At 47.5% G+C, this 72089-nt stretch overlaps 1 protein-coding gene across 1 annotated transcript; it reads right to left on the bottom strand.

The window, feature by feature from the left end:
• Positions 1-13479: 13479 nt before the first annotated feature.
• Positions 13480-69269, bottom strand: SLC6A5 (solute carrier family 6 member 5). Its single transcript, XM_043580817.1, has 16 exons — positions 68978-69269; positions 67007-67561; positions 64247-64385; positions 61377-61508; positions 60857-61030; positions 52369-52510; positions 49727-49859; positions 41813-41947; positions 39976-40079; positions 37171-37295; positions 32132-32244; positions 31252-31383; positions 30186-30285; positions 22667-22767; positions 17737-17904; positions 13480-15524 (listed from the first exon to the last, which is right to left on the bottom strand). Exons 1-16 carry the CDS (start codon positions 68978-68980, stop codon positions 15369-15371), a joined length of 2412 nt encoding a protein of 803 aa, XP_043436752.1. The 5' UTR covers positions 68981-69269; the 3' UTR covers positions 13480-15368.
• Between the last annotated feature and the right edge of the window lie 2820 nt (positions 69270-72089).

The following is a 72089-nucleotide window of genomic DNA, read 5'->3' as shown; positions in this document are numbered from 1 at the left end:
AGGAGACCCCCACTGAAGGTCACCCAATTGGCAGCCCTGCTTAGAAGAGAGAAGCTTCTATCTACATGTTCCTACGATCTCTGCCCTATTTTTCTGGATATTTCTGTATGCCAGTCAATTGGCCCTTTACAGTGTGGTCCCTGGGCAGATGAAAAAGAAAGTGAACAAACAGGTAAATTCGAACCCCTGATGGCTGAGGAGGAAGAAGGGAAGTCAACAAAGAAGTGTATTGTGCTCTCTAGTAGTGGAGCTGAAAGATTAAGAGGTAAACTGATGTCAAAGCTAAACTGATTCTCCAGCTCTTCTGGGATTCAACTCAAGCCCACAGGGGATCTGTCTGCCTTGACCTGGTGTTTTCATTACAGAGTCGGGACTTTTTCCTCCAACCTGGAGCAAGTTGCATTTAAAACTAGCATTAAAATCACACATCTTGTAGAATATAGGATTCCTCAAGTTTAGGTGGGCTTTGTGAATGAGAATACCCATAAACCATGTTGTATTGTGAGAGCCAGGCCCCGACTCCTCTGGATTGTTTACACCTCAACAGGAACAGCCTTTGGTAGGTTTGAACTGTTGTTTCAAAGATGTTTTTACTGATCTCAGAAATCCCAGGATCCCTGGAAGTCACAGTGACCCCAGCAAAGGGAAAAGGTGGTCTGGGTAAGACCTTTAGAGCTCTCTATCTTGAAGTCTCGGTAATTAGTTGGTCCTGTGGGATGGGGCTTTTAGCGTGTTCCATTAAAAAATAAAGCAAGACATATGTTCTGTCAAAGCTTCGCAGCATCACATCCATTAACAGTAACAAGAGTTCATCTCAACAAGGTCATAAATCTTCCTTGATAACTAAGTATTTCAATCTCCTCCTATAAGTGCATTTCTTGAGTGGGGGTTCTGAACGTATAGACCTGTCTGGCTAAGGTAACTTTCACAGAATACACCCAGCAGATATCTATAGTGGCAAGGAAGGGACCACATGGCTGTGTATGTTCTTGTTGTTGGGATATGGCAACGGGACCTGTGCTCAATACTGTCAGTACATGGATGATTCTCAAATGTGTATCCCCAGCCCCAGTCTCTCCTTGGAACCCCAGGCTTATATAGCCAACTACCATAAGGTGTCTTCAATGTAATATGACCATGTCATCAAAATCAAAAACATTTGTGCTTCAGAGGACACCATAGGAATTGAAATGACAACCCCCAGAAACAGGGGAGAAAGTTGCAAGTTATATATCTGATTGAGACTTGGAACTATTCAGAAACTATTACAAATAGACAAATAACCCAGTCTGAAATTAGGCAAGGGATCTGAATAGATGTTCCTCCAAAGAAGATATACAAAAAGCCAATAAACACATGAAAAGATGCTCAACATCATTAGCCATCTGGGAAATGCAGATCAAAACTACAATGAGCTATCCACTTCACAGCCACTAGGCCAGCTAAAATCAAAGAGACGGATGATAAGTGTTGACAAAGAAGAGGAGAAATTAGAACCCTTGTATACTACTGGTGGGAATGTAAAATGGTTCTTCGGATAGTTAAAGTTACTATATGATCCAGCAATTGTACTCCTAGGTACATACACAAGAGAAATGAAAACATGTGCCAACACACTAAGTTATACACATATGTTCTTAGGAGCATTATTCACAATAGCCAAAAGGTGGAAACAACCCAGTGTCCATCAACCAATGAATGGATGCATAAAATAGGATATATATCTATGCCGGGGAATATTATTTAGCAATAAAGAGAAATGAAATACTGATGCTCACTAAAACACAGATGAATCTTGAAAACCCACTAAGTGGAAGAAGCTGGTAACAAAGGACCACACATCTTATTCCATTTATGTGAAATGTCTGGAGTCAGCAAATCCCCAGGGACAGAAAGCATAGTGGTTGCCTAGGGCTGAAGGAAAGGGGAAGGAAGGATTAGCAGGTGACAGCTAAAGAGCACAAGATTTATTGGGGGGGAGGGGTAATGAAAATGTTCTAAAGTTGATTGTAGTGGTGGGTGAAAAAATCAGATATTCATAATACACTAAAAGCCACTGAACTCTATGCTCTAAATAGGTTCATTCTACAATAGGTAAATTGTATGCCAGTAAAGCTGTTTTTAAAAAACTTCTTTAATGACCATGGGGGAAAAATTATAATATGGCCAAATAAGGACTTTGGATTTTCCCTCCTCCCAAATTTGCTTCCTGCTACCTTCTGAGGAGAGAGTACCAGCATTCATTCACCAGGTGCTCCCACCAAAAAACCTGGGGTCATCTTTGACTTGCTTTCCCTATACTCCCACATCCAAGCCATCAAGCCCTTGTCACTATACTTTAAAGAAAAACCCCAAATCAACCACTTCTCACCACCCCTGACTACTCCCACCTTGCTCCAGTACATCATTGTTCCTTCCCTGGCCTGGTGCTATCAGTTTCCCATCATTCCCTCTGCCTCTTCTCTTTCCCCTTACAATTCGGTCAAACCCCCACCCCCCAGCAGTCATAGTCTGCTTTTTTTTTTTAATATTTATTTATTTTGGGGCGAGTGTGAGTGGGGGAGGGGCAGAGAGAGGGGGACAGAGGATCCTAAGTGGACTCTGCTTTAAGCTGACGACAGTGAGCCCAATGTGGGGCTCGAAGTCACAAACCACGAGATCATGACCAGAGCCCATGTCAGACACTCAACTGACCAAGCCATCCCGGCACCCCCATAGTCTGCTTTTTAAACCATGTGTCAGGTCCCATTCCCTTGCAAAAATTCCCACTGCACTTTTCCACAATATCTTGAAAACATTCAAACATCTTACCAGGCCTCTGCCCACCCTCCCAACTATCTCTCTCCCCCATCTCCCCCTAGCTCAATCCGCATCAGCTTTCTTGCTATTCCTCAAACATTCCAAGTGCACACCCTCCTCACGGACTGCTCCCACTACCTGGAACATCATTTCCATAAATCTTTGTGTGGCTCTCTTTTTACATGACTCCAATCTCCACTTGAATGTCAGATCGTTGGGAGGCCCCGCCCAAGGAAGCTTCCCACTTCACCCAGGTCTCTCTGCCTCCTTACCCTGCTTTTTTTTTTTTTTTGTAGTGCTCATTATTATCTAAAGTAATGATTTAGTCATTGACTTATTTCTTGCGTCTCCCCAATATAAAGCAAGCTCCAAAGGAGTAGGATTTTTGCCTTTCTTGTTCACCAATAAATCTCTCCACCTAGAACAATACCTAGCACATTTTAGGAGCTCGATGAATGTTTGTTGAATGACTCAGTGGATGCCCTCTCAGGAAGCTGCATGGAGAACACACATTTCTCATTGGCCGTCACCAAGGCAACAGACTACCTCATCCCACTGGCCCCCAGAGCTGCTCCATTGCTGACTCTTTTGGGGGCAGCAGATTCCACAGAGGGCAAGCAGGAAGGACTCTTTTTAATATCCAAAGTAAATCCATAAGCAGAGGCAGACCCAAGACTGAGAAACTTCCTATCTCATTTACTGCCCTTGTTCCCTCCCCCAAGCCCCTCTCCTTTGTCCAAACAGCTTTTCAACTACCTTCGCATTTATGGACCCATAACAAGCTTCCTTATAAAACTGGAGAAAATCAGAGGTATAGTGCTGTTACAGATTAGATCACATCCCCCAAAAGGGTATTTGAAATCCTAAAACCCCCGATACCTGTGAACGTGACCTTGTTTGGAAATTGTGTTTTTGCAGATGTAATTAAGTTACGATGAGGTCATCAGTGTGGGCCTTAATTTGCTATGGCCTTATAAGAAGTGGAAAATGCCATGTGAAGGAAGAGACACATAGGGACTCTGAAACACTGTGGGACAAAGGAGGCAAACAATAGAATGCTGGAGCTGGAAGCCAGGGAGTGCCTGCAGCCAGCAGAAGGCAGGGAGGCAAGGAAGGATCCTCTCCCAGAAGCTTTGGTGTGTATGTGGGGGGCGGGGGGGGGGGGGGCGGATGCCAACACCTCGATTTCAGACTTCGAAGCTCCAGAACTATGAGAGTCTAAGTTTCTGTTGTGTTGAGCTTGTTCTGTGTTCAGTTTGAATTGCTATGACATGGCTGCCCTAGAAACTAATACGAGGGGCGCCCAGGTGGCTCATTCAGTTGGGTGGCCGACTTCGGCTCAGGTCATGATCTTGCAGTCTGTGAGTTCCAGCCCCGCATGGGGCTCCGTGCTGACAGCTTGGAGCCTGGAGCCTGCTTTGAATTCTGTGTCTCCCTCTCTCTGCCCCTTCCCCATTCACCCTCTGTCTCTGTCTTTCAAAAATGAATAAATGTTTAAAAAAAATTTTTTTTTAAAGAAATGAGTACGCGTGCCAATGTGGTGGCAGAGCCTAGGAAAATGCAAAACCCCCCAGTCTCCTTCACAAACGTAGCAGCCCCAGTGCTCACTATGCAACCCTAACCTTTTTGTGGGCATTTTCATTTCCTGAAACACACATGCAATCATAAAGAGGGGTTGAATGAGTACATCCATGCACATACTTCTGTTTCGATATAAATCTACGAATTCTACAGTCACTTCCAGTGACTACATTCAGACTTAACTGACATCCAAATTAGAGGGACTTCTATTTTGCTAAGTTAACTATTGTCCTTCAGCCTTGCAGCCACAAACACTTTTTAGAACAAAGCTAGATGTAGATGTGCAGGAAGACAGAGAAATCTTGAGAGAGACAGATAAAGGCACCTTATAATTCTCTAGATGAAACCCTCCTAATCTATAACACCAATAATCTTGGATGTGTTTCAAATGTGTGATGACACGAACCAAGGTATGCACAGCCCCAGGTTTTGTTAACTGTTGTACAAGCACATGTTGTCCATTCCTATAGACCAGGGAAAAGCAGACAGTTTACCCTCAAACAGGATAGTTTCCCCCTAGAGGCAGACCTTGCCTGAACCCTGCCCAGTATGAAAATGGCTCCATTTATTACATGTAACTCTGGGTGGGTCACTGCTCTAATTGCTTTCCCTGGATTTACTCCTCAGAACAATCCAGTTAGGTAAGTGGGATGATTATACCCATTTCATCACAGTTTCACAGTTTCATGTGGAAACTGAGCCATTTGCCACATAAGTGGCTTAGCCATGCTTCAAACCCAAGCAGTATGCTTGCAGAATCTGTCCCCTGAACTGTTACGCTATACTTCGTCTCCTGGGATGACACCCGTGAATTTGGTCTCCTTGTTGAGGCCTGTGGGAAATGAATCAATAGCAGCTCTGTTCCCTGCATAAGTTTTGACCAGTCGATAAAATAGAAGAGTTAGCAGGAAGCAGAGCCTGACTTTCATGACTACAGAGACAATGCTGGAAGAGCATAGCCTACCGTGGAACTCCAGATGGACTGACCATCTGCCCTCTCTCTAGGCTGGACCTTGGCATGGCCATCTGCTCCCGCTGCTATGGATAAAGCGAGAGAGTAGAAGAGAACCCATTGAGAAATGACCAGTGGCTCCTGCTCATCCTCTATAAGGAGTAGGAAGAACAGGGAGTGGAATAAAAGGCAAAAAGGGTTTGAGGACCATTTCTCACCATGGAGACGAAAAGTGGGGGGAAGAGATGACGCCCCTTGATCAACTTTCAAACTTGCCTCCATGAAGGTTCCTTCTACCATCCAGTGTCGCTGGGCTGCCCACAAAATCGTGTACCCAGTCTTCTTCTCCAGGCCTTAAAATGATACTTTATTCCGAGGAGAAGTCCCATGTGCTCAACACTGCAAGAAAGTTAGGAGGAAGGCATCCTGTGATACATGCTCATATGGAATTAGGAGAGATGGAGAAGTCCTCACTAAATTATGGCTGCCACCAGCAGGCCTGATGACCTAGAGCAATGAATATCCACTGAAGGAATTTCGGGCCATGGGATGGCAGAGTGAGAGAGAGACTTTTGAACCAGGAGAGCCTGCTCTGGCTACTTTAGGTGACAACCTAGCACATCAATTCGGGACACTGGCTCTGCCAGCAACACGAAATGGAAATTGTCCTCTCCGATGCTTTTTAGACTGCTGGCCAGAGTCACAGGCCACAACAATTCTCCTTGCCAACAAAGTAACATTAAACTCTCCCACATGTCCCGGTGGCCCCCTGGGACTCTTTCGAGTCATCCTAGTTTATTTTATGACCAGTATCAGTAAGGATTCCATCTGGCTTCGTATGACAGAACAACTCCCAAATGGTAATAACTTCAATAAGAGATGTGTGATGCTCTCTAAGGTAAAAGAATTCTAGACCTGGGTAATCCAGGTTTCATCTGGCGGTTCTATGAAGTCTTCAGGGAGCCAGGCTCCTTCCAGATCTCTGCTCCATCATCCCTAGATGTCGTTCTTATCCCTGTGATTCAATATAGCTGCTGTCACTCCACCCATTACATCCATACTCCAGATAGCAAACGTGGAATAAAGAGAAGAGCATACTTCAGTGTCCCACATATCACTTCTACTTATCTTTGCACAGAACCTAGTCATGTGGCCACTCTCCATATATCTGTTAGCTCCCACTGCATACCAACCAACCACAAAGTTGCAATGGCATACAACACTAAGTATTTATTCTCACGTATCTACAGGCTGGCTAGGGATCAGCTCATCTGGGCTGGTCCCAGCCAGGCACGTTTGCTTCAGGCCACAGTGGCTGAGCTGATTGAATTCTCACAGCAGTTCTGTGTGGCAGTTGAGTGGCTCTGTCCCACCTGCCTTTCAACTGCCTTGGACCAGTGGGCTAGCCAGGACATGCTTTTCTCATGGCACAAAGGGTCACAAACGTGCAAGTGGCAATAGGCCAGGTCTCCCAAGGCCTACATTCAAAACTGGCACACTGGCACTACTGTTTGCATGCTATTTAATTCAAGGAGCAAGAAAGACAATCTGCTTACAATGAGGACATGGCCCAGATGTGATTCGGGGTTGGGTAGAGAAGTGAGACAGTAGCCAATCTACTGTACCTGGCTACAAGGGGACTGGGAAATGTCACATTTGGCTGAGCGACAAGCCTAAAGTTGAAGAAGTTGCTAGAAATCCAGAGAAATTCAGTCTCCACCAGTCTCTCTCGCATTCTACCAACTTTGCAAAATACCAATGCTGGCTTAATGCAAGTTCATCTTACCCCCACCTCAAGACACGGGGTGTATAGAGTTGGGAAACACTCCCAAGAAGGTAAGGGCAGGGAGGGAGTGCACATCAAGACTATCGTGGGCTTGTGATTAGCGGTGCTCTCCACTTTTGAGCAGAGTGAGTTTTTTGTTTGATATGGTCTATGTCAAAGCTCTCAGCCAAAGGTCAAATTCATGCTACCTCAGAAGGTAGGGCCCAAAGCTCTCTCTTTGCACCTGTCCACAACACCAGCGTGGGATGGATGTGGCAGGTAAGTCATGCAAATGAGTATCCCTCATAAATAACCACAGAATCCCTCAGCCTCCACCAGCTGAGAGGAGAAAGTGTGGGGAAACAAGTAGCGAGATAAAAATATCCAGGCTGTCCTGGGCCACGTGAGCCACCTGCCCTGGACTCCAGACTTCGCCAAGATCCAGCAACCAACATGGCAACCCTCAGCAGGGCAAGAGTCTCCAGGACCATTCTCCAGCCCCACCACCATGTCTGTTCCTATTGGTTCATGCCATTTCCATGCTGATTGCTCTTTTAAATGTAGCCTCTGGTGGCCCCAGTCATGTAAGCCAGGAAGGAGGTTACCTGCTAAAGACCCCCTATATTTCTAAAGTTATGACCTGGTTGGTGTCTCGGAGTTCAAATGTGATGTTTTTGAAAAGGCTGGTTTCTTGCAAAATCAAACCAGTGCCCTTGCCTCAAGTTTGTCCCCACTCTAATCCATCCTTGACACAGAGACCAGATCAATATTCCAAATGCACAAATCTAACAGTAAATACCCAACATTCATCTACAGTGTTAAATTTTCACACACAAACTTCGGTGGACTCCTCAGAGCAACTGTGTGAGATGAGTATAAATGTTGCAGTTTTACAAGAGAACGGAGACATTGTGAATAAGGAAAAGGAGCTGGCACTCGATTCCAAGACAATGCTTTGTCCCTGGCATCAGAGCTGCCTCTGCCAGGAAATCTCTCTCCGCTATTCAACAACCTTCCATGGCTCCCAGGGGCCTGTCAGACAGCATCTGGACTCTTTGTGTTGGCATTGAAGGACCTTGACTGTCAAAGCATACACTGCATTTTCAGCCTTCGTTCCCACTTCCCACACACATACACTATACTCCCAGTTTCATCCATCACTCTCTTGAAATGGTCTGTCTTATGCCCATGCCATCACTTACGTGCTTTCATCCACCCGGAGAGCTCATCTTAATACCCTCCTCACGAACAACATCCTCTCCAGGTCCCCATCTCATGAAATCTTGCCTGATCCTCTCAGCCAGAAGGAATTTCTTCCTCCATACTCCCTTGATATGTTCTTATCCTAAATCCTTTCATGGCACTTGGTACTTTCCACTATATATTATGGCAACGTGTATGCCCATCTTTAAAGCCCCACTCACTCTGAGTAAACTGGAGGGAAGGATCTAGTCTTACTCATGTTTTCCTTGCACATTGTTACACAGAGCTCTGTTCCTTTGTACAGAGCCAATACTCAATATTTGCTCATTCCATTAAAAAACCGCATTACTGAGTATCTACTATGTGTCACAAACTCTTAGGTCCTGGAAACATAAATAATTAAGACCCTCGGTAGAGTGTAAAAGTAAATTAATGAATGAATGAATGGATCAATGAATAACAAAAATGTGAGTCCGTTTCAGTGTGGATCCACACTATATACTAGTCATTATTTTCTCCTAATCCTACAAGTGTCTGGGGAAGTTTCCCAGAAAACAGGAATGGGGCTGAGCTAAATGACTCACAATATCACAATTCTCATAAAATTACAGTAAAACACAAGAAATGACTATCCCAAACCACACATAGTCTCTGTTTCACACACTAGAATGTGTAAATCAGAGAAGTAAACCCAATCTTTGTAAAGTTCAAGTATCTTAGAAGTAAACTGGAGGAGTTTCCTGTTGTAAAGAGCCCCCAAGGCGAATCTTCTAGGCAGTGACTACTCATCCCACATGGATCTCTTTGTAAATCCAGTTCCCACAAACAGGCGTTTGTAGAACTTGTGTATCACAGAGACTGCAACAATGGCCTTGGAACTCCTTGCAACTGTGGATTCTAAATCTCTGGTTCCAGGAGAGACATCTAGAGAGAAGGAGGAAGGAAGCATCAGCAAAAGCAGAGGGGTATCAAAGGAACGAGCTCAGTGAGAAGAGAGTTGCAAAGTCCAGGAGACAAATAGCTGTGAAACAAATGGCAACAATAAGATAGATTGGTCGGAGGAAGACAGAAGAGTTGTAAGAGCAAATGCCACATTAGCTCCTTCCAGGCAGAGCCCTGCAACACTCTGCAGCCCACAGTCAATCTGTCCTGCCATAGATGCATGAGCTCTGTGCTTCCCACATCTTGTCATTGTCCCCATTTAGGGAAAGACTATTTAAAAGGGGGTATACGAACACATCAGAGCATTTCCAAGTAAAATTCTAGGGTTTCGGGGATCTTTTGAAATGTTCCAAAGAAATACCACAAGGTCACAGTTCAGAGTGGTAACAGGGACAGGTGAAATAAACTTGAACATGAGTTGATAATTATTGAAACTGAATGACAGGGACATGGGAGTTCATTATTCCACATCCTCACTTTTGCATATGCTTGAGAATTTTCAAAACAAAATGTCAAAAGAAAACACAACTGAGCAATGGGGTTTCGAGAAAGAAATCTAAGATGACAAGCCAGCACCAGACTCTGATCTCACCACTCTTCATCTCTCAAGACAAGGTCTTACACTAAATTTGGGACTTGCCACCTGGTCTGCCTGCTGAAGTGCATGGTTATGGACAAGCCTGAGTGTGTGGGTCAGTCTCATTACACAGGACGGACATGCATGCTCTTGGCAGGTTTTGAGTCAGCTTGTAAGGCCATTTCTTTTCCCCCTACAGGTGGCCCAGCACTCCCCCCACCCCCACCCTCACCCCCCCTGCCCTGGAGCCTGCCAACACAGAAGCTAAGGATAGATCAAGCTTCTGGGGTGGCAGGATCAGATAGGAATGCCCAGCCACCAGTCTCTGCACATGACCCAGGAACTCAGGGCCCATCTCTGGGCAGGGAACATGGGGGCTCCACCCTCTTAAAAGGGGAGAATGGAATTCATTGATTTAACAGGAATAGTCTTTATACTGGGCTCTGAGTTCCTTGAGATCTGGGGCTGTTCTATTTCATATTCTGTTTTGCCTGGGGTCTAACTCAATGCAGAAGCTACGTAAATGTTTGCTGAGTTGAAATACAGTTGAAGACCGACAAAGTGGTCATTCAAATACACCCAAGGATTTAACTCGCCCCGTCCCTGTGTTCAGATGCACTCAGATTCTCTCGCTCCCTCCCTCTCCTTCCCTATGAGGGATAATTAATAATTCAGCAAATAGTGTGTTCTGATGATTAAGAATATAACAATTTAATTGATATTTGTTTCTGCAGCGGCACAATATCTCATTTTCCCGGGAGGGCAGTTTTCCATTTCTGTTCCAGCTTTCTCCCAATAAAACAGATCAATCCTGGGGATACCTGAAGGCCATTTGTTAAGAAAGAAAAAATGTGGGTAATGGGTTTGAAATAAACACAATACTATTATCATCATGTTTTAAACACTGACATTTATTTAGGGTTTGTGAACTCATACATTAAGATAAATTCTAATTTATATTAGTATATAATAGGCAAATATATAATACAATAAATTGCATTTGTAGACATAAATACAAAATTTGAGGTAGGGCCTCAAGAATAATGACTTTTTAAATGAATAATGCACAGTATATAATATGTACTCTGTAAGATATATATATGATGCATCATTTGTAACATAATATATTTTATTCATGTACAGTTAATGAAAAAATATAAGGACCTGATTAGGGAACACATCTTTATTCATAGGCAACAGTACCACATACGATGCCTGCACTTAGGACATTAGCCAAGTACACAATTTCAGAATAAACCTATTCCATGATAGGTCCATAATAAAGTGCAAAAAAAAAAAAAAAAGACAAAACAGTTCCTAGTCAATTACTAAGTATCATCCTAACAATAAAATACACCTATAAGGCAAAGGGTTACCTGAAGATGTATTTAATCCATGGCAGGCAAATCAAACCTCTGCTCTCAGAGATGATTCATGCCCAATATGAAAACACTTTCTCTTTGGCTGCAGGCTGCTCAGAGGTGATCCAAGCCAAGACCACAATTCAAAATTACTTGGCCTTTCTGTACAGTTGAAGCAAACTCTGGGAATGATAGGGAGCTTTGCTTTTAGAAATCCCAGGGACACTTTGTGGAGAAATTACTATCGAGATTAAACTCACCCAAGCCTTTGCTCCCAGCCTGGAAATTTCGTGCATGACACCCACCCAGTGTGAAACAGAGGAAATGTTCCTTTGCTGGCCTTGGCCTTCAGTGCCTGCAGGACAACCTGCCATACAGCATGCTCCCACTGGAGTCAGCTGCCTCAAAGACGACTGTCACAAACCCAAATCCAGGTATGGCAGCAGCAGTGTGATGTTGCCATCAAGCACACATTAAGCAACCGTTATTGTGCAAGTCTCTGGGAAGAGGACGATGACTGATGGCCAAGGGAACAAAGAGGAAAGAAAAATTCAAATTTTAGGCATGGGAAGACCATGCTGACAGGTGAAGGTTGTCAGGCAGCACTGAGGCACATGTAGATAACAAAATAAGGACTTAGTTAAGGAAAACTCAACTCTAATGCAATATTAGCGTAAAGACAACCCAAGTCTTAGCCATTTAAAGATCATTGTATTAAATTATTTTTAAAGTGCTGCTCACTGAAGTACAAGTTACATTTCTTACACATTAAAAAACACATGGGAAATTTCAAAGACGTTGAGGTCGAGATTTTGCACTGACCACAACTTTCATGCAACAAATGAATATAAAAGAAACAAACAAAATAAAACCAGACTGGACACATCTGTACATGACAAACACACAGCCCTAAAGAGACTAAAAGTTACTAATACGCAAGACAAATATTTGCATAAGAAGCCACAACACCAACAGTTAAGAAATATACATTTTTTTTTCTTCTTTAAGGATATTACAAGGTTACTGCTTTTAACATATGGCTTTTGTTTTTCTCTGAATGGATTTCTGGCATTTGTCCGTGTTGGGAAATTATCTCACAAGTGGAAAATACCTCACCATTCTGCCCAGTAAAAACCAACGAAAATTTTTCCTCAGCAACTTGGTTTTTAACTCAGTTTGAAGGGGAGTGCTCAAGGAGCCGTTTTTGACAATGCCCTTCATTTTCTTCTTACTCATTCATTTTTTCTCATCCAATTGACTGTGGACGAAAACACATAGCATGGAAACATCCACCTGGTTAGCATCCCAGCCAAGTGTGTGTGGGGGGGGGGGGGGAGGGATGTGGCAAAGGTTGATACATGATGACGAATCAGCTTGGATGCTGAACACCTGTCTGCCAGAGTAAGCCTCAAAGTTGAACATGGCTAGAGAAATGGGTAAAAACAGAGTTTACAAAGTCACTGTTTCCAGATAAGTTCGGAACCTTTCACCTTTCAGCAAATTTTACATGAAAATTGGCAATTGTAGGGAAAAGGAAAAACACTCTGGCTGTTCAGGGAACGGCTACTGGGTCTCAGCCTGGACAAATCTCGACAAACACAAATGTAGCTGCCTCCAACTGTAACATTCACAGCAGAATGTAGCTAGCAAGGAGGCCCCTGCCCTCACAAGTCAACTTGCAGTTCAAGTTCATATGAGACAAACCTGGCAGCAGCCGTCGGGTACCCCCCCCCTCTTTTAATCACGACAGCAATAATCAGCAGAAATGGGGTTGGCATCCAGCATCGGACTCCAGTTTTAGCCAAGAGGCGAGAGAGGGAAGCCAAAATTATTCACCCTGACACCAACACACCAGTCCCGTGAGAGAATGCTTAATTGATTTCAGCTCTTTTCTTCAGGCTTCAAATTGGAAAAGCTAGAGATAATTTCCAAACCTAAGTTTTTCCTCCCTGCCTCTCCAGCTCCACCAGTTATCACCTGGAGACGCTAATTTTCGGTACCACTATGTGAAATCTGCTACAGTAAGGGGGGCTCTCATCAATATGGCTTTCTTGGGGAGACCAGTGTTCATGGCAGACAAGTCACTATGGGAAACACGGGGGCATTTGAGGCGCAGCTCAGGTTCCTAACACTGTGTCTAGGGGAAGCTCAGTTTAGTCTCTGTGATAGATTCTAGTAAGTTCTAGCTTTGGGAAATAGGCAGAAAAGGAGAACAAAGAGGGGGAGAACAAACAGACACTACAGACAAAAGAGATGAAAACCTACAGTTCAAAACCTCTCTCTGCTTCCTTTTCTCCCATCCAAGTACTAACCAGGCCCGACCCCGCTTAGCTTCCGAGATCAGACGAGATCGGGCGCGTTCAGGGTGGTATGGCTGTAGACTCTGTTTCCTTTTCTAAAGTTTCCACAGGCAGTTCTCAAAAACGGGAAAATCATGTCAGTGCTGGCAAATGACAATGATATTTGCCCTAGAAAAAGAAGAACTCGGTAAAATGAGTTGAGACCTCTTTTTAAACCAATGAAGTCATTTAAAGTAAAAACATGTTACATTAAGGTCTTTTGTTAGGGTTCACTGCTGTTGAACGGGATGAAAATGTCACATCAATATACAAGATTTAAACTGAAAACTTTGCCTGAGACCCTGTAACGTGACGACAAACAAGTAAGAAAGTGATTGAGATGGTATCCCCTAAAGAAAACAATTTTAGGTTCAGATATTATTACTGTAAGGAAAAAAAAAATCCGGACTACACTATTCTAAACTCACCATCTCTACAGTGATTCTTAAGATATTTATAAGGACAGAAATCACCACTACGCATACAGACTACATGAACACATATCACATTTAAAAATCTCATATATGCATGTTCAGGATACAAGAAGATAATAAAGGTCACGGCTTCGCCAATCTCTGCAGACATATGATTCGCTCTCATTAGAGCACAGTTAAGAGTATTGTGAATTGGGAAGTCTTAAAATTGAATCGGCTAAATGTAGTCTTAAAAGCTATAGTCTTAATTGGCTCACTTGCTACTTACCTAAGCTGTATTTACCATAAATTTCTGTAAATACAGTGACCTAAAATGTACTACCAGCACATGGACTATCATGGTTGCTTTCAACTAAACTCTCAGTTTCTTTGATTTCTCTATGACCACAGTTGGCATTTACTGTGAATGAAAAAGAGTAAAAATTGAGAAGTGTTCTGTCTTGTAGGAGGTTATGTCTTATATATAGAAAATACATAGACACAAACGGGTAAGTCTTGTTTTCCCCGAGGTTGGAAGACCAGGGTTCTACAGCTCATAGAAAGACATTTTGAGAAGAAACATGGGATTGTGACACTGAACCACGGCGTTACATGTCATGTAGAAACTAGAATGGAGCTCTGCTATGACCATACAGAGGCAAATTACAGGATGGCTCTTTGTGCACAGGCGGAGGAAATGATGAAGAGAATTCACAAATATAGTTACTTCAGAAAAAAGAAAAAGCAGAAGACAAGCGAAGGAAGAAAACTCTCCACTGAGATTCGCAGTGTGCAGAGACAAGTCTCTGAGTTCTTGGCACACTTGAGACAGTTGGCCCAAATGAAGGAAAACAGATCCCCAATTGTAAATGGAAATCTACAATTGGACACCCCAGCAGTGTCCGCATCCACTGGTTTGTCTTATCCTAAACCATTTTCAGACCCCTGCCGACCATCTAAATATGCCCTCCTAAACTTCCTGCATCTGAATGAAATCACTACATTGCTCAGCTCAGCAACACTATGGAGCCCAAACAACAGTCTTGTAATTCTGCCATTTTATATAAGCCTCCGTGGCACCACCAAGGACAACACACAGCGGATACCCCTGCCCGACCGGGTCTCGCGTACCTACTCGTGACTTCACCGGAAAGTGCCCACTCACCTAGTTGATCCACTCCTGCCGGGTAAAGCCTGAGCTTCCAACCCCTCTGGAAACTGACGCCATGGACACAGGCAAAGCGCCTCAAGTGGTCTGTCTAGCTCCTCACTACAGCATGCGACACCGTGTCCTACTTTTCTATATAACCATTCTCATGCATGGACATGAACCAAGACGTGAGGAGAGAGAAGAAAATGGGAAGAAAGCCGGGAAAACCTTAGGGGAGGCAGAGAGGAAAAACAGGATCAAGTCTGGGCCATCCCATGCCACTGGACTAGCACTGGGTACCCAGTTCCAAATCCTTCACTGGCAGTTTGAGTCCCAGGGAAGAGGTTCCCAAAGGGTCGATCATGTTCTTGTAACGCTCCCCACGGTGCTGAGCTAAGAACGGGCCCCAGTCCGGCTGTGGCGAGCACACCAACTTCAGCCTCTGCAAAGAAGCCAAAGACACACAGGGTCACAGAAGTAACATGCCATCCCTCCCCTAGGCACCACCCATCTATCCCCAAACTGCTTGACACCACTTTTGCCAGAACCTTCCTTAAGCCAAGAGGTCCCGGGCAAGAGAAGCGGTTAGGAAGATAGCCCTTTTAATTAACGAGGTCAAGGGACGTTAAAGAGGAGACGTAGTTTACTTCCCTTGAAGTTATTTACATCGCCCTGCGAGCAATATAACAATTGCTCAGAGTTTGCCTTGCACAAGATTAACAGAGGATAAAGGACCCAGATTTTAATTATACATTTTTTCCTTCCAAATGAAGAGAATTCGCAAGCTTCTCTCTCCACTGCCAGACACAGTCTGTAAAAGACATGCGCTCAGTTACTTTTGTTCCATAGTCCCAACAGTAGGTTGTTACATCAAAATAATTGGATTTTGTTTAGCATATTTCCCCAAAGTATATAAATGGCCGGGAAAAAAAAAACACAACCCCAAAAACACACTGCCAAGAGTGAGCAAAGATTTTAATTATCTGTTGACAAAAAATATATGCTCCTGACTCGGTTCAGCAGTGTAGGCGAGCCAGAAATAATGGGACTGTCTCTGATCCTTCAACTGAACTTTTTACAGAAAACATAATTTGATGGGAAAATTTTCTAGAAAAAAGTTAAGAAAACATATTTCAGACTCCATAAGGGGGAACAATTATATGTTTATTACCTATTAAAGTGAAGCTATTTCTTATAGCTGTTAGTTTAATCTCCCCTTAATCATCAGTTTGCAACCTTTGTGTCCCAAATCAACCATAATAAATTTATAGAACCAACTCATCAGTTTAGGGAATTTCGGCCTAAGACAAAAGTAGCAGAGGCTACACTAGCATCTGTTCAAAGGGAATGAGATTTCTGGGTCAGTTGGTGGGAGGTTCATCTGGGGCAAGAGGGAGACAGCCCTGGGGGTAAAGGGGCCCACAGTAATTTACCTCAAGGGGACAGCAGACCATTTCCTGAGGATGCAAACTGGAATACCGCTTCAGTAAGGAGACTCCTACATTCCCTTTGTCAACTCTGTCTCCATTTTCAGTCCATTGAAAATAAAAGCCACCCCCTCTGTGGGATGTTCCGGAGACCTCTCTTCCTCTTCTCAATCTGACCAAGAGCCAAGCCCATACACCTGTTCTTCGCTGCCCTCTATTGGCAGGTGTTTCTTTGCCTTGGTCTATCCCAAGGCCTCTGAAACTTGAGTGTGCATCAGAATCACCTGGTGGGCTGGTTAAACTAGACTGGGGGGGTGGGTGGGGTGGGGGTGGGGGTGGGGGGTGGTTCCCGTTCCCCACCTCTGGTTCAGTGGAGCCAGCTGGAGCCTGCTCATTTGCATTTCCAACAAGCTCCCAGGTGGTGCTGATGCTGCCGGTCCCAGGGCCAAACCCTGAGGAGCACCGGTCTGGTCCAAAAGGTCCAACCTCTGGATTTTCAAGACAGAGGCAGTGCTGATCTATCCCTAGCACGCCTGAGCCAGCGACTTCTCATAAGTAACAAAAGCCTGACCACACTTCACTGGTGGCTGAACAAGTGGCAATGCGTTCCCAGACACCCTGGAGTCAGGGTGGGGATTTTTTTTTTTCTTTAGAAATGAAGGAAGTATCCATCAAGGGATTAACAAGGACAGGTCTCACCTCACACCAGCCATGCCCCGGACCTCTCATTACATTGTATGGGGATGGTGACATGTTCATGAGCTTGGACCCCTCAGCCATTCTAATACCAATCCAACAGGAAGGGGTAGTGATTTAAAACGTAATGGGAATAGATGTTTGGAGGGAGAAGACTTGGACAGAGATGCACATCAGGAAAGCGGGAATCTGACGTGTGGTTAAAAACCAAATATCAGATGTAAACTGTGGGTAAGGGGAGGGGGGGAGGGGAACTCCAGGAAAGAGGAGACATGATCGCTTATTCCCCAGAGCTGCCAGGGCACTGAGGAAGAGCATAACAGCTTGGCCTGCGGATCGGCTAAGTCTCTCCATTAGAGGAATAATACATAATAAAAACGGGTTTAATAGAAACGGTGGCAACTGTGATCACTTAATCACCAAGTCTCCCTGGAGAATAAGTTTACCGAATCTGTTGTTTTTTAATGCACGGAGCTCTGAGAGCTTCTCCCCGGGGAGAGGATGGCAGGGAAAAGGAGCTGATGGAATTACCTCAATAAATCTGCCAGGGGCCAGATGCATTTTTATCACAAACATAATTGGAATCCAGATAACCGAACAGGCGAGCATCAGCCATCCGAGCACCATGGACCAGTTAGGGTAGCGATAAGAGCCATAGGTCATGGGCTCCCACTGGTAAAAGCTGAAGCAAAGGATAAACTAGGAAGAAAAGAGAAACACATGTGTTAGGCTGGTGATGCGAAGTGTTCATTCCTAAGAGCCAGGTATTGAGCCCCTGCCATCAGTTTGCTGCTTTCCTATCTATGATCCCATGTTATATCCAGACCAACCCTGAAAGAGGTATTATTAATAATCCATTTTCCAAATGAAGAAACTGAATTTCAGGAGGAAGATGACACACACTTGGCCAGCTGCATTTGCCATCTCCCAGAACTGAGCAACGTGTATGGGTACACACACACACAGGCTGTGAAGACACTGTAAGGGCCATACATCGAGGGAACTGATGCGTGGAGTTGGGCGTATTTAAAGGGTTGTCTGTACTTTCTATAGTGGATAATCAAGCTTTTGTTGTGAGAAAGAATCCATTCAATGTATGTATTTAAAAAACATTTTTTTAATGTTTCTTTAGTTTTGAGAGACAGAGAAACAGAACCTGAGTGGGGGAGGAGCAGAGAATGAGGGAGACACAGAATCTGAAGTAGGCTCCAGGCTCTGAGCTGTCAGCACAGAGCCCCACACGGGGCTTGAACCCACGAACCGTGAGATCATGACCTGAGCCGAAGTCGGATGCTTAACCAACTGAGCCACCCAGGTGCCCCTAAATGTATGTATTTTAATATTTTTAGAAATGAGTTGATGGGGTGCCTGTGTGGCTCAGTCGTTTAAGTGTCCTACTTCGGCTCAGGTCATGATCTCATGTTCTGTGGGTTCGAGGCCCTCGTCAGGTTCTGTGCTGACAGCCCACTCATGCTCTCTCCCTCAATTTCTCTCAAAAATGAATAAACATTAAAAAATAAAAACAAAAATAAATAAATAAATGGGTTGAATCTACCTTGACTTCTCCTTGAATGGGGAATGGCCCGTATCCAGGCGCTGCCTTTAAAGCTGGCAGAGTGAGGCCAGGAGTGGTTGGCAAGCAGTGGCTGAGCCTGAAGCTGAGTCCTATAATAAACCATGGGGCACAGAGTGGGTGCACGGCGCACTCTCAACCGACTCAAGATGAACGGGCCGTGTCACCCAACAGTGGGCCAAGAGCCAAGAGGCCAGCAGGCTGATCTCGGTTCCACTGCTAGCTAGAGGAGGGACCCTCATGTCTCAGACTTCTCTGCTACAAAATGGATATATTTCACACTGCGTACACAACACACAGGGGCTTTCTGGGAACAATGGTCTGATATTTACTCAAAAGTCCCCTCTCAATTTGAAGAGAGGTGATGAGTCATTTTCTGCCCATTATCTGCATCACTGCACACTTCGGCAGGAGCAATGAGCACCCTCTGAAAGCAAGTTTAGAGCAACTGAGAAGGAACAAGGGAACACCCATGGGAACAAGGGAACACAAAGAGAGGCACTGGAAAAGACAGAACAGGGGTTCTAACTGTTCTTGCCATACCTTTGGGGAGCACTGACCTGAGAAACTATGTTCTTGCCCATGTTCATAGCGGCAATATAGTAGCAGCCGAGAATAATGTACCTAATAATGATGACATAAGTCCTGCCTTCCCCCCCCCCACCCTGCCGCCCCGCACATCTCATTCTATCTTAAGCAGTAAAATAATGGCCCAGAAATGATTGGAGGGAATTATGTCAGCAAAGATGATATATGGAAGTGTTTTAGAAAAGCATGAAGCACTATACAAATGTAAGGCATATCTATATTATTGCTGCAAAGCCCAGGCTGCTGGGCCAAGTGATTATTTCAATGCAACAATAATTCAATGTATTGATCTGAAGCAACATGAGCCTGAAGACGGCTGTTGAAAACGCTGCTCCTACGGAAAGAGATGCCTTACTCTAGGCCCCTTTTTAAACATTTGCCCCTAGAGTTATAAACTTTATTAACCAGTCTATTGGAAGTATGGCCTAATGTAATTATGGTAAGTTACTCCATTTCATTTACTATATAAATAGCAATACATCTGCTTATGTGTGCACATAATTCAGTAACGTGATCTGACTATGTATACAATAATTGCATGGGGAATATTTATAGCTCTATAAATCCAAGAAGGCACATATAAAAATGATCAATTTCATTTCAGAGGTTTCTAAGTAATTTAAACCCATAATCTCAGTTCATTCCAGCATACCACAAATACTCGCTTTACAGAAGGGCAAGTGGCAAAAAATAAGTGTTAGGCTTGGTCCTTTGGTACCCATTTCCAGTTGCACAAATGCCACATCAAACTTATGTGCGCACACCTGTTCTTGCCATAAATTTCCCTCTGCCAAGCCAACTTTGACAAAACCCTGCCTCAGACAAGCCTGGCCATGAGAGATAATAATTTAACCACTGAGTCAGGCCCACTCTGACATTTTGCTGATGGCAGCCAAGGAAGGAGAGAGGTACATCAGTTGACAATGGATTTGACCACTTCTACTTGTCCATGGCTCCCAAACACAGAAGGGGAATCTGGATCAGGAGCTTTTCTGGGATCTCTACAGGTTTCTGATGGGAGTTTCATAATTGAAATCAAGAAAGCACAGCATGTTGAGAAACTTTCTCAAAAAACACAGCAAGTCCCTGCAATTTCTTTTCCCTGACTCTCTGCTCACAGAGATTAGAATTATTTTAATTCCAAACTGGCCAAACTCCACTTGGAAGTGAAAGCACTGAGTTTCTAGAAATTTATTAGAGTGTGGGCTTGAGGCCTAGAAGCCCTGGATTCAAGTCTCAGCTCTGCCTCCTGAAAGCTTTGTGGCCTTGGTCAAGCTCCTTAGCCTCCCCGGGCCTCAGCTCACATAACTGTAAAATGGGGGGAAGAATCACCCACTAAGCAGAGTGGTCGGAAGCTTTAGGGGCAAAGTGCCTTCCTCCAAACAGACCTCCACAAATGGTGGTGCCGGTTCTTATGTTTATGTGATACGTTTCTGCAAAATATAATAAAATTCTCTGAAGCTTAATCTCTTCCAAGACAGGAAGGAAAGTCAGGTCTTGATTTCACCCAAGAATAAATCATATGTGGTGGTGACTGGGGGAAATAGTGAAGCTCAGGAGAGCCAGAGAATGCCCCCAGGCAGGAGAGTTTCAAAGTCCCCCCCCACCCCCCACCAATTAGGTAAATCTGAGCTCTTCATATACATTTCAGTCCTAAACTCAAGAAACTGGAAAATCCATTTTGATTCTTTTCACCCCTCGTGCCCCAGATCTAGTGGGACTTTTCTTCAACGTTTATTTATTTTTGGGACAGAGAGAGACAGAGCATGAACGGGGGAGGGGCAGAGAGAGAGGGAGACACAGAATCGGAAACAGGCTCCAGGCTCTGGGCCATCAGCCCAGAGCCTGACGCGGGGCTCGAACTCACGGACCGCGAGATCGTGACCTGGCTGAAGTCGGACGCTTAACCGACTGCGCCACCCAGGCGCCCCTTAGATCTAGTGGGACTTTTCTGACAAATTATTGCCTCTAAAATGTGAGCATTGATGTGGGCTTCTCAGTATGGTGTTCATGTCAGTGCAGAGGGAGATAAATGCTGAATGGTTTTTCTGTCTAAACTTATGTCTTTTCAGAAATCAGTTGAGGTGTTTTGATTAAAATTCATTCTGTGACAGTTAAAAAAAAAAAAAAAAAAAAGAGGGGCGCCTGGGTGGCTCAGTCGGTTAAGCGTCCGACTTCAGCTCAGGTCATGATCTCAGGGTCCGGTCCGTGAGTTCAAGCCCCGCATCGGGCTGTGTGCTGACCGCTCAGAGCCTGGAGCCTGTTTCGGATTCTGTGTCTCCCTCTCTCTGACCCTCCCCCGTTCATGCTCTGTCTCTCTCTGTCTCAAAAATAAATAAATGTTAAAAAAAATTTTTTTTAATAAATAAAAAATTTTAAAAAAAGGAAATACATATTTTCTTTACAATTTTACTTCATCCTGTCTTGTTTTCCTTTAGATAACCTGGTGCTGAAGTTAAACAACGGTCTTAATCTGGTTTCCAGTGCCACCTGCCGGCTGCAACCAGAACTACAGCCAGCTTCTTGCCGCCTTGCTTTGATAACACCCATCACAAGCCAGGGAAGCGGAGGAAAGACAAGGTCGCGGTCAATTACTGTGCTTGGAGGGTGAATTAAGGCAAATCCTTCAGCCTGTATCACAATAAAGGAAGGGACGGGATGTGCATACAAGTCCCTATGCATATTTACTGACACATGAAGGGCTCTGATCTTTAAAAAGATGAATGTCAGATGATCTCAAAATGTCATCGTCACACTTGAGGATGATGAGATAGTTCTCAAAAAACAATAAAAGTGAACCATAAAGGTCTAATTTATGCTATCTTGGTTGTAGAGCAGCTCTACTGAGTAGTGGTTAAGAGCAAGAGTCCTGGAGCCTTTTGCCTGGGCTCGAACCCAGGCGGTGGTTGCTAATTATTAGGTGTGCAGTGCTAGGTAAGTCACATAGCCTCTGGGTGTCAGCTTCCTCATCTGTGAAATGGAGGCGACTGCAATGCCAGCCCCGCAAGGCTGCTGTGAGGGAGAGATGTGGTGACACACATAAAGTTCTCTGAACAGAGCCCAGACCATGGGTAGCATGTGGGAAATGTGACTGTAATCTGCTAACAGTACATGAGGAAATGTTCTGTAAGGTTGCTCCAAACTGTATGAGTCACCGCTAAGCACCTTCAGGTGGGCCACTAGATCTCTCTGAACCTCAGTTTCCTCTTCTGGAAGGCAAGAATAATACACCTTGTTCAAACGTAAAGCACCACATACATAGGCGAGATCCAACTACACGATAAAGCGTGCAATCCTTACCGTTAAAATGGTTGGAGTTACAAACGCCCAGCAGACTTTCCAAAAAATGTTTGGCTGGAATCCAATCATCATTTCTATATCTTCACAGAATCTTTGCAAGCCTGCAAATAGACAAGTGGAGACAGCATGAGGTGCAGTGGCAGGGGGTTGGGGGAAGGGAGGGTAGAGGACAGGGTCTAGAGGCCCTCACTCAAGTAAGTGCCATTGGCTAGGGATGGCCCCAGACTGGTGTCAGCATGACCCCTATTATGCAAGAAACCATCAGACAAATGATTCGCTGCCAGGAAGATTAGGGCAAACTGAACATTTAAATAGATATTAAATATGCTCTGCAGTGAGGGTCAAAAATGTCATCCCAAGGTAACATCTAAAAAGCTCAGTTGCAGTCTAGCCCAGGCGTCTCAGCACTGCCACAGCCAGGCATAGTCACCTGTGCGGCTGTTTTCACAGATGGCCTTATGTGCTTAGCAACAACTTCGGCAAAATCCATTACGATCGTGGTCAATAAGCACAGTGTATTACGAAAGCCTTGGGATTTAGAGTGAGAGTCACTACATATTAGTTTTTGTCCCCACCCTCCCAAGGACACTCTTCCATGAGCCAATTTATCTTCACTCTGTGTAAGATGGCAACGGCCATTGCCCACTCTGTTGGAGCTCAAAGGACTGCTGTCCTGGTCACCGATCAACTTCACTGAAGTATCAAGCAGAGGAGATGGTCATTCTCATGGCCACACATAACTACCATCCCCACACACTCACAGTTTACCAAGACCTTTAAGCTACTCCTTGGACGGAGGGGCCACTGAGGAAGGTTTTGGAAAGGGACAGCTTCTCACATTGTTTCCTGAGCTCCTCAGAAGCATGGCTTTCCCCCAAGTGTGGGTCGCCATGCAGATGGGACAGGAAAGCTCCCTGAATTCAAGCTTCAGTGAGTCAGTAGTTCTGACCAGGGGCCCAGGAGCCTCAGCTTAAATCTCCCCATTCCTTTATCCTCTGGTCATTTATGTGAAAAGTAGGTACCCTGCAAGTCAAGAGGAGCAGAGGCACTCCTCGGGGAAAGCCCCCATTTCCATTATGCCTCCTCCTTTCAGGAATAATCCCTTGCACATCTTGAGACCTTCTTGTTTGAGACATTGGCCACTTGTTCCTCCAGTTCCCGGGCTCTCCCAACCTCCTTAGGTTTCTGGGTCCTCTGCCCTTAGCCCCATGAGGAGCAGGGGGATTCAGTTTCTGGGTGTTCCCCTTCCAGTCCTCACTTGCTATCTCTTACCCTTGGCCATCCCCTCCCTGTGTAGCACCTGTACGAGCTGCCTTCACCTGACCTGTGCCCCTGTCCCCACCTCAGCCCAGAGTTATCCTCTAGCCTTGTCCCCTCAATGCCTGCTCTGTGCTGCATGGCAGCAGGAAAGAATAATGTGATATGAAAAAGCAATCTCTTGCTGGGGTAGAAAGCAGACACTGGTATTCCTTCAAGGAACAAAATAGTTCATCTCAACCCCTTTTTTAAAAATGACCCTGATAATATTCTATATCTTGATCTGGATGCTGGTTACCTGGGGGTAAAAATTCATTCAGCTGTACACTCAGTTTTGTGTTCCTTCCTGTGTACACGATGTTATACTTCAATATTAAAGTTTACCCTCAAAAGTCCACTCTAGCCATCATCCTCAAAATAATGGATCCTGAGACCTTCCATAGTCCTCAGCTCCTGTTATTTGCTTCTACTCCATGCCAAGCCCAGACCCAGAATGTCAGCTAATTCTCATGATCATGAATCACCAGGCCCTGCTGACAGCAGCCATGAAGGAGGACAGCCAAGCCTGAGGTTAGCTATAGAGCAGCCTGCTCTGGGAAGTGTGGGAGGTTCACCAAAGACAGCTGTTCTCAACTCACTCTAAAGTTTCTCAGGTGGCAGCTGAGCTTCCTATTCTATCTTAAACCCTGATCAGGGTCAATCACAATGTGGTACAAGGGAAAGAGTGCTGTATGGGGAGTTAGGATCTAAGAATTGAACCCCTGTTCCGCCTCTAATTCATGGTGTGATCTCAGGAAAGGTATTCTGTTTCTGAGCCTTTGTTGGTTTGCTGGGGGTACTGGAGAGGTCAATCCATGACACAAAGAGGCTCCAGGTTGCTTATATTCACAGGCAAGAACTTCATGCCATGAGCAGCTGACCTGACCCTCTTTGGATTTGTTATTTGTGCATGTTCTTTAGTGTTATCAAATGCCTTCAAATGAGTGGCCTCTCCGAGCAGTGAGGGGAGAAACTCAAAGGAATAGAAATCAAAGCTAAGGCCCAGAAAAATAGACATAAGACACTGAAGGAAGCCTGAGTGTTTAAAAAAAAGATTCTAGAAGTTTCTGCTATTGTTTTCAATTCTGTTACCAGATTATTCCTCTCCAATAGACCATCCCCAAGAGATGATGATGTACAGCTTGACTGAGAAACTGATTTGATGGAGCGCAGGGTTAGACCTGAGGAAGACACAGAGATGGCCTCCTATAGGAGGAGAGGGATGGCGGTAAAGAGCACTCCAGCTTTCCCAGAGGGGTGAAGGAGCTAGACGCAGAACTGTAGGAAGGGGCAGATGGGGGCTGCTTCAGATTCAGCAAGAGGCAGAGTTTGATGCAGAGAGCATGGTGCTGGGATGGTGAGGGAGGAGGCTTGGGTTCCAGGGCCAGCTCAGTGTCCAGAAAGTCATGTCCCTCTCTGGGACTCACATGAGGGCTCTGGACACCTGGCCTTGGCCTCCCACTAGCTCCAGGTCCCATGATGGTTCTGCCCCTTTTGCCAACTTGTGGGCTGGCCCTGCAGGTATAGCGCAGGAGAATGGGCTGAGAGCCACCAGGCATTCGTCCTCCTGCCTCCCGCTCATTCCTGATCAGGCTCTCCAACCCTTCTACCCTCTGCTGGCTCTAAACCCAGTCCAGCGATACCCATCCCATGGCCGACTCACCCAAGTCCCCACCTGGGTCCCTTACTGTGTCAATGGCTACCTTCCTCTCAGGCCGTTGTTTATGTGGCTTCCTCTTCCTGCTCTGTTCTTTCCATTGACCCAAATCCCCCTCACCCTCAAGGCCTAACTCTTCTTTTTTTAAAATTTATTTGTTATTTTAGAGAGAGAGAGAGAGAAAGAAAGGGAGACAGTGCATGTGAGGGGCAGAGAAAGAAAGAGAGAGAGAATCCCAAGCAGGCTCCACACTGTGAGTGCAGAGCCCAATGCAGGACTTGATCTCAAGACTCTGAGATCATGACCTGAGCTGAAACCAAGAATCGGATGCTTACCCGACTGAGCCACCCAGTCACCAAGGCCTAACTCTTGATAAAAGAATTGTTCATGGAGCCTGGGGCATATGCATAGGGACTTGCCTGCTGCATGATCTCGAGTCTGGAGGGGTAAGATGGGCTCCAAAAGGGATCTGAGCAACTGCTTGTTACTGAGTTAGCAGGAAAACAGCAGGAAAAATGTGGTAAATCATGGCTACTATTCTAGACTCAACAAACAGATTTGGGGCTCAGAAATTGGTTCCCACAAGCTCCTTATAACCAACCAACCCTAAACTGAGAAATAAAAAAACTTGTTTCAACCAACCAATCATTTTCACTCATGCAGCTTTGTGGCTTCTGTCTTTATAAACCATACCCTTGCCCTTGGTCTAAACATGATCTTCAGGGGGCTGCTCTCCCTCCTGTGCAGCCACAGCTGGCCTCCAGGCATGTGAGCTGTGCACTTGTACTGGGCACCACACTCAGAAGGGTGCTGCCCCTGGATTAATGGCCTTTGGTTGCCATCTTGAAATTCTTAGTACATTTTTAATGAGGGGTTCCACATTTTCACTTTGTACTAGGTCCCACAAGTTAGGTCTCTGGCACTGTGTGTACCTCAAATTACTCCTTTATAATGAAGGCCCCATCTCTAAAAGCCAAAACCCTATGTGTTAGCTCATATATTTCCCCTTGGTTACCAATAAGCTCAACACTCACTAAATCTCAGTCTTTATTTTCTTTTATATCTTTTTCTCTCTCAGACAGTACCTTCTTGAGATTTTTCCTGGCTATTCTGGCCCTCCTTTATCTTTGGGCACCGAAAGCTCCTGACCAGGGATGTGCAGCTTAGTCCTGACCTTCCTCTCAATGTTAAGTGTGAAGTGGCCTTACTCTTCCTGGAGCTAGCTGGCAAGTCGCCTGAATATCCCTCCCCACCTTCCTAGGAACACACAGGACATACAGTAAGCACCTAATAAATACCTGTTCATTTACTCACACATTTACCTGTGTGAGTTATTAATGGACTGCAGCCTGTCTTTCCTAATGTTTACTGAGCCGCAGCAAATGTTGCTGGGGGAATGTGCACTCTGAATGAGAGGCAGACAGTGACATTTCAGTCAACAATGTTCTTAAAGAAGGTGGAGTCATGAGGAACAAAGTTAAGCTTGCATGCGTAGAGTTCTGGAGAGACTTGGTTGTTTTGTTTTGTACTACAAAACCCTCGATGAGTTCGGCCTGCAGGATGGGTAACAAGAATTGAAGAAGGACATATTCCATCATGTAAAAGCCACTGTTTGGTGTGAATCTAACATCCCTCATGAGGATGTGGAGAAAGACAGTCTGGGGGCTGAGATATGAAACAAGTAACTGACCAAAGTTGAAAACACAAGCAAGATAATTTAACATATTGCAACTTAGAGGAAACACACAATGTAGAGTCTAGCAGATAGCAGACAGGAGGTCTTTGTGATAGCAGTTCAGGTACAAGGTCCCCCAGACAGAAGTCTCCTGAACTGATGAGCTCCAGGAAGGTACAAATCATTTTTTCCAAGTGACTCTATTTATTTAAAAATCTCTTAAAGGGATCTCACCTACACAGAACATAGGGAGTTCCACTTTTCAATCTGGATCCCTCAAACCCAGATATTGGCCTTTGAGGAATCCTGACTGCAGAACCTGAATCAGCTACTCAAATCCAAAGATAAAACTTGCAAAGTACACCCACCATATTTTATGTGTTCAAATGACCTCTTCCTCCTCTGGAATCTTGAGTCTAGAGACTATTAGAACCAAAAAGAAAACACAAATCTCTGCCATTCACTTGCTTAGTCAGGAAGGGAGAGCCTCACATCAGTCAGGTTCATTTTCATTCTTCACAGGTCTATGTTAAATGGCCTAAGACTAACTTTGCATTAGTCTGGCCTCATCATCTGAGTAAAGAACATACCACTTTCTGGAGTGTAAATTATATACATGTTCAGGCTTTTCCTTTCTTCTAAGATTCACTTCTTAATATTCTATTCAGATCTAGGGCACCTGGGTGGCCCAGTCAGTAAAGTATCTGATTCTTGGTTTCAGCTCTAGTCATGATCTCATGATCTCACAGTTTCGTGAGTTCGAGCCCTGCATCGGGCTCCATGCTGACAGTGCAGAGCCTGCTTGGGATTCTCTGTCTCCCTCTCCCTCTGTCCCTCCCTGACTCAAAATAAATAAATAAACTTAAAAAAAAATCTTAAAATTCTATCCAGGTCCAAATCAGAGGTTCATGCCCACTTACTGCGCTCACCCTGAGCTCAACACAGAGTCGGCCTGGTTCTGGAGGCTGCTGAGCGCCAGCTCTCTTAGAGTCCAGATAATTTTCTTGATGGTCCCAGAAAAATTAGCACAGCTCAGGGACTAAGGCACTCAGGGTTTATTTTTCCTTCCGAACCAAGAAATCTACTATCAGATTTATAATGGGGAGGGGGCGCAATTTCACTTCTAAAAACAGAAAATTTTAAAGGCCTCTATCTTAATGATGTATGTAATCCACACTGGGAAGCACTGTTTTATAGAATCGAATTGTGCAAGTGTGCCTTTTGTGGCAGTCGGCAGTAAGGACACAGAGTAGAGGAGGTCGAGACAGCTCTCTGCACTTGGTCCAAGGTTGCAAATGAAGTTCCGTCCTGACTCTGCCAGCGGACCACCACGAGGGGCTGAGTCTCCAAAAGGGGGCCTCTGGGCCTCTTCTTGCCTCTCTGTGGCAAAGCCTTTGGTGTCTGGGCACAGAGCTAAGATTCACAGTGGTACATTGACTGGGTTCCTGCCAGTGTCTGCTCAGGTAGAAGGCTCTCTGACACTTCACCCTGACTCAACGGCAGGTCCTCAATCAGCCTTCACTGCCAACTCCAGGCTATCTTTTCCGCCCAAAGTACTGGCCCCATGTCTCTGGCCAGCAGAAACTAAACTCTCCCGGCAACGGGGATGTGATTTCTAGACTGAGACCAATGTCCCTTCCACCAACACCCAAATGACTGTAGTATCTTCCTGTTTCTGGGGCACCCAAGTTTTGCACCCAAGACGTTTCCTTTTCACATCGTGATCATCACCACCACCCCTCCATTTTTAATGAAGTTTTCAGGAGAGCAAGAAGCTGTTGAGCACCTGTTGGGCAGGAAGTTAACAACTGCGTTACAAGCAAGATGCTCCTACCAACGACAGATACCTGGCCGTACAGTGAAGTTTTCTGGGCCCCCAGCTTTAATTAAAAGGGGGAGTTCTGCAGAGTTGTCTGGCCTGACCCCTCTTCCTCCAGACATTTGTCCTTTATGTGTATCGTGTGTTCCAAGTGATACCCTGCATTTCTTTTTAGTTTAGAGCATGCTGCTATGTCTTTTTGGTTTTAATATACAAATAGTCTCTACTGGCATTGTTCACATTCCTGGTTCTGGTGACCTTATCTATGTTAGGGAGGCCTTAGTCTGTGGATGGTTCTAAGACTTCCAGGTACGGAGAAGTCATTCGTGCCTTGAACCCAGTAAGGCTTGCTTGTGTGACTGGCAGTGCACACAAGGGGGCCAGGAGAGCCCCTGGTGAGACACCCCCCCACCAAGCACAAGCACCTCCACACAAAAGGCAAAGATGGCATTTGCTGCCCTACCTTCCTATTGTTCTTGATAATAGCCCCCATTAATTACGGGATGCAGGTTGCCATGGTGATAATAGGACAGACTAAACTGTAAGGAAACTGGAAGTTCATTCCCGGGAAAAGCTCGGATTGAGTTCTTGCATCACAGACTTCCATTATGTTAATAAAGTTTCCTAAGACCAGCGAGCCTGGTGGTCTCTTTTCTCATTGTGGTATCTGAGGCCCAGCCTTGAAGCTACTTCTTGCCTCAAGCTCGATGAGGATTGCAAGACCAGGAAATAATTTCACACCTGCAAAGCAGCTTTCCTCCTCCCTAATCTGGCCACGTCCACAGATCCTAACTCATCACGTGTCAGACCATACCCAAAGGCATGGTCTTAGGAGTTTCTGAAACAAAGAGGGATTTCTGAGTTTCACCATCAGCCACCTTTTGCTTCTCAGTTAAATTCGGATCACGGTGGTCCCGAGGCAAATTTGGAAATAAAGGTGCAGCTCTCTTATGTTTCCCAAAGAGCCGCAATTAAACCTGTCATTATCTTATTAAATATGGAAAACCCACTTGCCACAGATGCCTTATGACACTAAGTCCTCCCTTGGCAGTCAGCATGGCGATCTCCTTACCGTACACGTAGGAGATCCCCACAAGCTCAAAAATGGCAATGATGACGAGGGCGTAGGACGCGGCATACGTGTCCACAAGCTGAAACATGTAAATTCCGCCCTGGTAGGTAAAAGAAAACGGTCAACACCAGCGGGCTTGGATCCTGGCTCTTCCCACTTAGAACAGCCAATCCTTGCCTTGTGGGGAGGAGAGTCAGATACAAGCAGGAGTCAAAGGCTCTCCCCTCCCCTCCACAGTGGTAACCTAATCCCAGTCTAGTATGCAGGCTGGGGGCCTTGCCATGTTAGCAAAGCAATTCCTCGAGAGACTCTGAGCCAATCAATAAAACAAGCACAGAAAAGGGATCTAACATCTCACTCTTAAAAGGCAAAGGTCAACATCTGAAGACGTATATGTGAAAGCAGGCAGATGGTTTCATTTTTGCCTTAAGCAATAGACAGCTCTACCCCTAAATCTGCACTCCCCTGACCTTCATATGACCTTTAGGTGTCATTGGGCACTCCTCACACAACCCCCTGCACCTTTACCTTGCTCTTTATGCCTCTCCATGACAGATGAGGCTTAGAGACAATCTTATGCCAATTCATCATTTTACAGATGAAGAAACTAAGGCCCAAAGTAGTGACTTGCTCAAGGTCACAGAGAGAGAGAGAGAGAGAGAGAGAGAGAGAGAGAGAGAGAGAGACAGCAAAAGCAATACGTATACTGAGCGAGCTAACGTGCAGGACTAGAAGGAATCCAATAGCTGTTTGACTCCCGTGTGTAAGGAGTAACCAACTGGGAATTTCTCTGGTCAGTAAATTTGGATTTTCATGTATTCTCTTTTCTTAAAAGTAGGACACACCTGCCTTGTTGGCTCAGGGAAGCGACATCTCAATTATGAAGATGCTACAAGTAACACTAGTAGCCAAGGTGACGGGTTTTTATCTGTGGCCAGAATCCCTCATGACTGGGTGCTGTCCACACTGGAATGGCAGTGACTCGGCTACTACTAAGAGTCTCGAGCAGATAGCCATCGGGCCCCCACGTGCCCCACCCCAAGCCTGTGGCCAGCAGGCAGCTCACCTGAGTGATCATCGGGAAGCCCATGATGAAGAAACAAATGCAGCAGCCCAGAGTGAAGACCGGCTTGTGTGTGCGCAGGTACTTGGGGAACTCATCTGAGATGGAGGTCACGATCGTCTCGATGGTGGCAAACTGGAACGGTGCCAGGAGAGGGGCATCTGAGACAAACCACCCAACCCAAAAGGTTCCCAAGGTCCTTTGTGTTTCCCACCGGGGAAAGAGGTATTTGCATGAGGTTTGGTTCCTAGGACTGCATTCCCCTGATGGATCTAAAAGGCTTTGTTGGGGTCCAACCCACAAGGCCAGCAAGGGGAATCCAAAAGGATGTGAGCTCTAGAAACTGCATATCCAGCCCCCAGAGACTGCATACACTCATCTGTCAGGACATGTGAAGCTTCACTTGGTATTCATGAGATGTAAATTCCTTTCCTCCAGTTTACCTCGAATTTGATCTTCAACTTGAGGAAAACCCCTCTTTGCGCCAACCACTAAAGTCTGAGCCCCTGCCGGCAAGATTTGTGGCAGGCTCAGCCCCACGGCAATCTCCCTAAAATCGACCTCATATTATTCCCCCTTATCCAGCCCCACAGAATTTGCATTGGCAAAGTGACACCAAAGATGGAAGTCCACAGGCTAAAACTTGCATGGAGAGTGGAGGGAAGGAGAGGGAACGGCTTCTTTGCACGACCCCACGAGTCACCCATGAATACAAAGTTGTCCTGAGCCCTGGACAGGTACCTCACCATCCTACATTGCTCGGGGAAACATTCAGAGACCACCAAGGTCAGCCTGGCCACAGGCTGCACAGAGGAAGCAGGCCAGGGGGTCTTCAGGAAGGGCCTCGGGCAGGCTCTTCCTTTGATAAGGGGACGCGGCTCACCATAGTGTCAAGTCCAAGAGTGAGGAGCATCAGGAAAAAGATGATGGCCCAGAACGGAGAGAGGGGCAGCCTGGTTAAGGCTTCTGGGTAAACCACAAATGCGATGCCTGGTCCTGAAAAGGAACAAGACAGATGACTGCACACAGGCCCAGCTCCAGACGCCCTCCTCCTGGAAGGAAGCCCACAGGGGCCTCTCCACAGACATATTATATGCTGCTTCCACTGGTTGTTTTTCTTCATCTCCTTTCACTTCCCCAGTTAGACCCCAAACTCCTTGAAGGGAAGGACTAAGGGAATCAGGCCCACACTTCAGTGAACTCAGAGGTGAGGCTAAAAATAGTGCCACAGCAGAAACTCAGACTCCAAGGCCAGGCTGTATCCCACACATATGCCACAAAACCCCCCATCTCTGTGTTGATGAGTTGGGGGAGCATATATAATAATTACCCTGTAGAACAGTGATTCTCAACCAAGGGTGAGTTTAGGCCCCCACCCCTGACCCAGGGGACGTTTGGCAATATCTGGAGACAATTTTGACTCTCACTACTGGGGTGGGGATGATTATTGACACCTCGAGGGCAGAGGCCAGGGATGCTGCTAAATATCCCTCAATGCACAGGACAGTCCCCATGACAAAGAATTATGCAACCCAAATGTCAATAACGCTGAGGTTGAGAAACCCAGCACTAGGTTAGACCACACCAAGAATGACATCATTTCCTGCCTTTCACAGTCTTTCCTCCTAGTCACTCCTCCAGGAGAAACCTTTTGCATAAATCATGAATCCATCTACTGCTTTTATTATCTTGCCTTCAAAGGCTTGGTAGAGACAGGGCGACATCAATCCACAGGTAATTAGTTGGGGAAAGGGAGCTGTGAGACACAGTGTAAAGGTTAAAGGAAATTGGACTCTAATGGTCAGACAGATCCAGGTCCAAATTCAGACTCTAGGACTCCAGCTATGCAACTCAAGACAAGCCATTTCATTTCTATAAGCCTTAATTTTGCCCATCTGTCAAATGGGAATAACAAAAATACCTCACAGGGTGTTTATGAGGAACAAATGAGACAGCACAGGCACAGCACTGAGACCAATGCCTCGCACAACATCAGAACCCACAGATTATTCACTGTGATTATGAGTGGACAAGGAACTTGCAAACTAGTGGTTCTGATTCAGGGTTTTCAGCAAATACAACACGTGGCCTTGGCAGAGGAGGTCTGAGCTGCCATTTCTCTGCTCTCACAAAGACTGCCAGACATTCCTGCCTGCCTCGCAGCCTCACTGGGAAGATTACTGTGACCCACGATCGCTAAAGACCCAGCAGTTACAGATTTCCTCGTAAACAGAAAACTAAATGATAGTGGCAGAGACAAGCGAATGCCAGGTTAATCCACAGCCACCGCACGTTTGGAAATCAGATATTGCAGCACCTGGAGTTTTTATAACTCAAGCATAACAGCACTTTTTTAAACTGGAATTTATCAGGTTGTTAGTTCCTAATGTTGCCGAGGGCCTTGGGGTATTTAAAATATAAAGCCTTGAATGCTTAAGATACCCTCGCTTTATGCATTTATTGAACAGACGGCACAGCCAGCCTCTGAAGGCTTCCTATGTGAACCATAAAAGTCTGTATTAAACTACAGTTCAAAATAGGTCTCAAATGCAGAACACCAAGGAATCCAGTTTAGTGCTCTGGCGACAGCCGGGCCCATAAAGTGGACAAGAAGGTCTTGAAACGGCCACGACACGAGGACCTGGTTGATTGCTTTAACAGGATTTGGCCCTTTGGGCTTTACTGCTTTTTCAGGGGGCAGGAAATGATTTCAAAATATTCGGCCTGCTTCTATTACATCTGCCTCCCTGAAGTACACAGGTGAAGGCATCACTTTCAGCAAACTCAGTGTATCTAAGGTGGCTGGGAAGTGGATTTTTTTTTAAATACATTTTTATATTACTTTGTAGAGTTCAGGGTTTTCTTTCTCCCCCACTGGAAAAATGGATTGACTGAGCCCCAGCAGAGTTTTCCCCAAAGAGGCCCTTATGTCCCATAGAGTCCGAGTCCTGTTCCTCTCCTCTCCCACTGGGAGGCAGTATAGCCCAGTGGCTGGAGGGCATACTCCATTTCCCTTGTGGACTGAAAAACTGGCTCTTCCTCTTGCCAGCTGTGGGACTTTAGATGAGGCTTGTTCTCTCTGGACAGACGTCAGTTTCCTTACCAATGTGGATAATAGTACCCACACTGGGCTCAGAACAATGCCTGGACATAGTGAGAACTCAGTACGCAAAGATCGTCAATACTCTTCCCATGAGAGGGGATCAAAGAGGTTCTGCATGTCAGCAACTTGGACAGGAGGTCTCTGTCTTGCTTTATCCTAGAGAGTCTCTAAAAACACAACCAGGGCTCTGGTCAATGCAATACAACCGATCACAACACCCTGGATACGGCCACTCTGCTGGGAAGCCTATTACGAATGGAAAAGTTCTCAGAGGATACACTGCCTGAACTGTGCCTTTGGAAGGAAGGACTGGCATCCAGGTGATAGACAGACAGTTGGATGGATGGTCAGTCCTGTTTGAGAGTATTCATTTTGATCTGCAGTGTCTCTGAATGATTAGGGACCTAGATCTGGGAACTCTAAATCCAATATGCACATCTGTGTTCATCTACTCTAGTCTAACCCAGTCTATCTGAGGGTAGATGAGCATTTCTGCTGCTGATAGAGCTTCTGGTTGGATCCTGACCATGAGTTTCAGCTACACAGGCAGCAAAGAAGGTGGTTGGCAGGTGATCCTAAAGGTTGACTTCCCAGGAAGGTGCTTTTCTGAGGTAGATGACTGAGAACATGCCCCCTTCCCTATGCTCATCGTAAAAGCAGAGGACAGCTGGTGTCATCACTAATCCCATCCTCAGCTCCCCCCAAACCGATATGGCTGAGATGTACAGCAATGACTTTGACAAAAATGCCTCCCTAAGAAGGGAGTGGTAAACAAAATAGAATATTGTTAGGTCACTAAAGATAACTTGTTTTGGAGTAAAGACCAAAACACAGTTACTAGTGTTGGGTCAGCAAAAATGTACCCGATGTCTGCATGCCAACATGGCCCAGCTGGGGGGGGTGGGGGGGTGGGGCTGACATTGACTGCGGGCCCGACCCCAGATGTCTCTCCTGGATTCTGCATAGCATCCATCATACCTGAGAAAATCAGACATCCTGCCAATCACATTTAAGAATGTGTGTAAACTCAGATGAAGGGATAGCTGCCCCAGGGGGTCTGAGAGGAGGCCTTATGAGCCAGTGCCCACTCCCTCATGCGGAATGAGGCACTCTGTCCCTGTGCCAGTGACAACCAGAGATTTAACACATTAGAACCTGTAAGAAGTGCTCTTTGCCCCATTTAAATCAGAGGAAGTGAGAAAAGTCTGGAAAGGGGAAGTTTTCAGAAAGAAACATGGGCAATTGTCTTAGTCTTTCTTTATAAAGGAAAAACAAAATTCTGTTTGGGTTTTAGCAACAGGTGCCTCCAAATCCTTTTCCTGGGGCAGGAAAGAGCTCAGAAGAGTTAGCTAAGGTGGCCACACATCTCAGGAATCATAACCCTGCAACATGGCCACTGGCTCACGATGAGCTCAGGAATGTCACAAAACTCACAGACACTTCAGATCTGCTAAAAAGTGGGCCAGAACCTCCCTGCTCCAGCTACTCTGCTTAGAGGAAATGAGGACAGCTGGGGTGCACAGGCACCCCCCCCAGGACAAGGCCTTCTCTCCCCTCCCTCCCCTCCCTGCTCCCCGGGGACTTGAGAGGTTTCAAGGAGGGCAGGGGGGTAGCATTCACTCAGCAACTCTAATTTAATGCAGTGCTGAAGAACCAAACACCCTGGGGGGTTAACATTCTCTCCTGGCAGAGGTAATTACCCCCCTGGAGTATGCCAGCTCTTTAACTCTTTGAGGCCCACTGTGCACCAGCAGCATCACTGAAGCCCTAATTAATTATCCTTGGGGAGCCAGCAGAGAGCCCAGCAGCAGCCGGAGGAGAAGGTGACATTTCTAGGGCTTAGTTCCCTCAAGTGCTCGCATTGGAGCATGATCCGGGAATGGCAGTGAGCTCCCTGAAGGAAGCCCTGTCCTGTCCCCACAGTCCCGGCGCTGTTCCAACACCAAGGCATCCCACGAACATCTGGTTAGAGAATGACTGAAATGACAGACAGTAGCCACAATGAAATCCCTTAATCATGGGATCCTTTGTGGAGTAAGGCTGGGAGGAAACAAAGAGTTAAATAAAAATATTAAACACTATCTACAAAAACGCTGTGCTGGAAATACAGATTGAGATGAAAATGAAAGCTCTCTATAAACTCACGAGTACCATATAAATGTTAGCCATTAATATGGGATCACTTGGATGGAGAGTAAACATTTTTTCTACATCCTTCCCACCACCGCCATCCAACCTTTCCACTCACTGGGGAAAAAAAAAAAATGCAGGTCTGCATTGCTAACTAAGCAGAAGGCCCTGAGAGCACACCTGACCTAACAAACAGAAAATGCTTTGTCAGGAAAAGCTGCTTTGAAGTCGGTGCTCCGGGTAGTAGGCATCAGCACTCGGTTTCCACAGACCCTCTGCGAGGGATGCCATCGTGCAGCGGGCTGTGTCCACATCAGCTCCAGGGTGCTGGAGAATCCTCTTTGGGCGCTGCCCAAAGAATCCTCCACCTGCCCCTGACAGGCATAACAGGCATAGATCTTACTTATTCAGGCTGGAGCTGCATTAAGAGAGGAAAGGAAAAACCAAAGAGAGGAGAGGAAGCAGGAACGGGGCTTCTCTACCAGCCCCTCTGGTTGGGAACTGGCCAGCTCTGACCCTGCATGAGCTTCCTACTCAAGCTTGTCTGAGTCTCTCCACAAGGCGGTGCTGGGCTGTCCCACCATCTCCTATTCCAGAAGGCCGGTTTCCCAGAAGGGAGCATAGGTCAGGAGCTCGTGAGGCGAGACTGGAGCCTGTCCTGCACCAGCGGGGTGACAAACGCACCGTACCTTGGTCCGCCACGTTCTCAATGTTGACCTTGCGTTCGTTGGCCATGAAGCCAATAACCGAGAAGATGACAAACCCGGCAAAGATGCTCGTGGCACTGTTGGTGCAGGTTACAATGAGAGTGTCCCTGGGGAAGAGATAAGAGTTTGCCATTAGGTGTGCTCTGTGAGCAGGAAGGGACAAGGAGAAGGACACACAAATGTGTGCCCCTGTGTTTGAATGCACATGTGTATGTGTGTACGTGCCCATTTCTAAACATGTTTTCACTGTGGGCCGGAAAGGAACAACCAGTCTTGACCAAAGATTTCTCCTAACTGCCCTACTCCAGGGCCCCTGGGTCAAGACTCTAGTTCTACGTGCTCTCGAACCAGGGCTGCCCTCATCAAAGTAGCAGAGGCAAGACTGTCCATCAGAGCAGAAGCGGACGGGATGGAGCCTTTTAAGGACTCCAGGACAGGAATCATATATGAGAGAAGAGAAGGCGGTGGGACCATGAAATGCCACCAGGGTTTGAGGACACCTTGGGGTGGGGCACACAAAAGCCCAGGGGTTGAGGCAGGCTAGGAGACCAGCCCTCTGCCTTCACCCCGGCACCCTCTACTGGCAATATAATTGCAGTTTCCCAGCCTGCCTGTCCAGCCAACCTGGCCAGACTCAAAAGAGAGGTCAAGCTAGATGGAACCTCAGAGGAAATTCAAATCCTGATTCTCCCACCTGTTGGTCACATGACCTTGAGCAAATTATTTCCTTCCACAGTGATTTTAAATGGTGGCAATGACCCCACCTTTCTCATAGGTGGTTGTAAGGAGAGAACCATGTGATGTTCTGCACAGTGCAGAGCCTGGCACGGAGAAGGGTTCAGTAAAAACCCACCTTATCTGGCCCCTTAGTTTACTGATAAGGAAACTGAGGCACAGGGAAAGAAATAGGCTAATTAATTGTGGGTCAGGATTTGAACCCAGACCTACTGCCTCAGCCCATGTTCTTTCTGCCACATCACAGAGCCTCCTTTCTCCCAAAGCACAGAGCCACGCATCCCCTTGGACAGTGTTCAGACTGATTCTTGGGTCATAAGTTCACGAGCAGCCGTGACCAGAGAAGTTCACATACCTTAGCTGGCATTCCGGCCATTATGGGCTGAATTGTGTGCCCTCAAATTCATATATTGAAGTTCTAATACCCCAGCTACTCAGAATGTGACTATATTTGGAGATAGGGTCTTCACGCAGGTAACTCGGTTAAAAGGAGGTCATTAGGGTGAGACCTGATCAAAATGACTGGTGCCCTAACAGGAAGAGATTAAGACACAGATGCACACCCAGAGAGAGGGCCTCATGAAGACCCAGGGAGTAGAAGGCCATCTACAGGCCAAAGAGAGGCCTCAGAAGAAATCAACCCTGCCGACACCTCGATCTTAAACTTCTAGTCTCCAGCACCGTGAGACAATTAATCTGTTGTTCAGGCCACGCACTCTGCGGTATTTGTTATGGAAGCCCTAGCAAGCTAGTACAAAAGCTGTCTCCAACCTGGCCTCTGCCCAGCTCAGGCCCATTTCCTTCTAGCCTCCTGCATACACACCTTCTGTTCCAGTCCCACAGACCTGCTCCCACCTCACATCTCCATCACATTCAGTCTCATTCCCACGTCTAGCTGTTCCTGCCACCTGAAATAAACTCCCACCTCCCCTGCACCTGCTGAAATTTGGCCCAGTAGAGATCTCACCTCCATGAAGCCATCCCAACCACCTCAGCTCACAGCTTAACTATAATCTTTTCCTCTTCATCCACAAAATATCTCATACATTATTAGAAAATAATAATAATGGCAGCTTCCATTGATTCAGTACCTACTATGTGTGAAATATTGTTCTACAAACTTTGCATACATTATCTCTTATATATATTATATATATATATATATATATATATATATATATATTCTTTTCTATTTTAGATCAGCTCAACAATAGAATAGACTGTATTTTCTTATTGTTTGTCGTAGATGTATTTAACTTTCAGACGTCATCTCCTCCAGGAGCTCTCCAGGCTCTCCTGGGTGGAGGTCTTTGGGCTTCCCTAACATCACACCATCCAAATATTCTCAATGTCACTATGTATCAGAATCTCCTGAGGATCCTCTCTGGATATATAGATTCCTGGGCATACCCCACCTCCAAATATTCTGATTAATAGATCTGGAAAGGGACTCAAATCTTGCATTGTTTTTTCAGCTTTACTGAGGTATAACTGAAAAATACAATCTGTAATATATTTAAAGTATACAACCTGATGATTTGATGCGCATATACATTGTGAAAAGATGCCCACCACATCTACTAACATTTCTGTGAATTAACATGCTCATCAACAGAGTTCTCTTTCCCCTGTACCTTGCTGCCTTTCTTACTGGGGTCTCTGGCAATGTATTTGCCAAGGGACAGTGACCATACTGCATCAGGGACCAGCATACAACTGTATCCATAGACTAGATAGCTCACAAATGACTATCCCGGGACACAGCCAGCTGCACAGCAACCTCTGGGGACGCTCAACCCCATCACATAAAGAGCCACTGAGCTCATGTGTCAGAGTCGGCCCTGCAGGTTGGGGTCCAGGCCACCAGAAGCCGGCAGCTAGGACTTAGCAGGTGGTTCCATCTATGCCGGAAGCAACCCTCTGGCTCTACCTCAGGTTACGTGTGAGGGTATGGTGTGGCCTTAGGTGTCTGATGAGTCAGTCCATTGATTTGTTCCCAGACCTTATTCCCACTCAGCAGCCACCTCTGGGTTATCAAGTGCCTCCTCGTACCTGTAGCAGTTGTTGTGGAATTTGTTGTAAGAAGAGAGAGTGATCAGGCCTCCCCATGCAGCAGACAAAGAGAAGAAAATCTGAGTGGCAGCATCCTTCCATACCTGGGAGGCAAAGGGCGAGAAGATCCAAGGTCACTCGAGGAGGGGAGGGGAGTCTCCCAAAATCAGGGCCACATCATCTCCCCAGGGGGAAAGGCACACCAACACAAATGAGAAACATACATCATTTGTGCTGGCAGCCAAAAAGGGGCAGTAAATTCCCTGGGAGATTAAACCTCCATTCTAATGGAAGGAGAGGAAACCAGACTACACATACAGGTCATGCTTGTACGTCCTGCCACGTAGAAGTGAACAGAAGGGGACAGCCCTCTCTCTAGCTGCATACGTGCTCGATAAATAACCGGAACAGCAAATGTAGTCATGGGTACAAAAGAAATACCTTCTTAAACTGACGTCCTTACAGATTACAGCTGGTATTAAAACTCTAGAGTTCTACAGCTCCTCGCCTTAGTAAAACCATCTGGGCCTCAGCCCAGTGGATTGCATGGTGCCACATCCTCCTCGAACTTGGCTGACAATGCCTCTTGGTTCTCTTGGTGAACCCTCTTAATTGTCCCCATAAAACTCCAGATGGCCACTCAGGAGTAAGAGCTAGAGGTTTATGTGATTTGTACAATAGACCTCCCATCATTTTTATAAATTAAACCCAGTGTTTAAATTGTGCTTATAATGTGCAAAGAGAAAGTTCAAGCCTGTGCTGGCAAGTGTGCACCTACCCCACCATCCACTGTCCCACACTCCTGAGTAACAAAGCTGTGGTCTCATGTAAAGACAGCCATTCGTCGAGTGAAAGGACCCCCTCCCTGCATCAAGGGGAATTGCAGCTACGAGAAGATTATCCTATGATTTAGTTTCTGACCAATGATGTGAAAAACAAGTATCATGTGGAACTTCTGGGGTTTCTCCTTTATTTTAAGAGAGGGAGGGTACCTATTTCCACCTCTTTCCGCACTCTCTTTGTGTTACCTGGAATGCTGATATGATGGCAGGGGTTCTGGCAACTACACAGAAGTGAGTCACATGAGGACAGAGAGAGAGGAGCCTGGGACTCTGCGAAGCCACCCAACCAGTGCTTAACTATGTACATTGGGCCCTTCCGTGCATCAAAGGGAAAGAAAATTGTCTTGTTCACACTGTCATTACCTGGGGTTTTCTGTTACATGCAGCCAAACCCAATCCAAGCTATAGGTTCTTAATATACTGTGTATAAGCCGATTTTTCTTCAAGGTGAGGAAATTCACTTACCAGCCAATCACCCCCTCATTTGGAGGTTTTCGGGTTGGGAATGTGAGAATAGGATATGCCTGTCCAGAATATGCAAAGAGGAAGTCCAAATGTGTGCTGGCTCCGTGTGGGTGTGCCAGAAGTCTGCAAATGTGCCTGAGCCCTTTAAGTTATAATTGCTGTGGTTTGCCTAAGCAAATTGCTGTTATTTTCCACCCAGCAAAACTCCATTCCCAACACACTATAATTAGTACCCAATGAGTCCTGTGAGGTGGCCCAGTGCTATTACGGGCATTGCATTCTTCATTTTCGCCTGCACCTCAACCCCGGATACAGGACAGCTACGTAGGACAACCACTCCAGGGATCAGAAAAAAACCTCCGGCTGCCCACTTCTCGTTAAAGACTTCCTGAGTGCGTAATGGTCCTAGGTTATCAGGACCTTGTAAACGCGGACAGCGAGATACCCTGGGGGAGGAAGTCTGACCCCTTTTGTCAAACTGTCCCAGAGCGAGACTCATCCCTGGGGTGTGAATGAAAGCATAAGCCCACCGTGGCATCCGTGAGTTTCTCCCACTTAGGTGTGATGAAGTACCAAATCCCAGCGCCAGCTCCGGGCAGGGTGACTCCTCGGATGAGGAGGATCACAAGCACGACGTACGGGAACGTGGCCGTGAAGTACACCACCTGGAAGAACCACGCGAAAGAGTGACCAGAATGAGCATGCCTGCAAGACGTGTCCATGCCAAAGAGGCATCAACAGAAGTGGAGGGTGATCTGTCATCTGGATACAAGCACCTGACGGTGAGGGCGTCACGGTAGTTGTCCCCAAACTCTGCCAGGGCTGGGGACACAGGGAAGGCACCGGGACCCAAGATCAGAGAGGACCAGAAATAAAGTCTGTGAAGGGACAGTGAAGGCTGTGGGTAAGTCGGCTGCAGTGCGGAAGGTTGGGGCGACCTTACCCCGCCCAGCTGCTGAGGGGACACCTCTCTGAGGAACTACCGAGGGAGGAAGGCTAGGAGCCTCCCTCCTCCCTAATTCCAACCCCACCCTCTACTTGAGGACCCTAACTAAATCCACCGTTAGAGATGAGTCTTTTAGCTTCAGCTTTCCATCCTTGTTTATACAGACACCCTAGGTGAGGCAGCCTGGCCAGGTGAAAAGAGCATGATCTTAGAAACATTTAGGTTCAAATGAAATCACACGTCTGGCACTGAGTAGCCTTCAACAAGCTCATAAGCTCTCTGAATCTGTTTCTGCAACTATAAAGTGGACACAATAACACCTTTCTTTAAAAAAAAAATTACTTTGTGGATTAACTAGCATAGCCACTAGCATAGCCTGATTGAGAATGGATGGCCATTCAGTGCAGTGAAGCTCAACTAGTATTTATTGATGGCCTACTATGAACCAGGCACTGTGCCAGATGTTAGATGCATGAAGATGAAGGGACTGAGGGCCTGCAAGACCCAGAGACAATGTCTGCACAGTGGGCCACACCATTTCACCTGGGACACTATGAATTCCGGGGGAAGCATTGTACTCAACCTGGGAGTTTACTAAAAGATTCACAGAGAGAACACCTGAGCCAGATCTAGAGCCCAAATACAACTTAAGGAGGTGAGATGAGGTGGAAGGTGGAGGGGGAAAGTGGGAAGGCAGTCGTGTGAGGGCAAAGGTCCAGTGACTCACTATTAGGACGGCACAGAGTGGGGGCTAAGAGTGACAGGGGCACTGGGAGGAGACCACACCATGGGAGGCCTTGAATGTCAGTCGAAGGACACTCCCGCATTCTGGATGAGAGGGAGGGACAGAGTGAAGAAACATTTAGAAGTAACATCAGCAGAACATGGGGACTGCGGTTTTGGATGGGGCTTACCTGTCAATCAAACATCTGGGTAAAGGAAGAGCTTGGGATCAGGATCCCATCCTACGAACCTGAGTTCAAATCCCAGCCCCATCACTTATGAGCTGAGCCAGCTGGAAAATGACTTAACCCCTTTGAGTCTCAGTGCCCACACTTGTGAAGTGGTGATAATGTCAGCATATTCCTCATGGGACTCTTGGAGGAGTACAATGGGATGATTCACACAAAGTTGTAGTGGAAACAGAAGCACCACTTCTGTCTTACTCGGGAATTATGCCAATCCTAAATTTAATAACACTGACAACCCTCTGCTCACAAGCCAGTTGAGTCCCCAGAATGCATCAAAAGATCTTACAAGGGTGAGACTCCCCCCAAACCCTCTCTGATCCTTGACGTGGGTGCATACAGCCAGCTAGGCAAGCACTGTTGGTCCAGAGCCTCCCCATTCCCACATTCCCACCTGTAGCCCTCCCCCCAGGGTACCTGGGACCCCTGTGCCCTGGGAGAGAAACAGAGACACCACCACACACTGGCTGCACAGACTCTAGGACCTGGCGGGGGGCTCCAGAATGGCAGGACCAGCAGGCACTGGGTTTTCAGGGGATGAGGACTGATTAAGGGACTTGCAGAGGTGGGTTGAGGGAAGGTTAGGATTTTTTTTTTAACATTTATTTATTTTCAAGAGACAGAGACAGAGTGTGAGTGGGGGAGGGGCAGAGAGAGAGGGAGACAAAGAATCCGAAGCAGGTTCCAGGCTCTGAGCTGTCGGCACAGAGCCCGACGTGGGGCTTGAACCCACTAACCATGAGATCGTGACCTGAGCTGAAGTTGGACACTTAACCGACTGAGCCACCCACGCACCCCAAGGGAAGGTTAGGATTGAGATTAAGATATAACTCTTGGGGTTGGGGCGCCTAAGTGGCTCAGTCTCTTAAGCAGCCAACTTCCGCTCAGGTCATGATCTCACGGTTTGTGAGTTCTTACACTGACAGTGCAGAGGCTCCCTGGGATTCTCTTTCTCCCTCTCTCTCTGTCCCTCCTCTGCTCATGCTTTCTCTCTCTCTCTCAAGATAAATAAACTTAAATACACACACACACACACACACACACACACACCCCGATCTATCTCAGGGTCATTTCATTAAGCATTTGGGTAGATCAGTAAATCCAGCAAAGACCCCTGGCCTCAAATAGCTTACATTCTAGCTAGGATCTCCCTAGCCAATAGTGGTCATAATCATATTATCTGTGGCAGGTTACAAGGTAGTGAGTGTACTGGAGAAAAGAGAAAGTAGAGCAGGGTAGAAGGAGGGTGGGGTGTGCTGGGGAGGACGGTTGGGAAGAAGGCCATTTTGAAATGGGCAGGGAAGGCCTCATTGAGAGGTTGGCCAGGACTTGAAGGAAGTGAGAGTGACCCAACTGGATATGTGGGAGAGCATTCTAGACGGAGGGAACGGCTGCAGTAAGGAGTGTTCCTGACTTCCAGTAACAGCAAGGAGGACAGTGTGGCTGGCAGGAGCACAAGTAGGAGAGGAAGTCAGAGAGGTGGGGGTAGGGAGTGGGGACAGGTCATGTAGAGCTTCGTGGGGCCTTTACTGTGGGACATGGGGAGCTACTGCAGAGATCTGGATGGAGGGGTAACAGATCTAACATTTCCAGCAGCACCCAGTTGCTACACTTCGAGTATACAGCAGGGCGCAAGAGTAGATGCCTGGCCAGGAGCTAGGAGGCTGGGCTGTACTCCTTGTCCCGGGGACCGTGATGACTCCACCCAGGGTGTTTCAGTGCCGCTGGGAGAAATGCTCAGACACCAGATTTTATTTTGCTGGAAGAGCTACAGAATTTCCTGCTGATTCAGTGTGAAACGAGAAGAGAGAGAGGAGTCAGGGATGAGCCCAATGTTTCTGGCCTCAGGAGCTGAAAGGGTAGAGCTGCCACTGTCCAAAAGCTGTAGGTTAAGGAAACAGCAGAAGCGACTGCTTCCTCTAAACCCAACCTACCATCAAGGTCAACTCTTTCCTTCTGGCTACAGACCAGGGACGGGTGTCCTTTTTCTGCACTGCTGCCTCCACTGACCAGGGGGCCTCTGCGGCCTCCCCGCTGCCCTTGCCTGGACAACATGATTACTAGGGGGCTATGGGGGAGGGCAGCCCACCTCCTCCCAACCCCACCAAACGCACCTCTCTCTTTCCCCTGAAGCGAAATCCTTCCACACACAGACCATTGTGAAACCCAAAGGTATCTGACATCTCAGGAGAAAATCGCCTGCCTCAGGAGGGCTGGACTGTCCTCCAGGCTATGGGATGGGGCTGGGTGCAGGGATGATCCTGACCAGTCTGAACTCCCCATCCCACCAAGACAGTAGGGCAGTCCACAACTAAGGAATATCCGTTTCACCTCCTGACCACGGGGGCTAGTGGGAAGTGAGGATGGAAGGAGGCAGGGGAGAAGAGGTGATTTGGACAGCAGGGGCCGGCAGAAGAAAACCGCCAGACTGGCAGCAGTCTACCCAGCTGAGACACCTGCTCTCATCTGACTACGGGAGACTGTGTAGACGCGACTGTTTCTGGAGTTCCCTCTACAAATCAGCTGTTAGTAGTCCCATTTTGCAGAAGATGAAACTGAGACTCAGATTAAGTACTTCACAAGGGGTTAAATATCTCACTTAAGGTCTCCCAGCTGGAGCCAAGATCCACACCTAAAGCTTTCTAATTCCAAAACCTTTGTTCTTCCCTGAAGGCCACAAGATCACAAGTGGGTGGGGCAGAGCCGGGACTAAGGTGAGGCAAGAGAAAGCACTAAAGGTGTAATATTTAAGGAGGCACTCACTCTCAGGGGCCAATCCCACACACTCAGGAGCCTGAGAGTGAGCGCCACCTCAAATTTTGCCACCCTAGGCACTTGCTGGCCTCACCCACCTCCAGGCCCTGGTGTGTGGGAGGATGACGTCACTGCAGGAGACGGTGATCAGGGTGAACTGAAAGGGCCCACAGTTTGGTTTATACATCCTGGGGATTTCGACTCAAGTGTGAGTCAGGTGTACATGGAGGCTTTATGCACAGCTTGTGTTGGGGGAAGGGGGCTCAGAACACACTTGTTTTCAGGATGTATTGTCAGAGGAATTAAGCTCCAACGGTAATGAGTTATATTTGGCAGGAGTGGCAATGACTAGTTGATCTGAGCCTGCCGCCCAGACACCTGGCAGCATCCGCCTCGCAGCAGGAGCCCCAACCAGGTGGTCAGGTAAGGTCCCACCAGCTAGCTAATTAGGCTACTTTGTGTTGTTGCCATAACTCTCACGCAGAGCGGCCCAAGGTCAGATGGGATGCATTTGACCTTCTGGCTGCCTGCTGTCACCCCTGCCCCTGGAATTCTAGCTCCTCAATGGGAGACCCATTCCTAGGAGATCTCCTAGGAAGCAGCAGACCATTCTTGTCTCTGACGGCCCTGAACAAGAGGAACTGAGCTCCTCTTGCTGCAGGAGAAGGTGGACATCTCTGTTGCTTAGAAATGACAGTCTTCGTGGAATTTCAATCACAAAGGAGCCTGTCATAATGAGGAGCGTCAGCATTCACCTTGGCTTCCAAACGATGCTCCATGACCAATGTCTGCACACCCCAGGGCAGGGTAATAAATTGTGATTCATTATTTCTGGTGGCATTTCTCATTTTAAAAAAATGATCAGTGATCCTTACTTGGCACCTGTTCTCCATGAAGCAGAATGATAAGTTAGCAGATCTAAAAGAAAAGCTTACCTGCTCAGGGCTCCTCAAAAATTCCCATTCCAGAAAACCTGTAAAATCTAGCACCAAGGACTAAATTCTAGCTATAACACTGTCCTAAAAAATCGTGGACTAACAAAGCTAACAGGGTCTTGGAGAATATTCAATCTGACCCTTGAGTTTGTAGATGTGGAAACTGAGGCCTGGATGCCTCTGTGACTTGCCCTCCTGGCAATGACAGCTGATGGTGGCAGAGATGGGGTGGGAGTACAAGGGTTCTGGCTCCCAGCAGGGGGACTTTTATCCCCTCTGTGCAAATGGATAGCTCCACAATTCTGCATTCCCATATCTTCCTAACATTGCCCCTCTGGGGAAATGATGGTGTGTAGTGGAAAGAGTCCAGGCTTTAAAGGGGAACAGAGGTAGGTTCAAATCCCACCACTGCCACTTAAAAGCTGTGTGACCTCAGGCAATTTCCTCTACCTTGATGTGCCTCACCTTCTCTATACATAAAATGGGAATACATGTCCTTATTTATTCAATCTGCTGTTGTGCAGATCGAATGAACTAATGCATGTGTAGCAGTTAGCATAGTGCCTGGCACACAGTGTTCCACAAAGCTCCCTTTCTCTTCCCATTTTCCCACCACAGCTACCAGGATGTCAGAGTGCTGCAGTGGCCCCTCAAGACATCAGTCATTCATAATAACAAAGATGAGAAAAGCTAATGCTAGTGAAGAGCTGACCAGACACCAGGTATTATACATATATGATCTCATTTAATCCTTGCAACAGTCCTATGCGGTAAGTACTGTTTTCCCCAATTTACAGATGCAGAAACTGAGGTTCCATGGGCCACACAGTTGGTCCAGAATTACACAATGAGAAAGCGATAGGGGCAGGATTTGAACTCAGACTGATCTGACTCTAGAGCCAGCAGGCCATCCTTCCCCAGGTCACCAACAGGGCCACTGTTCTCCCTCCTCACCCATCACCTCTTCTCCTGCAGTCACCCCTTCTAGCTTATCCTGCTAGAGACTGTCTGCTAGAGACCTGTCTGGCCACTTCAACCAAGCTGAGGTTGTCCTGTCTCGAGTTGTAAGTGACAATCCTGCCAGTGAGATTTTGTTTGAAAAATACTTGGCCTCTCTTGCTAAGCAGTCACTTGGCTTGGTTCCAAGCCACAGAAGGCAAGGAGTTAGGGAACCTCAGGACACGCTGGCCATTGTTGTGAGGGTCATGTCAACATTTCCCCCATCTTCCTGCTGCCCTAGAAGAACAATCTAGTCTAACCCAGCAGGCTCCTTGGGAGTCATCTGATCCTAACTCTCATTTTACAGAAGGGAACACTGAGGTCAGAGGGCAAAACTGAGGTCAGCTCACCTAGCAAGTGTTCAGACAGATGTCTTAGACATCACCCAGCCTGATTGCCTTTACTCTAAAAATGGGGAAACTGAGGACTTCTGCAATAGTTAGGTTTCCGCTCTTCATTTTAGCAGAAAAACAAATAAAAGCTAAGAGCAAATCAGAACCTCAGCCAGAGCCCAAGCAGAGATGTTCCTATACAGCAAACACCATGAGAAGTTCCAAAGGACTAGAACCCAGGTCTCCTCACCCCCAGTCTGCTTCTCCCCCAACCTTATGTGATTTTAGGTGTACCAATTACCTCCTGTAATCCTGACAATCCTGTGGGGGTCTACAGTTCAAGGTCCTGTGGTCCCAGATTACAGGGAGGGCAGCAGAAAGAGGTGTTATCAAAAGGTACCTATGAGCACGACCATGCACCCAGGAAGAAGACAGACTCCCCTCTGTACTGATGGGTGCCAAGTTTGGGTGCCTGGTGGGGGGTGTGAGGCCTGCCTGGGAGGTGGGGGGTGACAAAGACTCATGTGCCCTTGAGGCCTGATCCTTCCAAAGTGGGTTGTTTGGATATCACCACTGTAAGCCCTGGCTGGGACACCCAGACCAAATCAACTCCACAACCTATGGTCTGAGCCCACCACCACATTCTCATTCCTTGGGCCTTAAAGACACATTGGGTTTCATCCCAAGCCACACAAATGGACTCTGAGGATGATTAAGTATCATTGGTTATCATTGAGTGACTGGTTAACTGTTTAATGGGGTTCTTCCCAAAGCAGCAGGAAAATGAGGGAAAATAACATGACCCTTACAAGAACGTCCAGTGTGTCCTGAGATTTCCTGGACTCCTTGCCTTCTGTGCCTTGGAACTGAGCTCAGGGTGGGAATTCCAATGTCTCCAAAGGGCTGGCCAAGCCACTAATCAGCAAGAGCGGCCAAGGATTCGCTCAACCAAAATCTCACTGTCAGGACTGTCCCCATTTAGTGCTCTGGGCACGCAGAGTGGAAGAGTGTTGGGCTGAGGGTCGCAAAAAGGGCGTGAAAAGTCCAAAATATGCTGGTGGGAGTGAGGAGAGGGAATCCACTTCACAATTTTGATCTTTTTCCAGCTTCTCAGCAGAAGCAATAACTGACCAGGCAGCCAGGCCAAGAAGCAAAAAGCCAGCGGCACTAATTCTGGAGTTTAGGGAGAGTGACTCAATCATGCGAGGTAGATCCCATCTGGTGAACAAAGTGGCAGCCCCCGACAGGAGAGGAAGGAAACTAATCAGCAACCACACCATCACTCAGGAGCTCTGTGTGTATTTGTCTCATTTGATCCTTAAAACAGCCCTGAAAGAAACATGCTATTTATCCCATTTTAAAGGCAAGGGTGAAGTCACTTGCCCAAGGTCCCAGAGCCACTCAGGGCCAAAGTCAGAATTTATCCCCACGTCTCCTGGCTCTTTTGCGGCTCCATAACACAACCACCCCTGGGAGTCCCAGACTTTTTAAGATAAATACAAGTTCTCACTTTTCCTGAAGTCTTGATTCCTTTTGCCAGGGATGCATACACAATCACCCAAGCCAGGAAGAGGCAGAAGGCTAGTGGCCACCTGATCTCCCCAGGATATTCAATTCCAGCAGAAATCTTCAGCACAAAGTACCTAAGAGGTGGAAAGAGAGATCAGGGAGGGGAAGGAGGAGGGAGGGAGGTGAGAGTCTGCAGGCTTTTATCTCCCAGCAGAGCCAGGAGCCTTGAATAAACCCCAGCCACTCTCACCGTCCTGGTTAGAGACCTGATGAGATCAGGGGGAGGGATGTGCCGATCTGGGTTCAAGCCCATACATTAGCACAGAGGCCAGTTGGATTTGCTGGGTTTCTGATTATGTTGTGGGAAGCCCATTATGGCCCTGGCAGCCTCTGAGCAAGGCTAAGTCAGCTCTACTGCCATCGGGAGCTGCCCCAGTACAAGTGCAAGTCCAAGGGCATTGGGGGTTCTGGCACAAGCAGTCCCCTCCCCCCTCCTGATGACACGAGGTAGCTGTAGGGACACTGAGTCATGATTCAGACAATCCCTTCAGCTCTGCAACGATCAAGTCCTGCACCCTGGATAAAGCTGCTGCGCTTGTAGCTTTCTGTGACCTGAACAAAGGGCCAGCCAGAATCCAGACTCGACGGGACTGCAGAAAGGTCGACCCAGAGTGTCCTGACCTGCACAGGGACGTGAAGGTGGTGGCTCCACTCCTGGCCTAGCTGGCAGCGGTGCCCTCTGGCAACTAGCGGGTATGCACTTGGGAGGCTATTTGGCAGCGCATAGCCCTGCTTTTGGGAACAGAGATGGCCATACTCCATGGTGGCACAGCCCCAGCCTCTTTCGGTCTCAACCCCTGGGGCAACCTGGGCTCAAGAGCTTGGTAAAAGTGGCCAAGTGTGGAACTGGCCTAGGCCCCCCCAAACTTAGAGACCATGTCTCCCAAGCAATAAAAAGTCCTCCCCCATGTCCCCACTCCCCAGATGGGTAAACCATCGAGGCAACCGTTCCACAGCATCTTGGCCACGTCAAGTAGCCCATGCTTTAACGAGGGACCTCCCAAATGGCTCCTGATAACAAATCCTCTTGGAAATAAAGACTAGTCCCAGAGAATAAGTAAAGACCATCAAAAACATATTCACAGATCATTGTACCATATACCTAACCACATGGATTATGTGATCAGATTTCACCTAACCACCAAGTCAAGACCCAGTTTCCCAGTGATTGGGGTGACCCACTCTCTCTGCTCCTACATTATCTTCAAAAGGGATTAGGTTATCATTCAGTCTAACTCTCACTTCTGTTCTGCAGGAAACAACCATGACGCCTCTGAGTCCACACAGGAGAGAGAACCTGGAATCGGAATTAATGGCTATTGGGAGAGGTAGTGGAGACCACTTCTTACTATCTAAGTAAAGGTCACAAACCAGGGCCCACTGATATGGGGATTTCATTTGGCCCCAGTGTTTTATATGAATGAATTTGCTAACCTCTAAAATGGGAGAGACACGTAAGAAATTCAGATTTTATTTCCAACTTGTCTTACAGAATGCAAGCTCTAGCAGCACCGGCCTGCCTTTCCAAATGACACTGTCACCTGGAGTGGAGCAGCCTCCCTCTCACGTGGCAGACGGGCTCTCCAGTTTGCCACTGTCCCCACCATTCTCCATCATCTAGTTTGTATTTTAAAACCTCCCTGCCAAGCCCCCGGGCACATCCGTGTTTCCAACCCTGACATAAAGCTTAACTGGAGAACATTCCTTATTTACCCTCCATTGAACCCTGTCTACATTTATCTCCTTTAATAAATGATTCCATAAATTTTATTAAATCCTCCTATGGTGGCTAAGGATTTCCTACTATTCCTTAACTTCAATCCTCAAAGACTGAAAAAAAAAAAGAATGTAATAAGTACAAAAGTAAGGCAAAACTGTTTTTAAAAAGAGAGAGAGAGTGTTCTTCTTTAAACTAAATTATGACTTGTTTTCTTACTTTTTGCCTCCCTTCCCAAGTTTAGATGGAAGGAAAAAAAAAACAAATAAACAAGGGAGGCAAACAACAAGAGAGTCTTAAATACAGAAAACAAACTGAGGGTTGATGGGGTGCAGGGGAGAGGGGAAAATGGGTGGTGGGCATTGAGGAGAGCACTTGTTGGGATGAGCACTGGGTGTTGTATGTAAGCGATGAATCACAGGAATCTACCCCCAAAACCACAAGCGCACTGTATACACTGTATGTTAGCCAATTTGGCAATAGATTATATTTAAAAATAAATAAAAATAATAGATAATAAAATAATAAAGTAAAATAAACAAAACCTAGTTCAGTGAAGGTCTGCTTCAGTCACGTTGGCTGAAGGTTTTGCAGTGTTCTGTCACCAACACCAGGAGTGACAGCAATACCAGTTCTGTTCCCAAGAGCATGCAATCACGTCCCCTCTCCAAAGCCAAGAAACACAACAATTTGCTCTCAGAAGTCCAACCAGGGAAGAAGACTTCCTCCCAGATCACTCGAGTAGGTACGGAGGGCGCAGACGGAGGCAGCTCATCCCTTGGACCACCCACACCTTGGACCACAACTTGAAAATTCATTAATTCACTGGGTTTCCCTTAGAAAGTTTATTTTAAAAAAAATCTTACTTGAAGTATTCTTCACTTCCACTGACAAACGTCTTATTGGCCTGGCTGGTGAAGTTAACCATTGTCAAGTTGGGATAGGCAGTCATGCAGAAAGTGGAGTTCTTGATCTGTATTTTGGGATGGTCGCTGATGACACAGGAATCTGTTTAGAAGAAGATGGGACAGAAACACAGTGAAATCTGTACAGAAATTATACACATCTCTCTCCTCTCTCTAGCAACTGAAGAATAAGAGCCAAAAGTATTTGCCAAATGCTAGAGACTAACCTGGAAAGTGTTACCTGAACAAAGGTGCATCTGTCAGGTGCAGATGAACCCCAGGATTATGTTTTAGTCATCCCAGAGACCCCAGGACCCACAGCAGTGCCCTGTGCTAACAAAGCTTGTCATTTACGGAGAACTCCCTACGTGGCAGGAGCCATGCTACACATTTTGCATGGTTATCTCATTAATGTTCACAACAGCCTAAGGGTAAGTGCTATTACCTCCATTTTTTCCTAATGTTTATTTTTATTTTCGAGACACACACAAACACACACTCACTCTCTCTCTCACACACATACACACACACACACACACACACACACACACAGTGTGAGTTGGGGAAGGCAGAGAGAGCAGGAGACACAGAATCTGAAGCAAGCTCCAGGCTCTGAGCTGTCAGCACCAAGCCTGATGCCGGGCTCAAACTCACAAACCACAGGATCATGACCTGAGCCAAAGTCAGAGGCTTAACCGACTGAGCCACCCAGGCACCCCTATTACCTCCATTTTTAAAGTGAGGAAAAAGGCTCAGAGGAGTTAAGTAACTCTACTCAAATCACACAGCCAATAAGGAAGAGCATTGGGATTCAAACCCAGATCCTAGGACTCCATAAGAAACAAATGGCTTGCAGAAACGAATCTGTAACTGAAATTTGAAAATTCAAATCTGCAATCTGAAATTGAATCAGACATAAGCAAACCTTCTGAACGACTACCACAGGAGGCTTACTAATGAGTTCACCTTGAACCCGCCGCCTGGCACATGGCTGACAGACGTAAGTGCCTTAAGATACATGCTGCATCTGCCTCCCACACACACACAGGGGTTTGAGGAGGCAGAGACCATGCCATGTGCTTGTAAGCCTGCAACAAGACCTAACACGGTGCTTCTCAACTGGGGATGAATTTGTCCCCCACGGGGCACTTGGCAATGTCTGGAGACGTTTTTAGTTGCCATACCTAGGGAATAGGATGCTATAGGCATCTAGTGGGTACAGGCTACTGATACTGCTAAATATCTTACAATGTACAGGCCAGCCCCCCACAACAGAGAATTATCCAGTCAAAATGTCCAGGGTTTCGAGGCTGAGAAGGCCTGACCTAGAGTGGGATGGGGAGGGGGACTCACCACGTGGATCATAGTAGGTCAGGCACTCCGCTGGACACTTTAACAAGGACTATCCCATGAAATCCTCATCAACCTTGGGAGGTGTATATTAGTATGCTCATTTCAAATAGGAAGAAGCTGAAGTCTTTCTGACTATATTACAATGCCTCTCTGACAGCCTTATAAATACCCATCACTTGGCAGTTTAAATAGAGTCCACCAGGATACTGTTTTATCCCCAAAGATACTATTTTACAAAGGAGTGAAAAGTAACGATAACAATGGCTAACACAGGGCACATACCATGTACCTTTGTAAGTGCTTTATATGCACGGACTGATTCAAGCCTCACATCACCCCTTTGAGGTAGGTATTGTTATTGTCTATGCTGCAGATAAAGAAACGGGCACAGAGAAGAGCAGGTGCTTGCCAAGGTCATACAGCAAAACCAGGAGGCAAACAAGCATTCTTTCTTTGGGGGCCATGCTCTTAACCACTGTACTGTGAAGCAGAGAGCAGGGATCATAGATTCGAACACCTTCATAAACCAGGCTGGTGACACAAATGATGAAGGCATAAAATAGAGGGTGATAAGGAGAGGTGGGGACTCTGGCAAACCAGAGGATACTCCAGACAAACGGGGCCATGCCTTTTCCTTGTGTTCTGGCAAAAGATGCAGAAAATTTGGATATTTACACGAAATCTCTCCACCTTATTTTATTTTTTTACATTTATTTATTTATTTTGAGAGAGAGATAGAGAGTGGGCGGGGGGGGGGGTGGTGCAGAGTGAGAGAGAGAATCCTAAGCAGGCTCGGCACTGACAGTGCCTGATGTAGGGCTTGAACTCATGAACTGTGAGATCACGACCTGAGTGGAAACCAAGAGTCAGATGCTCAACTGACTGAACCACCCAGGTGCCCTGAAATCTCTCCATTTTAAAATGTTGGAAATAAGGTCAAATTATTTTTAGATATCGTGGACCAAACTACAACAAAAAAAAGAGGACAGGGCCACCTGAATCTGGTGCATGGACTCCTAATGCATGCTACCTGTGGAACAGTAAAGTGGATAAGACTATGGGTTCAGAGGCTCCTCTGCCCTGAGAGTTTAGAGGAGTTAGAGGAGTCCCTTTATCTGTCCAAGCCTCTGTTGTCTGATAATTGTTATATCTAGCTTACAAGATTGTTGCAATAACCAAAGTAAGTGATATCAGGAATGAAAAAAAAAAATCTCACAATGCCTTGAGCGCTGCTGGACTCAATAAATTTTAGCCATAACTCAGTCATCATTGTCATACATTTTTATGGGGTGGGCATCTCTAGTCCTCAGTGACATCTCCCACAATCTCACTGGCCAGCCATAAATCACCTACCACTTCCCGCTCGTTCCTCCAGAATATCTCATTATATCATATAAAAACTTTTAAATAACAATTATAAGACTCTCTTCCCTCTGATTAGTTATTTTTCTTTAACGTTTATTTATTTGTGTGTGTGTGTGTGTGTGTGTGTGTGTGAGAGAGAGAGAGAGCATGAGCGGAGGAAGGGCAGAGAGAGAGGGAGACACAGAGTCAGAAGCAGGCTCCAGGCTCTAAGCTGCCAGCACAGAGTCCGATGCAGGCCTCGAACTCACGGACTGTGAGATCATGACTTGAGCAGAAGTCAGACACTTAACTGACTGAGCCACCCAGGCGCCCTCTTCCCTCTGATTAGTTCTTTAAACCAGGGTTTTCAACAGCAGTACTACTGACTTTTTGGACCAGATAATTAATTCTCTGTTGCCGGGAGCTCTCCTGTGCATTGCAGGATAAACAGCATCGCTGACCTCTGCCCACTAGATGGCAGGAGCATCTCCGCCCCTCCATCAACACCCCACCACCCTCGTTGTGATAACCCAAAATATCTATAAACATTATCAAATGTCTCCTGAAAAATCTCCCGGAGTTGAGAACCGCTGATTTTAGAGTCCTCAAAAATACCTTTTAATTCAATATTATCTTTAGTCTAATCAAATAACAGAGTTCCGGAGGGATTCTGACCTAATTATCAAATATTTACAAAGGGAGCATTTGTTTCCCCCAGCAGCAATCTGGATGAAGACAACAAAGGACCATCCACAGCCCTTTTCTGTAAGTAAGCGCAGAAGTTATCTCCTGTCCTCCTGCCAAAGAGTACGTCCATCCCCTAAGACCGAAGAAACCGCTAAGACGCGGGCAAATGCCAAATCGCTTGCTTCCAGAACTGCCATTGTGAATCATGCGGGCGGCTTCCCTAGAGAGCTTCCCTGGACGACTCTGGATCCCTACTCTCAGCGGCAGTGCAAAGTCACGCTGTTCCTGCGTCACTGCAGAGGGCTCCTTGCGGCCTCCAGCCTCCTGCAATGTCCCTTCCCACCATTGGGCGGCAGAAGCGTGCTTCCCAGCGCGCAGCGCCTTCAGGTGGGCCAGTGGAGGAAGGATGGGCCGTGTCATCAGACCTCCGCGGCCCAGCAACCCTGAACAAAGAACAGCGATAAGGATCGTGCTAAATTGGAAGCTGTTCGAATGGGATTCTCTTTACTCGGGCAATTATTAATAAATGAAAGCACACGAAAGACCAGGGAGAAAAGGGATCATTTAATTAAAGTTCTAATGAAAATTAAGCCATTCCAGGAATAGAAATGGTATTTTTGTTGTTCCCATTTTAAATGACCCAGTCGGCTCCTAATTTCACAGAACAGTCGCTGGTCTCAGTTGGCAGGGCATGGATTAGCTATTCTCCATTAGACATCTGAAAGGTTGAGTCCTCCTAAGGAAGACAGTCTTAAAACACACACCTTAGAAACATGCTGAAAGCCCAGCCTCTAACAATGGACAGAGCCAAGGCTGGGGGCTGGGGTACAGGGCCCTGGCATCCCGGTGGTGAGTCAGGCTCCTGGAGCGATATGACCCTAGCAATGCTGAGCCGGCCATGGGATAAACACTTCCTTGCTATGACTGAAAGTCATAACTGTGAGCTATCCAATTCCTCCTCTGAGACCAGTGGCCCGCTATCACATGGTAGGGCAGCTATAGGACAGAGGCTGAGCCTGGAGGTTATTTGTGGAACACTGCGCTAGGGGAAGGGATTTTTCCATTTTCTAAACATTTCTCAGAATGGCCATTTGGGAAAGGGTCTGGGATATCCACCCTCTGAACTCATGACTTGTGAGTTCAAGAGAACTCAAGAGCAGCAAGTTCAAGAGCAGCCTGACTGCTGCAAGTCAGTCCACCACTGCCCTTTCTAAGTCACCCCAGGACCCCAAAGGACCGATACTTCCACAAGGGAGAGCCTGGCCTCAGTAATGGAACACAGTCATGTGCAGACAGCACAGCGAACAGATGGAGGGACTGCACAGAGAAAGAGTGAAGATTGGAAACTTGCTTTAAAAAAGTGGGGGATTGGGGCGCCTGGGTGGTTCAGTCGGTTAAGCGTCTGACTTCAGCTCAGGTCATGATCTCGCGATCCGTGAGTTCGAGCCCCGCGTTGGACTCTGTGCTGACACCTCAGAGCCTGGAGCTTGTTTCAGATTCTGTGTCTCCCTCTCTCTCTGACCCTCCCCCATCCATGCTCTGTCTCTCTCTGTCTCAAAAATAAATAAACATTAAAAAAATTTAAAAAAAAGTGGGGGATTGGGGTGCCTGGGTGGCTCAGTCAGTTAAGTGTCCGACTTCAGATCAGGTCATGATTTAGTGGTCCATGAGTTCAAGCCCCACGTCAGGCTCTGCACTGACAACTCAGAGCCTGGAGCCTGCTTCAGATTCTGTGTCTCCCTCTGTCTCTGTTCCTCCACCACTTGTGCTCTGTTTCTATCTCTCAAAAATAAACATTAAAAAAAATTGTTTTCAATGGGAGTGGAATTTAAAGCACTTGCTAAGAATAAGATAAAAATCTGTCCAGCCTGTTTATATGCTCCCAGGGAATAATCAGAGTGAAAAATGTCCATTGTCTCTCTCTGCTCAGAGCTTGCATAGTTTTTATGGTTTGTACCAGTCAACTAGGAGCTTAGCTGTAAAATGCCATTACTCTGCCTTTAATGTTATCATCCGCCAGACTGGAAACTTTACAAATCCAGGAACACCCTCTCCCACATTCCTGGTCTAGACAACATGCTCAGCTTGCTTCAAAAAAAAAAAAAATACACACAAATGAATATAAGTGTGTATATATACACAGAGACACACACTCTGGCTATAAAATAAATGTGTCCATGATAGAAAAGGTAGAAAAGAAAATATGGTCCCAAATCTGTCAGTAAACATTTTGTGTATTGGGGGGAGGATTTCCCCGTGTTTTATGAATATTCATGTTTAATGACTACAGAACACTTCATTCTATGGATGCACTACAGTTTATTTGAACTATGGGATTATTCAAGAATTATTTGCATTTTGGGCACAGATTTAAGTGTTTCTAGTGTTTTCCAAGACTGTAAATGTGGCTACAATGAATAATCATGTATAAGTCTTATCTGGGTCTTTGATTTCCCCCCTTAAGATTGATCCCCAGAAGTGGATCTACTAAGTCAAACGACTGTTCGGACAAGCTTTCTTTTTAGCCCAGGGAATCTCAGTCCCTAACAGACAGTTAGGGAACACATGGACTGATGTCACTGTGCCAGGACTGATGGGGCAGAACCTGATGGACCAAGGAGCCTTCGGGAATCCTGGATGAGCAGGCAATCAGGAGTCATGACATCTAAATCTCGGTGCGGGTTCTACCTTTTGATTTACAGCCTGACCCTTCCACTCTCTTCAAGTTCACTTTCTCAACTGCAAAATGGTAATCATGTCACCTGCCCCTTGGAACTCTTGGGGCTCTTATTAGGAAGAGCAGGGACATCTTTTATAAAGCTGCTTTGTAGACTGGGGAGCATTTGGCATGATGCTTTAGAACCATGGCCCTGGGAGGCAGGCAAACTTGGGTTCAAATCCCAGGTCTACCACAGAGTTAGCTCTATGACCTTGAGATCCAGCTTTTTCATCTGTAAAATGGGAATAATAATAGAAGCCATGTGTTGACTTGTTGTGTGTTGGTAATACAAGTAAAAGGGTTCCCATAGTGCTTGGCATGTCGAAAGTGGTGCTAGCTGTTATTTAAGTGTGAAGGTGCCACACAAATATTAGTGGATATGTTTGTTGAAGAGAATGTTGTTTCTGAACTACTGCCCCTCCTGGAGGTCAGCTGTGGGACACTGATCACCATGACATCTATCGTTCCTGATGGAAGTCCCCAGGCAAACTTCCCATGGAGCCTGATTCAAGCCAGCAGTCCTCCTCCAGCAGGTTCTCCCTTGAAAAGTGACCTCCCTCCCGGGCACAATCTGGGAAGGACAGGCAAGTCTGGGGAATGACCTTGAGGTATTTCTGCATTCTAGACTCTACATCCTAGAAAATGTTCCAGGAGGCCACTCCAGCAGCTAATTGTTAGTTGTGAATCCATGAATAGCTTTTGAGTGGAATTCTCCCAGAGAGCAGCTTTGTAGAGGTGACCACTGGGATGGCAGAAATGCAGGCAAGGAGAGGGGGCATTCCATTCCAAAAATGGTTAAGGGCATCTAAATCAATAAGAGGTGTGATCAAACTCCAACCTAGTGGTTCTTTGGTTCCTGGGGCACTTTAAAACTACGGATCCTTGACTCTATCCCTAAATTGTCTGATTTAATTAGTCTTATGTGGACCCTAAGGGATGTCTTGATTTGTCAGTTCCCCAGGTGATTTGATATATAGCAGCTTGGGCTGAGAACTGCTGCCCTAAGGCAAGAATCCACCAACACTGAGACTGTGAGAACACTGAGGCAAAGAGAGTTTAATGGACGCTTCTCGTCGAGCCACCCACCTGGGAACCTCCACACACCCCATCCCGCATTCCTGAATACTTCCAGGTGCACAGGGTTTGACTTCCATGGGCACATGTCTTTAGTTTTAGCTCTTTTTCAGTCTTAGTCAAAGCCACTCTAGGTGGAGGTTGGTCATGGCATGTATGTATATGCACAATGTGTGTAAAAATACTCCAGTGTGAATTACTCCCTTTAGGTATGTGCATGTCTACAAGGATATGGCAGGGAAGAATTCATCTTTCTCTCATAACACACTCAAAGGGTTAAATAATGCCCTCATTCTGCAATGTGCTGGCTGTAAGGGCAAAGGAGCTGATTTGGGGGCCTACACTAAGAGCCAATCATGTAGAGATCACAGATTCTGACCTCAGCACAGATTGAGCTTAAGGGGAATAACAGATCTTCTGGAAAAAGAAGAAACTACTTGTTTATTGGTGCCCATTGAAATGACAGAGAGGTTTCAAAGGTGACAAAGGTGACGGAGGCACCTTCTATTTGTAGAGGGCTATACTTTTCCAGCTGCTCCCATATCCTTTGTTTCTGGCTTCCTTACAGCAATCCCGTGAGGTAGGTAGGATAAAGAACACTATTATTCCTACTTTACAAGTGACAAAAATGCAGATCCAGAGAGAAAGGTTACCTGCCCAAGACCCATGTACCGTCAAGGGCAAAGATGTCATTTAGGTCAGACAGCCTTGCTGACAAGTCTGCCCTGCTCCTCCTCACTTCCACCCACCTGCCTTTGAACCAGAAAGCTGACAGCTCCCCACAAGCCCTCACGTCCTAGGGGATTTCAGGTTTGAACCGTCAGGAACTTTCCCTGACTCCCCAGGCAGACTTCTCCATTTCTAGGTACTACATTATGCACGTTTCTAATCTCTATCAGAGGTCTGCCACTCAAGTATCTGTTCTCCTAGTTACCTCATGCACTGAGCAGTATTTTGTGAAGTGTGATCCAGGATCACAGGCATCACTCTCCTAGACTCTAGGACCCCATTGCTTTCAAATTGTACAGTACATATGAGTCACCTGAAGACCTTGCTAAAATGCGAATTTCCCAACCCCATCCAAATCTAATATATCAGACTACCCAGTGAGCCTCTAAGTCTGCATTTTTAACAAACACTCCAGTTAGTCATGGGCAAACAAAAATGTCATCACCCCTCCTCTGAGCCATGAGCTCCTTAAATGTTAGAATTAAGTTTATTTGGTTGTTTTCATCTCTGCCCACCACTTAACGTAGGGATATCCAAACTTACCTAATAAAAGTTTGGTTTTATCTTTGCATTCTGGTGTGTTCCAAGGGTTGTTGCAGGAGCCCCAGGGCAGCACAGACACAAAGGAGGCAAACAGGTAGAAAAGTGTGTAGCAAATAATCACATTGTAGTATATGGCTATTAAGACGGAGATGATCAGCATTGCGATGCCACAGCCTGTGGAAGCAAGATTTCCAGGGACTCATTCCAGTCCAAGTCCTAGGGAATTCTTACAGTTGGGCACAGGGAGGGGACCTAGGTCTTGGCTCTCTTTCACAGATGGATACACAAATAGTGGAGTGGATTCTGTGTCCATCAGGGAGATTGAGGCATTCTGAGAGGAACAGACCAATGCCAGAGGCAATCTTGGGCCATTCTTCAGAGGGTCCCAGAGGTAGAATGGATCAAATAAAGGAAAATGTGAGTTACCCTGTTCACAAAAGCAGGTCTCCCTCCTGGGGGCTGAGTGGTGCCAGAGAGAGCAGAAGAGGGCTGAGGAGGCTGGGAGGCAGGGCGGACTCACCTTGTAGGGCCGGGATGGCCTTCCACACAGACACTGGCCCCTGGCTGGCAAACTGGCCCAGTGACACTTCTAGGAAGAAGATGGGTAACCCAGCCAGAGCCAGCATCATCAGGTAGGGGATGAGGAAAGCACCTTGGAAAGACAGAGTGAGAAGTGAGAAGCCCTCGGAGGCCAAGGCCACCTTGGCCCACATTCACCCTCTGAGGTGGGAGCTGGCTCCCCCTCATTTTCCAAGAAACTTTTGACATTCCAGCTCAACCACAGGGACCCTGGGACATTTAACAGCCTTCCTGTACCAAGTTCAGTCCAGAGTACCCAACAAACACACTACTTTTCCCAATTCCCTCCTGGATGGGTTGCTAGGGGTTGTGTCATGGTGGGGTTTTATTCTTTTCTCTTCTTTTCCTTTTCTTATTACAGCATTTCAACGTCCTCCAAATTAAGCTCTTCCAGCATTCAATAAATCCACACCCGTGACTCACTACTAGAGTCATATTTGGTGAAATCGTCTCAGCATCTCCACCCTCCAAGGACCCGATATCTACTAAGGTAGACTCCAGGAGCCCTCCTGTGCAATACCCTGAGTTACCTGCGCACCTCCCGCCACTCAGTGCTGGGTCTGCTCTGCCAGACAAGTGGCTAGAAAATCCCTCTCTCCGCCACCCCAGCCACCACACACTTCTCAACTTTCTTCTCCACATGAAAATCCCTTCCATCCTTCAAAGTCAACTCAAATGCTTCCTCCTTCAAGAAGCCTCCCTTCTCTGTCCTCCCACAATACTTCCCTAGGCACTGAGCACCTCCCAATATTTACATAGTGTCTTACCTAGACTGGAGCCCCCAGAGGTTGTCAGCCCTTCATCTCTTTATTCCCTGGAATGCCCCCCTCCCCCCCCCCCCCCCCCCCCCCCGCTCCCTGCAAACAGGACAATAGTAGTAGGGAGGCTGCCTCAACTGATGGGGGTTCTCTGGGGTTCATTCCCTTAAAGAATTAAGATCGTTTGGGAGGGCCTTAGGGAACAGCCATGATCTTTGAAATGACTTGGACCAGTAAGCACTGTTGCATGGGTCAGAGCCAATTCAGGCACTAGGGATGCCAGAACCCAGAACGCTGTGCTCCAGGAAAGGAAAGCTGATTTTTCTCTGGTCTACTCTTTTTGGTCACCCTTCTTCCAACTTCCTGTCTGGGCTGAAAGGCCTTTCCTGCCTGGGCCCTTCCAGGTGAGGAAAGCCCAGCAGGGGCCTCAAGCTCTTGGGGAGTAAAACGGGGGGGGGGGGGGGGGGGGTGCCCTGCTCTAGCCTCTCCAGATGGGGTTTTGGAGAAGGGTGGATTATGCAATCCTTTCCCCCCCCCCCCCCCCCGCGCCCGAGAAGGAGGAGGCCAGCTCTCCACCCAGTGCTGTGGGCTGCGGAGCTGGGAGCCGCAGTGTAGAAAAGTCTGCCTCCCCCTCCCCGTGCATGGCTATGTGAGGAGCTCCTGGAACCGGGGGCAGGAACCTGGCCACTGGGCCAGACGCAGACCCACACTTCGCGGATCCCCAGGGGAGCAAAACATGGGTACTTCTGGCACGCCAAACTGCCCTGGCTGAAAGGCCCTCCCTAGCTCCTCCCCCACCTCCCACCACTACCTGTCACTGGAAGCCTTATTATAGCATCTCCGGCCCACTTCTTGCACCCTGGACTGGGATTCTTACAGAAAACCAAGCGGAAACCCAGCTAGGGTTCCTATTTTTGTGCGGCCAACACATGTTCTTCTGTTTCCAGGGCACCTCCGTTTGCAAATGATCGGCCATCCTCATAAGTACTTGTCAATGTGTCCTAATTTGGAATTGGAGGGGAGAAGGCATATTTTTCCGTTTTAATCATCTGGTGGTGCAGCACCTGTCTGCTGTCTGGAGCCCACCCAAGAGAAAACAAAAAACAAAAAAACCCTAACTTGGTGGGGAGGGGGTCTCTTTGGTCCTAGGAGGAGGTCCTAGTTGCAAATTCCTATTCCTAGAGGGGGACTTGTCAGTTTAGGCAATGTGGGGGCGAGGCCCTGGCCAAGGTGCCTCAAGGTGGAGAGCGCCAGCAAAGAGGACCTTGAATGGGTGGGCTCTCTCCTCCTCAGTGTGTACATAAGAGGTACACTGGATCCAAGGGGCCTGGCAGCTGGTATGTACCTAACTGACATCCTCACCATTTCAGAAATGGTTTTCCTTCAAAAGCAGCTTCTTCCACCCAGTGAAGACAAACAAAACGAAAACCATTTTTTGCCAAACAACTTGGCTAAAGTCAAAATATGTCCTGCTTGTGCCCAAGGGGATGTATGTGTGTGGGTACTTCTGAGAGGTTCTGGAGAGTACAGACCCCGGCCCCTCTGCACTCCCACCTCCTGGGTCACCAGCACCCTGCATTCTGCACAACTCAAACACCCATTTGCAAGGTCTCCTATGTAGGCTCGGATTTCCAGGTTATAATCTTAAACCGTCCTTAATTTGGTGTCCAGGACCACACAGCTACTGCCATTTAAGTGCACAGAGTGCGCTGCTACAAGAATATTTCTTGGCTAAATCAGAGTTTGAATTCTGAATGCGGCCATGCCCTCTTGGCTCGGGACCCAGTCCCCCAAGCTGGACCAGTGGGGGATCATGGAGGCCCCCCTCTCTCCTGAGCTCCATCTTCAGACAAAAGCCTCCTGGATCTAGTGCCAAACCGTTATGGTGGCCCCTGCCCTCTGGCTTAGCACCGATGCCTATGGGGGATGGAGCCTGAGCGAGGAGGCTGCTCCCAGCCTCCCCTCCCTGCCCTTTCCGAGGCTTTTGGTGCCTCCCCAACCCGCAAGTGCCCGCCCCGCCCCTCCGCAGGCGGAAAGACCGGAAAAGCCATACCTCCCCCGTTCTGGAAGGCCAGGTAGGGAAACCTCCAGACATTGCCCAGCCCCACTGCGTACCCCACCATGGACAGGATGAAGTCCAGTTTGCTGGACCAGTTCCCTCGGGCCTTATTCTCATCCCCTTGCTCGTCCTCCTGGGGGCGGAAAAGCACATTGTCGGATAACAGCCCCGGGGCCACCGGCAAGCAGGCCCCATTCCGCCCATCCCCCCTGCTGAGGGTCTTTCCCAGCAAGCAGGCCCCCATTTTCCAACTGAGGATGCATTGGCAAGCAGGACCCCAATTTTGAAGAGAGAGGATGCATCTACAAGCAGAGCCTTTACCCCTCACCCCTGCACTGAAAGTCTTTCAGCAAGCAGGCCCCCAATTCTGATATGAAGATTCATCTTCAACACACCCTTAGACCCACCCCTCCTTCCCAAATCCTGCAGTCAGGGCACACCAGCAAGCAGCTTTCCCCAAACCTTGAACCTGTTGGTTGATTGCAAGCAAGTCCCTCCATCCCCAACCCCTGACCAAGAGTTCAGTTGGCAAGCAGTTCCCCAATATCATGCCTAGAATCCCCAGCAAGCAGATCCCTAACCAACCCCTCTCTCCCCAAAACCCTCAACACACTCCTTCCTCAGCCCTTTCTCCCTCTGGAGTCTGCTAGGTCAGAAATAGAGCCGCAATGCCTGAAGCCAGCCAGAGCCCCTGCCTCATGTTCTCTGCCAAAGCCTATAGGCAGAACCTACCTGATTTGCTAGTGTAAGGGGGGGGGGGGGGCACCTTTCAACACCAGGGCAAGGGAAATGGGCTGGAGAGAGGTGTGGGTGTGAAACAAGAGGCAGAACAGAGAAGGTAGATATGGCAAGACACGAGATATCTGAAGCGTTGAGTTCTGGTCTAAACTTTACCACTAACCATCTGGATAATCCCAGGCAAGCCACATGCTCTCTGAGCCTCTGTGCTCCCATCTATAAAATGAGGGGCTGAGAAGAACTATCCCTTGAGGCGCTTTCCAGTTCCAACCATCTATGGACCTTTGAGGCTTGCCTCTCCAAGTTCACACTAAGATGCTCTCTTAGGGGCGTTATCTCCTTCTGGAATGCCTCACTACTAAGCAGAAAAGGAAGAAGATGAAACCACCTCAACAAATTCTAAATGTTCAGGATGCCTGGACACCACACCAAGGTTCCAAGGACCCAAGCCACTGCCCGGCCTCTACTTCCTCCGTCACACTCCATTTGCTATTCTAGCACTCTGGTCTGTCTCACGCTGTTCCACAGGCTGTGGAGAGTAAAGGAGCTGTCAGGAGAAGAGGAAGTCTCTGGAAGGGAGGAGGGCTGAGGTAGGTGTCAGGAAGGCAAGAACAGGAAAATGGGCAGAGCTGAGAATAGGCAAATGCAGGGCTTAATCTACTCTGAACATCTTCAGCATCCCCTCCACAGTCCTTTGCCAGGCACACCACCTCCAGCCCCACCCACCCTCCAATTCTTCTCAGGCTAAAAGGGTGGGAGTTTCAGCCGTTTTTTTGCGCTTTTGCCGCAGTGCGGAGGTTAAGCAAGGTATTTGAAACAATCTTCTGCCTCCATCTGGGGTCACACTGTTGGGCACATGCTGTCAGAGGCAGTTAATATATACAGACAAACGCCCCAGAAGTGGACACCAAAAACAGGGGCAAGTGGGAAGGTCTAAGTGTATGTTCATTTCTAGTTATTATTCCAACAGCTGGGTTCTTGAGGTGTGGGCCTGTGTGTGTGTGTGTGTGTATGTGTGTGTGTGTGTGTAAATACTAGAGTGTCACCGAACAGAAGGGCTGTACAAACTGGAAATCTCACATAGGCAGATGTTTAGATTCAGGTGCTCAACACATGCCTAGCCCCCCAGACAGGGGAAGGAGAGGAGACAGCAGAAAGGTAGGGGATGGAAAAGGAAGAGCTCAAGTAGGTGAGACAGGACAGAGAAAGGAAGAGATCAGAGGAAGCAGAGAGACTGGAGGGAAATGGAAGACAAGAGCCTGTATGGGAGAGGGTAATAATAAGCAGTAGTAGTTGCCTTATCCTGAACCCAGGATTGGGATTTGCTCTGTGAGTTTTTCATGCCTCTCATTGAGTGTAAAGGATCAAATGTAGAGGCAGGTCCAGGCATGGAGCTAAAGAGATAGATTCTCTTTAAGAAAACAACAACAACAACAACATATACAAAGTTATGATGAAAAACTAGGTACTGGGTTTTGGAAGAGCCCTGAAGCTTAAGCTTCAGTAGTAGCTTCATGTACACCCACCTCTCCTCAATGAGTTCTCATGTGATAATTTCACTCTAAGCGAAAGGTACTACTGCACTTAAACTGTTATTCCCTGCAGGGGGAGGGGAAGAGGGTTCCTCTGTATTTCTTAATTTTTCTAATTAAGGAAAAATATTTTAAAGAAAAGACTCACTCATGGACAAAAGGGGGAGTCTTGTTTTCATAATCTATCTGTCTCAACCGCTTCATGAGCCTGCATGAATTTGCGCGACTACTGAGGTTGGGAAGAGACAGGTCGTGGCGGCTCCTGAGATCGTGATTCCTCTGGCAGGGTCACAACAGCCCTTGAGCCCTGAACTGGGGACCCCAGCGCAGCGCGAGCTTCCAAAGCCCCAAAGCTGCCTCCCGCGTCCATTACCTGGCACTGCCAACCGGTCTCCCCATCAGCACACGTGCACCCACCACGGCCCGGCTCGCCTCGCACGCCTAGGGGGCGGGAGGCGGCGCGGGCCGAGCACGACCTGCTTACCTGGGCGGCAGCAGTGGCCACGCTGCCCGGGAGCACGGACGTGATTCCATCCGTGCCCAGCACCACGGTGCTCTGGCTCATATTCACCCAGCCCACGGCCGGGGTATTGTTCCGCTCCAGGGTGCCTTTGCCCACACTCACGTTAGCATCCCCCTCGGGGCCGCGCAGGGCCGGAATCTTACAATGCAGAGCGTTGCCGGGCCCGGCGGCCCCAGAAGGAGCTGCGGCCTGCGCGCCGCGCGCCTCGCTCAAGTCCCTCGGAGCTGCCGAGGCCGCAGGCGCCCGCGGGCTACTGAGTTTGCAAGCCCCCACGCCCTGCCGTTCCGCCTCACAGGCTCGCGCGTCAGGGGACTGGAAAGTTTGGGCGCCGGTGGAAGCGGACCTGGGCACACGCGGCGTCGGCGCCACGGCGGCGGCGGCGGCGGCGGCGGCGGGGGGAAGCTCCTGCTCCGGGCTCGTCCTGGGCGCGCACGGGCCAGCATGGTGGCCCAGCGCCATCGCCGCCCCCAGGCTGTTGGCTGGTTGTTTATTCATTTCCTTGGGAGCACCGCAATCCTGCAAATACAACGTGAAGTTCGTGCACACACAAACATACACGCACGCACAGAAAGTCTCGGTAGCTCTAAAAATACCTGTATCTACATGTAAAGACGTTCACCACTCAGGTCCAGACACCACTCGGGTCCGTTCACCACTCAGGTCCCAATATCTCGGGAATAAACTGGCATCTGGATTTTTTTTTCCTTCTCCAAGAAAAACTGTATTTCTCAATTTGCCTGTCTTGTCAATAACCAGATGGCATAAAGCAGTTAATATTCTCCTCCCTGATGGTGGGAGAACTAAGAAAATAGGCAGAAATGTGTTTTTGTAGGGGGTAGCAAAGGAGGGTAGAAATAACCCTACAGCTATGAGCTCCCCGCCCTCTTTGGATTTCACATCACGGCTGTAGGGTGCCCACCTCCCCATCACCATAGTAGAAAGATTCTTTAATTTTCCGCCCCATTTCCTTTGTCATTCAATAATGCACATTGCCTTTTTTTTTTTTTTTAAATAAGCTATAGGCAAGCTGCGGCCACAAAGCTGATGCCCTGGCACCTACGAGTGTTTCAGGCCAAATGGGTTGAACGAATCCCAGCATTTCCAACCCCATCTTCGCCCTCCAGGTAGCAAAGGCAGGAATAATGATCCCGAGCAAAACAAGAACAACAACCACCACACAATAACCATAACAAACCAGATGTACAACACAAGACAGTAACCAGGTTTGTTATCTTACGCAACTTACATTCACTCCCAGATTTCCAGATATGTAAAAGAACATGCAAAGTTTTTTGGTTCTCTTTCCCCCTCCAGTAACTAGTTACAAGAGTGTCCAATGCCCTTCATGCTTGGGGACCAAAACTCAGGACTAATTTTCATTTGCTTTTTCTCAACTGAGTTTCAAATTAAAAGATCTGCAAGTGATGGTTTTTCCATCTGCTTTCTCCACTCGTGTAATCTTTCAGGGCTTCCTGAATATTAGCACCAATATTTACTATTACACTGTAAGAATGACCATATTACCTTCACCTCAACCTCGTGCATCTCGTCTAACCGTCTTTCATAAATGCACAGGTCGGAACTCATTAATTTACACCAAATCTAAACACCTTGTCTCCAGCAAGCATTGTTATCTGAAAAGCCTCTAGGACTCAGCGACTAGCCTCAGTACCGGCACCTGGCTTTTCAGCACCGAGGACAGTGCCTGGGATCACAGTTAGAAGATCGGGATCTCCGTTCTACAGAGCTTCAGAAACCTCTTTCCCACCTCAGGTGATGCTCACAAGAACAAATACCTACGGCTGTGAAGATTGCCCTCCCTTCCTCTTCCAAAATGCATAGAACACTTCAAAAAGAAGTACTCTAAACGAATCTGCCCTTCCTCCACCCGCAGCTCCCTTTCCTCTAAAAAGAACAAAAGCAAACACTCACCATGTCTGACACGGGCAACAGATTGAACGGGCAGAGAGTGAAACCAGCTATTGAGAAGACTGGGTTTGACTCCAACAAGAGAGGCGCTTTCTATATCTCCTTGGAAAAGGCCAGGTTTGCGTCAGTGCAAAGCAAGGTGCCCTTCGTTTGACATTTTCTTGATAATACAAGTTTGATAAATCATTACCCCCTTGGATTCGAGTTTTAAAGGGACAACAGCAGAGAGTACGCTGGCCAGTTGTCCCTCGGGCAGGAGGGGGCTGCGTGTTCGGCGTGACTCATATGGGTCTGATTACTAAACCGAAGCCGGCGGGAGGGGATGACAGAAGTTTGCCTCCTCCTAATTAAGGGAGACATGGGAGGGACACGTCCCACTGCACCCAAGGCGAGGCGCAGCCGCCAACAGAGCGGATTGGGCTACGAGGTGGGTGAGGGGGAAGGAATTAAATTACTGTCATATTTCTGTCTTTCTCTTCCTCTGGTTCCCTTGGCTGTCTCTCTGAATCTGCAGGCAGCGGGTTCCGCAATATTACCCTGAGATCGAGGGTCTGCATGTAACGGCACAGCTCTGCGATGGCCAGTGCTCACGGGTCCTGCATTTATAACATTTATAATGGTGTACCTGCCTGAGTGTATGTGGGCTTCAGATCCTCACAGCTCTACTAGCAGACAACCACTGTTAGAGGGCTGTTAGACAGCCCTTCCAGAAAACTAGGAGTTTCGCTTATACATTGAGGTCTAGTATTTGCATTCCTATCGTATCTCTATTAACACAAAAGAAATTCTGAGTAAAATTATGACTGTTCTCATTGTATTTTTTAGACACCTCTGAAAATACTTTCGACAAAGAGGACATTATTTCCAACAGTGATCTCGTTCTTAGGTCACTTTCAAAGTCAAACGGAAACCCATTCTTTTTTCATAGCCCTCTCAATAAAAACCCACCACAGCCAGGCCAGATGTGGAAGCGCAAGGTCTGAGAGAGCCTCCAGATAGCGATCTTCAAGAGCCAGGCGGCAGGATGGCCAACCGGGAAGCCACAGGAGGATGTTCTACTGTACTGTGGCGCAAGTGAGGGGTGGCCCTAAAGATAAAAAGATGGATTTTCTTGGTATAAAGCAATGGCTACAATCAGAAGAAAGGGAAAACACCTTTGCAAAGAAGGGTTGGTTTGGAGACTCCAAGGGGATTGGTAACAAAACACCTCCCCTGTCTCCTTTCTGGCCAGCTTCATTCGGGGAACGCCTCGCCCCGGAGGTGGGGAGCCAAGGAGGGCACTTTGTCCCTTCCCTGACGCTCGCAGCACGGCCCACAGCCTCGGGGTCGGCTCCGTTGCACTTGGCTGGGCCGTCCCCGCGCGGCAGGAGGACAAAGCCGCGGAGGCCGCAGGCGGAGGCTGCGGCGGCAGATTGCGGTGAGCGCCCGGGGCACTGCGGGGGCCCCCTCCCGCCTCCTTCCGAGCTGCTCGAGAGAGCTCGGGTGCCGCCGCTCACCGGCTCGCCAGTCTGCCCCTTCCGAGGGCAGCCACCGGGGGACCCGCGATCTGCACTAGGATGGAACGATGCGTAGGTTTTCTTGATAAAGCCTTCCTGGCGAGCCGCCTTGCGGGGTTCAGGCCGCTTTTTATTGTAGTTTCGAGTTAACATTTATTAAGCTCTCAATATTGAACCATTGTGCAAGAGCTTTCCATGAATTATCCCATTTAGCTTTGGTAACAACCGTTGAGAAATTCCTAGTTCTAAAGCCCGGGAAACTGGGGTTTAGAAAGTCGCTTTCAAACCCGGGAAATTTTCCCCACCCTGCCCATAGGGATGTCGCGGGAGCCCAGTTGCACTGTCTCCGGAGGCCCGCTCCGAGGGAAGTCAGGCGGGGTCGGGGAGGAGGAGTAAGGGAGACTGGTGTGGGATCGGGCTAGGCTCTGGCTGGAAAAGGGTCAGCACAACAGGCGGGGCCGAGAAGCCCGCAGGGGCGCGTGTCTTGGTGGGCGCTGGGAAGCATCCTAGACTCTGGGAACCACCGGGAAAGCCGAGGGAGCCTGCTGGGCGCTTCTTCCGAAACAGACCCGTTTCCAACGAGCCAAACGAGGATAGGAGAAGAAGGGTAAGGGCAGGCCTGACACCCCCCACTTCCGCGCCAAGAGATGCGCCCCTGGGTCGGATTAGCGCCCCCCCCCCCCCCTGCAGGCCCTGGGCAGACTTCCACCGTGGACAGTCACGACTTGGAAAGGCTCTGGCCTTTCTTCGTGCGTCTGAGCCGCCCCCGCAAAGTGCGGAAGCGGGTGGAGCGTCCACCTGCACGCCCAACATTCCGGGGCTTACTGACGTTCCAGGCTGGGGGGGGGGGGGGGAGCCAGGTGAACTGCAGCCCTGAGCATAAGTGACGCTCCCGCCCCCGATCGGTCCCCAGGCCTGACGTGTCGCCTGCGGGCCCTCCCTGGCCTAGTGCGCACTTGAGTTCCAGCGTGGCGCCCGTCACGCGTCAGGCAGTTCAGAGGAGGTTGACGCGCAGGGAAAGCTGCGGGGTGGGGGCGTAATGGTGGTGGAGACGCTGCTTGAGCTCCCCACCTCACCCCACTTCTAGACGCAAGATTCTAGAAAGGAGAGGCTACGTTCCGAGTGGAGGGGGGGGGGTCTCGGGCGGGGAGGCCAAGAGGGGTAGCTCCTAAACCGGCGGGGGGTCGGGCAGCAGAGTGGGGGTGGCAGGGCGGGAGAGAGCCAGCCTTCAGAGGCTGGTGGCCCGGGGCAGCTCGTCGTGCGTACAGCTGTGTGTCAACGCTTGGAAGCGCCGGGATGGAGCCGCAGCATTAAACAAGAATTAGAATAAAAAGCGCAAGTCTTCGGGACTTGGGTCTCCGCCCCCGCCCTCCGCGGCCGCCTGTTTGGAGTGATAATCCGGCCCGCGCGCGGCCGCCGAAGAGGCCGTAAATCCGCATCCATCACCGCGCAGCCATTCGGTCGGAATTAACCAGTCACTGTGGCCTTAATTACTTTGTCAAAGATGAAAAATAGTAATTGATTTCGCCCTCGATCACTTTGCCCCCTCTCCTTGCAGATAAGCAAATAAATAGCTGTTTTTGAAAACCCATGTCTCTCCGGCATTTGCTGGATGAGGA

Source organism: Prionailurus bengalensis, chromosome D1, assembly GCF_016509475.1.
Source record: "Prionailurus bengalensis isolate Pbe53 chromosome D1, Fcat_Pben_1.1_paternal_pri, whole genome shotgun sequence".
NCBI lineage: Eukaryota > Metazoa > Chordata > Mammalia > Carnivora > Felidae > Prionailurus > Prionailurus bengalensis.
Note: the sequence above shows the minus strand (reverse complement) of the source record. Positions and strands in the feature narration are given on the sequence as shown.

Excerpts from the sequence above, each read along its gene's own strand:
- SLC6A5 (XM_043580817.1), bottom strand. Across the intron at positions 49,860-52,368 it reads GGAAGTGAAGAATACTTCAA|GTACTTTGTGCTGAAGATTT; the intron begins GTAAGATTTTTT and ends TCCACCTCTTAG. Across the intron at positions 37,296-39,975 it reads TTCCACAACAACTGCTACAG|GGACACTCTCATTGTAACCT; the intron begins GTACGAGGAGGC and ends TCTCTTCCCCAG.